This window comes from Oncorhynchus clarkii, chromosome 1 (assembly GCF_045791955.1).
Source record: "Oncorhynchus clarkii lewisi isolate Uvic-CL-2024 chromosome 1, UVic_Ocla_1.0, whole genome shotgun sequence".
NCBI lineage: Eukaryota > Metazoa > Chordata > Actinopteri > Salmoniformes > Salmonidae > Oncorhynchus > Oncorhynchus clarkii.
This window is the reverse complement of record NC_092147.1, coordinates 21,278,977-21,339,924: the sequence shown is the minus strand read 5'-3', so window position 1 is coordinate 21,339,924 and position 60,948 is coordinate 21,278,977. Positions and strand designations below refer to the sequence as shown.

Sequence of the window (60,948 nt, the reverse complement as noted above, 5' to 3'; positions counted from 1 at the left end):
TCGATGATAAATTAACAGTGTTAACTGTTAACTCCTCCCACATTGATTATTTGCAACGCAGGACAAGCTAGTAATATCATCAACCATATGTAGTTAACTAGTGATTATGTTAAGATGTATTGTTTTTTTAATACGATAAGTTTAATGCTAGCTAGCAACTTACTTTGGCTCCTTAGTGCACTCGTTTAGATGGTCAGCCTGCCACGCAGTCTCCTCGTGGAGTGCAATGTAATCGGCATCCAAAACTGCCGATTAATAGGGCGACCTCTACTCTTTACCTACGTGTACTGGCTTTGGCCCAACCCATCGGTTTCTGGACCAACCAGACCCCCTGAGTGTGTTCAGATTCAGTGACAGGTTGGGGAGTTACTCAGATCCAGACTCACTGCCAGAGAAGAAACTAGTGTCTGTGTGCATGTAGTAGCATTTGGCCGGAGCAAGGAGTCTAAGTATCCTTTATGTTGAGTAAGTCTAAGTATCCTTTAACGCTGAGTGGAAATCTTATGCTAGAGTGAATCACAGACCATAACCACAGGAGGCACTTATATGCAAGACATCCTGCAACTTAGAAAATTGTGTGTGAGTCCCACTCAAAGCAAGGCCTACTGTGTGTTCGAAGAATGTTCCAACATAAGGGCGTGCTAAACTATAGTTTAACGTTGTAGATCAGTTACCAAAACAAATCCATCTACCATCTTTACCTCTGCAAAAGTCCCGCTATTCCCTGCAGCTGCGTCCAGTTTTGGCGAGAGTGAAACCTCCTTGTTAGCTAGTTTGTTAATTAACATTTCAAACAGGTTGCCTGGGTCCAATAAGAAACTAAGGCATTATAACTTGAACTGTAAGGAGTCGTATACCAGTTAACGTTAATACTATAGCGAATTGGTTAGGTTACTAACGTTAGCTCATCTGATGTTGTGCTGTCTGACTTTATTAGCCAGCTAATTTTCACACACTCATATTTGATCAGTTAAGTTGGCTAATATTGCTCAACATTTCTCTGGCTAGCTAACGGATAATTCGATCCAGCTAGCAAGATACTTAATTAACAATGCTAACAATACTTGTTCCACCACACGTTCTCCCTCACCTAAAACTTTCTATTTGCCAGTTGTTTTTACACTTCATCACCTTCTCACCAACCTCTTCGTTATCGTTCAGGGGCCTGTAAGCTGGCAAACTAACGGCTTTCCGCTGTCTTTCCAGAGTGCACGCTGATACTGTAACTAGCAAATTGCCTGTCTCTTATCTCTTCGTGCTGCATTCTGTTTATGTGAACGATTGGCTGAGCCTTGGGAACAGCCAGTATTGCTCCAAACGCGCATCACTCGTTCGCTTACAGCCAGTAGTGATTCAAAGCCTCTTCCCCCAAAACTTTTCTCATCGGATCTACACGAATCACATAGGTCACCGAATAATTTTATTAAAAACGGCACATTTCGCCGAAAGGTGACTAGTTTGCATCCCTGCAGTCCAGCTCCAAAACGTAAGAAATCACTTTTCACTCAGTGTTAACTCCTCCCACATAATCGAATCCCTTCCTTGTTTTTTCACGCGTTCCACCCTCCTCTATCTGCGGAAAATGGGAGTTTCTCGACGCGGCAATGTTTTTTTTTTACCGCAAAGGAGTGGACAGTATGCAGTGTACAGTACCAAATCACAAGACTGAACTCGCTAGAAGTAGGTCTAATTGGCGTAATTCATAGCCAATAGAGCGCCACCAGTATGTTTGATTGACAGGTAGATACTTCAGTTGTGGTGGGGGAAGGGGTCGTTGAAGTTGATGGAACCGCCATCTTGAAAAGTGCCCTCTGATGGTCTACCTTTTCGCGCCTGTCAGAATCACTTGTAAACATTAATTTTTTTTCTTAGGATTTGAATGTTCCTCGCTTTTAACACTTTAGGCTAATGGATCAATAAGCTACATGCCGGGGACTCGCCATATACCGCTGTTTATCGGTACGTACTTGCTTGCTATTCCATGCAGTTCTGAGGAGACACGAACAGCACTGGACCAGCTAACTCGCTAACCGGAGCAACACTAACTTTAGCATTTTCTCGTTAGCTCCCAGTAACGTTGCTACACCGATGTATTTCACTTGTTGTATCTTGTAGTCAATCGTTAAGGTAAGTTATTGTTATTATGTGGGACTGAAAGTCGACTGGGGTCGATTGAAATACACAATATTGTTAGCTAACGTTAGCCGTATTTTAGTGTTCGACACCGTTTGGTTTGGCCTGTGCTCTGGTTAGGGTACTTCCGAAAATGCTAACGTTTGCTAACCAGAGTTAGCTAGCTAGTTTGCATGTTATCCAACAGTGTTTATACCTCTTTCCTCTTTACAGATGTTGGTATGTTTTAGCTAACTAAAGTAGATACCATAGTTGGAGCGTCAAGTCTTCCAAAATAACAACCTTGTTGACATCTATGTTACCTAGCTAGCTAACCAATATCCGGCTAGGTGGGTAACATTAATGTTTGTTGGCTAGTTAGCGTTTGCTTTTCGGGTAAATATGCTTTGAAGTAGTTAGCTAGGTAACTAGGTAGTAGTTTGGAGATACTGGGAAAACACTTATGTATTTTGCTAACTTGTTGTTTTGTTCTCAAAATCCAGTTAGCCAACTTGGCTAGTTAGCTATCAATTAGCGGTCTATTGATGTTTTGTATGAATTGTTTTAAGATTCTCCAAGTCACGCGAAGTATTGCATTTAGCTAGTTCAGTTTCTGATCCCAATAGTTAACGTTACATAACCAGCTAGCTAGTTCCAGCTTGATATATCTCTATATTAGTTAAGTTACCTAGCTTGATAGCAGACTCGTAAAAGTAGTGTACAGTACGAACACTGAACAGATATTAGCCCCACTTGTTAGGGAAAACAGCAATGTAACGTATATGTAGCCCTTTGCTCTGGGCAATGTATTATACTTGGCAAACAAAAGTAAGCCTATAGCAAAACACATTACCTAGGTTGGATGACACGTTCTAGTTTAGTTTACATGGAACAGTAGCTACAGGTTGTACACCTGATAATGTGTCCATCATTGGGCGTTACAGGAAAGCCCCATACAATCCGCCACCATAGATTTTTTAACTAACCTGTTCATAGCAATAGTTTATTCCTTCTAGATTCTGTGTGGGGGGGGGAGCAGGTGTTGGAACTGGTTCAGGGAACAGACCCTGGAAAAGGAAAACATATATATTCAAGGAACAGAACTGGGAACGAAAGTGACCTATATTGTTCTGGAACAGAACTGTTATTTTAAAACCATGGGAACACAAACAAATTAAACAAAATGCTTACGCAAAGCACTCCCCCCTGTCAATCATTAACTTCTTCCAGTGTCTGGCTGCCAATTGAAAGTCTTTAGCTGTGTTTGCGGCTTGTAGGCTACCTGCCACTCCCCCCGAAGGAGGGGCAGGTAGCTGATGTTATTCAGATAATGGGAAGAGGTTTTTAATTAGACAATGTAGTAACTTTTTGAATGCTAGCTAGGGATACTATATTGATCACATTTCACATTGGCCTCGTTAACCACAAAAAGGTAAGACGTGGTTTTATCTCTGGTGCCGCTCTGCACACACAAGCTTGTTAGATAGCTAGCTCTGGTACAACATTAAGACAACTGAAGTTCAAAGACATTCAAAGTTCCTCCGTAGAAGCCGCTCCTCCGTTGGTATAATTCTGTGGGCTTTATTCAGTGTGTCATCACAAGATGCCCAGTGCTTCAAGCCCAGCCTCATTCATCCTCTCACTCTCTCCCCACTTGCAAAATTTCAGTTGCATCTCGCACCCTACACTCACTTGTCTGTCCATCATCCATGTAAACAACTCACTGAGCTATAGCTTGCCTGCTCCATAGCAAGCTGCTCTATCTGCACTGCATGATTGGTGAAGTAATTTAGTTTCAATCAAATTGTATTTGCAACCTTATAGTGAAATGCTTACGTACAATCCCATAACCAACAATGCCGTTTTCAGAAAATATTTATACAATAAACTAGTGAGGAAAAAGGTTACACAATTGGGCTATATATAGGGGGTACCGAGTCTGTGTAGGGGTATAGCTAAATGTAAAAACAATATGATTTAAAAATAAATAAAACATTTAAAGAACAGAAACATATAAACCGGTACTTGTTTTTGGTTCGAACTGGTTCGGAACTTTTATTTTGCTGGTTGGAACAGTGGAACGAAGACAATTTAAAACTATTGCAAATACTTTGCCCCCCCCCCCCCCCCCCCCCCCCAGGGATAGAACAGAAATTATTGGAAAGGTCATTTTTCACATGCAATTGTAGACAGACATTTCAAAGATACTTCCTTAGTTCTCGATTCATTGGGGGGGGGGGGGGGGGGGGGAAGTATTTCCAAGGACAGGTAGTTGAAAAATCTATGATGGATGTTTGTATGGGGTATTCCTGTAACGCCCAGTAATGGACACCATCCATCTTTGTACACCAATCTGGTTTATTGGACATATTGCATGTTTTTGTTTTCACCCACTGGGGATTGGCTATCCAGTATTCTTTGAGTGTCCTGTCTTTTTCAACTGGGACTGATGGGGTTATGCCTTAAATATGCACCATGCAGAAATCGCTCTGCCATTTCCTGGTTGCTAAAATTCTAATAGTTTGCCTAGTTTAAGTTTGTAGAGAATCATTGTACCATCTAAACCCCTGTGAAATATAGTTTTCATATTCAGCTGTTTGAAGTTGGTGTACAAAACCCAAAAGTAAAAGATGCAAAAATGAGACTTGCTTTTAACGGGAATGAAAGATAAGAGGTGGTAGATCTGTTAGAACTCACATTTCTATGTGAATTTGTTGTGGTCCCCCACAAAGTTACACATTGTAGCTTTAAATTATGGAAATTAGAATTAAGTGCTCTCGTAAGCCTTCTCAGTAGCTGCTGTTTTCCAAGGAGAGCAAACACTTTTGCCATACCAGAGGGCTACTACAAAGCAGGATCAATAAGTTAGCCAGCTAACTTCTAACTTGATAAATAATCTGGTTCATCAATTATGTTACACAGGATTTTTTTTGGGGGGGGGGGGGTTGCATTGTAACAATATATCTGCCGATAATAGTAGAATTATAGTGTTTCACAGCATTACTTACCTGCCAGTGTTGTGATATTCACCTATTGATTTCTCCTGCCGGCATGGCATCTGTCAAAATACTAAAGCTGGTTTGACTAGCTGTTTTATCTAGTGGGAATCGCTGTCATTTCCTGGTTGCTAAAATTCTATGCTGTTCGCTCAATTTCAGTTTGAGAAAATAAGCACTGACTAGTGTAGGGAATCATTGTACCATCTAAATCGCTGTGAAATATATTTTAATTTACCAAAAACAGCTGGTTTTACAGCTGTTTGAAGCTGGTGGACCAAAACCGAAAGTAAAAGGCTCAAGTGTGAGTTCAGCCTTTTACTTTTGGTCTATCAACTAGATAGTACAATGAATATCACAGCCAACCACAACACTGGCAGGTAAGTAATACTGTGCAACACTATTTTTGTTCAGTATAAGTTGAACTTTAACTTGTTACGGAGGTGGTCCCTGCACAGGGACAGCTCAGCGGAAATTTCAGAGCGCCACCTATAGTACTCGAGTATAGTACTCGATAAATCTCAAACTTTCATAAAAATACACATGCAAGGTACTGAATTAAAGCTACACTCGTTGTGAATCTAGCCACCAAGTCAGATTTGTAAAATACTTTTCGGCGAAAGCATGAGAAGCTATTATCTGATAGCATGCACCCCCCCAAAATACCAGCACGACACGTAAACAACAGATTTTGCGGTAGCCGGCACTACCCAAAACGCAGAAATAAAATATAAAACATTCATTACCTTGGACGAGCTTCTTTGTTGGCACTCCTATATGTCCCATAAACATCACAATTGGGTCTTTTTCCCGATTAAATCCGTCATTGTATACCCAAAATGTCATTTGCTGAATGCCAGTCTGATGCTGCAAAAAGCCCATTTACAAGACGCAACGTCACTTTTTAAAATTACAAAAGTCGCCTATAAACTTTTACAAATCACTTCAAACGACTTTTCTAAACCAACTTTAGGTATTAATAAACGTTAATGATGTATCAAATTGATCACGGGGCGATCTGTATTCGATAGCAGCAAGTCTGGAAATCATCGTCCATTTTTTCAGTTTCACAACCTACTGTGGTGCGCCTCAAGAAAGTGGTCTATTCGTGTTGTAACCAAAGATAAATGAGTCAGAAATTGACAGCAATGGCGACATCGTGTGGAAGCTGTAGGCGTTTTACAGGGGATTCGCATATATTTTCTGTCGCCTTAAACAATACATTGCATGGCGGACAAATATTTTTTTTGTGTTTTTGGTAAACAGTTTTACCAGGGATTTTTACTCCTAAACACGTTCTGTTATAGCCACAGACCCGATTTAACCAGTTTTAGAGACTTCAGAGTGTTTTCTATACACACATACTTATCATATGCATATACTATATTCCTGGCATGAGTAGCAGGACTTTGAAATGTTGCGCAATTTTTTTTACAAAAAGCTGCGAAAATTCGCATCATCCATAACAGGTTTTAAGGTGCTAGACAGGAATTTAAAAAAGGTTTACATTGTAACTTTAGAAAATGTCCAGAATATATATCTGGCGCTAATAGTGGAAAGAAATGCAATCATTTTACAGAGTTACAGTTCATATGAGGAAATCAATCAATTTAAATAAATTCATTTGGCCCTAAACAATGGATTTCCCATGATCAGGAAAACAGATCTGCATATGTTGGTCACATACCGAACAAAAAAAAAAGAAAACATGCGCCTCAGGATGTCACTTGTCACTTTATTGTTGTGTATTGAAATTGCCATCGATAAAATGCAATTGTGTTCGTTGTCCGTAGCTTATGTTTGCCAGTATCGTAACACCACCGCCACCATGGGGCACTCCGCTCGCCCACACAACGCCATACATGGGTCTGCGGTTGGAAGGCCGGTTGGATGTATTGCCGAATTCTCCAAAATGACGTTGGAGGAGGCTTATGGTAGAGAAAGTTACATTAAGTTCTCTGGCAACAGTTCCTGCAGTCAGCGTGCCAATTCCACGCTCCCTCAAAACATGAGACATCTGTGGCATTGTGTTGTGACAAAACTGCACATTTTATTGTCCCCAGCACAATGTGCACATGCGTAATGATCATGCTGTTTAGTCAGCTTCTTGCTATGCCACACCTGTCAGGTGGATGGATTATCTTGGCAAAGTAGAAATGCTCACTAACAGGGATGTAAAATGTAAGAATTTTGTGTGTATGGAACGTTTCTGGAATCTGTTATTTCAGCTCATGGAACATGGAACCAACACTTCACATATTTTATATTTTTGTTCAATGTAGATGTCTGTTTTTGGTTGAGGCAATTGCACCATGCCTATTTTAAGTTTATTTTTCTAAAATTTAGAAAGTTATTTCAGAATATTTAGGAAACTTAGCCAGCTAACTCATTTATCCTTCTTTGTAATATACCCCTCTGGCAATGGTTAGAATTAAGGATGCACAATATATCGGTGAACTATTTTTTGGAATCGGTCGACATTAGCTAAAAATGCCAACATTGGTATTGGGCCGGTGTCTAGTTTAACACCGATGTCAAAGCTGATGTGCATACCTATAGTGGGGAGAACAAGTATTTGATACACTGCCGATTTTGCAGGTTTTACTACTTACAAAGCATGTAGAGGTCTGTAATTTTTTATCATAGGTACACTTCAACTGTGAGAGACGGAATCTAAAACAAACATCCAGAAAATCACATTGTATGATTTTTAAGTAATTAATTTGCATTTTATTGCATGACATAAGTATTTGATCACCAACCAACCAGTAAGAATTCTGGCTCTCGCAGACCTGTTAGTTTTCCTTTAAGAATCCCTCCTGTTCTCCTCATTACCTGTATTAACTGCACCTGTTTGAACTACAGGTAACGTATAAAAGACACCTGTCCACAGACTCCAACCTCTCCACAATGGCCAAGACCAGAGAGCTGTGTAAGGACATCAGGGGTAAAATTGTAGACCTGCACAAGGCTGGGATGGGCTAAAGGACAATAGGCAAGCAGCTTGGTGAGAAGGCAACAACTGTTTGTGTAATTATTAGAAAATGGAAGAAGTTCAAGATGACAGTCAATCTCTCTCGGTCTGGGGCTCCATGCAAGATCTCACCTCATGGGGCATCAATGATCACGAGGAAGGTGAGGGATCAGCCCAGAACTATACGGCAGGACCTGGTCAATGACCTGAAGAGAGCTGGGACCACAGTCTCAAAGAAAACCATTAGTAACACTATGCCGCCATGGATTAAAATCCTGCAGCGCACGCAAGGTCCCCCTGCTCAAGCCAGCGCATGTCCCGGCCCGTCTGAAGTTTGCCAATGACCATCTGGATGATCCAGAGGAGGAATGGGAGAAGGTCATGTGGTCTGATGAGACAAAAATAGAGCTTTATGGTCTAAACTCCACTCGCCGTGTTTGGAGGAAGAAGAAGGATTAGTACAACCCCAAGAACACCATCCCAACCGTGAAGCATGGAGGTGGAAACATCATTCTTTGGGGATGCTTTTCTGCAAAGGGGACAGGACGACTGCACCGTAATTGAGGGGAGGATGTATGGTGCCATGTATTGCGAGATCTTGGCCAACAACCTCCTTCCCTCAGTAAGAGCATTGAAGATGGGTCGTGGTTGGGTCTTCCAGCATGACAACGACCCGAAACGCACAACCAGGGCAACTAAGGAGTGGCTCCGTAAGAAGCATCTCAAGGTCCTGGAGTGGCCTAGCCAGTCTCCAGACCTGAACCCAATAGAAAATCTTTGGAGAGAGCTGAAAGTCCGTATTGCCCAGCGACAGCCCCGAAACCTGAAGGATCTGGAGAAGGTCTGTATGGAGGAGTGTACAGGGAATGTATGATCTCTGTAATTGCAAACAAAGGTTTCTGTACCAAATATTAAGTTCTGCTTCTCTGATGTATCAAATTCTTATGTCATGCAATAAAATGCAAATTAATTACTTAAAAATCATACGTGATTTTCTGGATTTTTGTTTTAGATTCCGTCTCTCACAGTTGAAGTGTACCTATGATTTAAAAAAATTACAGACCTTTACATGCTTTGTAAGTAGGAATACCTGCAAAATCGGCAGTTTATCAAATACTTGTTCTCCCCACTGTATATGACGTAATGACACCACGTAAAATTTTGCGCTACACGTGCAACCCAGCATTCCTAACATTGCCCACAATGTCTGCTGTGTGGTTCGAGCAGTCAACAAGTAGAGCAGTCATTTGAAAGAGTACGACATATTCAGCGAGACAACTCAAAGGCGAAATCCATCAAGAGCATGGAATTCATTGCCCTTGACGATTAACCGTTCTCTGTCGTGGGTGATGTTGGCTTTCGTGACTGGTCGAGCACCGGTACACACTACCAAGTGCTCTATTTTTCAGATATTGCCCTACCGAAATTGCACAGTAATAGCGTCACTGCTATTAGCTTCACGACATACTATGGAACGCCATTTTGGGACTTTGCGTGTCAAAAAAGATACCCGTCAAATTACACAATTTGACGGGTTAAATAAGCTTTAGCTTATTTTGAGGGCTAACGGCGTAGTCCACTATTGTGGCTAATCCTTATTGTGGCTAGCTTCACATAGATGGGTCCAACCACCATTAATCATATAAGAACTGTCTTAAAAATTATAGTTATTTTAGATGATGAAACCTATATACTGAAACAGATTGACGTTTTGCTACGGTTGAAGTCAAAGTTTACATGCACCTTATCATTTAAATACATTTTAAACTCAGTTTTCACAATTCCTGACATTTAATCCCAGTAAAAATTCCCTGTCTTAGGTCAGTTAGGATCACCACTTTATTTTAAGAATGAAATGTCAGAATAATAGTAGAGATTATTATTTCAGCTTTTATTTCTTTCATCACATTCCCAGTGGACCAGAAGTCTACATACATTCAATTAGTATTTGGTAGCGTTGCCTTTCGATTGTTTAACTTGGGTAAAATGTTTCGGGTAGCCTTCCACAAGCTTCCCACAATAAATTGGGTGAATTTTGGCCCATTACTCCTGACAGAGCTGGTGTAACGGAGTCAGGTTTGTAGGCCTCCTTGCTCTCACACGCTTTTTCAGTTCTGCCCACAAATTTTCTATGGGATTTAAGTCAGGGCTTTGTGATGGCTACTCCAATACCTTGACTTTGTTGTCCTTAAGCCATTTTGCCACAATTTTGGAAGTATGCTTGGGGTCATTGTCCATTTGGAAGACCCGTTTGCGAACAAGCTTTAACTTCTTGACTGATGTCTTGATGTTTCTTCAATATATCCACATTTTCCTACCTCATGATGCCGTCTATTTTGTGAAGTGCACCAGTCCCTCCTGCAGCAAAGAACCCCCAAAACATGATGCTGCCACCCCTGTGCTTCACGGTTGGGATGGTGTTCTTTGGCTTGCAAGCCTCACCCTTTTCCCTCCAAACATAACTATGGTCATTATGGCCAAGCAGTTCTATTTTTTTTCATCAGACCAGAGGACATTTCTCCAAAAAGTACAATCTTTGTCCCCATGTGCATTTGCAAACCGCAGTCTGTCTTTTTTATGGCGGTTTTGGAACAGTGGTTTCTTCCTTTCTGAATGGTATTTCAGGTTCTGTCGATATAGGACTCGTTTTACTGTGGAAACTTTTGTACCCGTTTCCTCCATCGTCTTCACAACATCCTTTGCTGCTGTTCTGGGATTGATTTGCACTTTTCGCACCAAAGCACGTTCATCTCTAGGAGACAGAACGTGTCTCCTTCCTGAGCAGTATGCCGGCTGCGTGGTCCCATAGTGTTTATACTTGCATATTATTGTTTGTACAGATGAACGTGGTGGTACCTTCAGGCATTTGGAAATTGCTCCCAAGGATGAACCAGCCTTGTGGAGGTCTACAATTTTCTTCTGAGGTCTTAGCTGATTTCTTTTGATTTTCCTGTGATGTCAGGAAAAGAGGCACTGAGTTTGAAGATAGGCCTTGAAATACATCCACAGGTACACCTCCAATTGACTCAAATTATGTCAATTAGCCTATCAAACTTCTAAAGCCATGACACAATTTTCTGGAATTTTCCAAGCTGTTTAAAGGCACAGTCAACTTAGTGTATATAAACTTCCACTGGAATTGTGATAGTGAAATAATCTCTCTGTAAACAATTGTTGGAAAAATGACTTGTCATGCACAAAGTAGATGTCCTACCCGACTTGCCAAAACTATAGTTTGTTAACAAGAAATTTGTGGAGTGGTTAAAAACCCAGTTTTAATGACTACAATGTAAGTGTATGTAAACTTCTGACTTCAACTGTATGTTTTGGGGGAAGAACACTGTTTGCATCCGTGAGCTAGCTAGCATTTTTTAAAGACCAGCACTGTAGGTGCGCGAGACAACTTTACCAGCATCATAGTGTACGTATCGATGACATATGAAATACGAGTGATAGTCTAATCGATGTGTAATAACTGCGTACATTTCTGAACACGTTAAATTATAATGTGCAGTCATTTTCAGGTCCTGATTGGTCAACAAGCTTATTTGACATTTCAAATAGTGTTATTTGACATATTTTTTGACATGCAAAGACTCAAACGGCATCCATTATAAATCCTGGTTCAAAATTAAACGACTGAACAATGAAACGGCACAGCAAGTAAGTGAAAGAAATCGGTTTTGATTGTTTTACTGGTTATGGGGACATATGTAAATGCCAACTTTTTGGTGTGTGTGTGTAACCTTTTATTTAACTAGGCAAGTCAGTTAAGAACAAACTCTTATTTACAATGACGGCCAAACCCGGACGACGCTGAGCCAATTGTGCGTCACCCTATGGAACTCCCAATCCCGGTCGGATGTGATATAGCCTGGATTCGAACCAGGGACTGTAGTGACGCCTCTTGCACTAAGATGCAGAGCCTTAGACTGCTGTGTCCGTGTGTGTTCATTATGTAACTCATGCTTAAAAGACTGCAAAAATTTTAAATATCGGTATCAGGGTTTTTTTTGCATGGAAAATATTGGATATTGGTATCGGCCAAAAATGTCATCGTTGCATCACTATTTAGAATAGATGGAAACTAATGGCTGACAGTGCCTATTGCTGTTTGTGGCACGGGACTTTGTTCAGTCTTCGGTTGTGTTCCTGGTTGATCATAAAATCATTGTTTTACACTCATTATTTGGCTGGCTATGGTAGACAGAATTAATGCCAGACAACCAATGTTATCCATGTCATTCATTTTGACCTCTGTGTACTGGTGTTTTGAAAATCACATTGTTTTGTATTTCATAGAGCAATGATTTGAGTTGCACACTTTCATCAAAGCATGCATGTGCCTGGACAGGGGCCAATGTCAATTCTCCCCCAGCCCCCGCTTAGTCTATGAATAAACTTTTTCCTCTCAGCCATTGATGAATCTGAGGTGCTGGTTTAGCATAAGCCAAGATAGCTGCTATGTAACCTTTAACCCTATTTCTCACAGGCTTCCCCACAAGAAAATACTTCGGTTTTTTTTGTACTGAGGGCCAGGTGTACACAGCGGAAAATCTGTTTATTTTGAGTCATATGCCTATTGTGTGCATTGAACATATTTCACTGCATGGTTCCTACAGCGAGTTCTTGACACAGTGTTATGTTGCCTCTTAAAGGGGAAATAAGCAGTTGCTATATCAGTTTTTTACTTCTAAATTTGTTTTTTGTACCCATTTATTCTTGAAGAATGTAACTTAAATGCTTCATGGGATTAATTCAACTGTTGTACCCCATCAGAACCCAACATATATAAGCTTTTTTTAACTCCCATGTTTGTAATCAAAGTAAACAAACACTATATAGCCTCAACATGGTTAAAACTATGATTTTGGTATCATAATGGTCAGTCCATACATCCAAAGCTCTCTGAATTTGACTGTTACATTTTTCATGCCCCATCCCTCTGTCCTTTACCGAAACAGTGGAGGAGAGTTTGCTTTGTTTCCGCTCAAACTACCGTTTGGTGTAGTATTCAGTAGTCCGCTGTTAACAGTCAAAGGTTTTTGCATGTCAAGATAAGATATTGGACTGATGATACAAAATGCATCATGATGATGATGTGACACTTTGCTTCTTAAAAATCCTATAATTTGACTGTTGATAATCGCATGCAAAACATTTTTGAACTATCAACTAATTGGGGGGTGGGGGTACCAATGGGTGTTTTTGAGTGTTATTTTCCTTTAAAATGTGACAGTGATTTGACCAAGTTCTGTGCAAGCAATGACGTTGCCAGTATGTTTGCATGAGGAGAGATTTGCTGAGTAGAGCTTCTCTTAATGCTTTTAAGTTTAAACAAAAAGTGCATACACCTTCTGTTTTGGGCAAAGTTGTTGGGATGATGACAAGGAAGTGCAGTCTTTTCCTACGATGATGGAAAAAACATGGTTTACCGGCCCAAATACTTTCCTAGGGCTTTGTTTGTCTTATGACCTAGGCTAAATATTTGTTTTCAGCAGTTTATCATATTACTTATTTTAGAAATGAATGTTAATTCAGTTAATTACATATCTTAAATTGCTACTTGTTTCAGTAGCACTTAATATTTAACATAATAAATCTCACATAGTAAATACCAAAAGTTGTTTCCAGTGCAGGGAGTAATATGCTCTGATGGCTAAATTCAGTTCTTTCTTTCAGGTGTGCGTTGATCTGTTGAGGCCGAGGTGGTCGTTCTGCTGCATGTGTCCTGTGTCCAAAGGTCTCTCGTCACTGCTGTCTGTGAAGCCTGTAATGGGCCAGAACTCCCAAAGGGCACAAGCATTATTTTATTTTTAACCTCTGGACGGACTCTACCCCAGTCAGGTACGTTTGTGAAGCTATCAGTTTGACCACCTACTTTCCATTTGACTACCTCCTCTCAACCTGCGCCGTGTACTTTTAGTCACTGAGTGTTTTCCCATTTGCCTTATGACCATTTTACTTCCTTGCAGAAGCATCATGTTTTGGAAGTTTGATCTACACACAACGTCTCACATTGACACCCTCCTGGAGAAGGAGGATGTGACTCTGACTGAGGTGATGGACGAGGAGGATGTTCTGCAGGAGTGCAAGGCCCAGAACCACAAGCTGGTGGACTTCCTGGTGCGGCCTCAGTGCATGGTGGACCTGGTCACCTACATCACACAGGAGCCAAGTGATGATGTAGAGGAGAAGATCAAGTACAAGTGAGTGAGATTCACACACACGGTTTTGAGAATGATTCTGAATTTCTTTCAGCTTCCCTTGCGTTCATGTGTTTACGTCATAAGGGAATACCCTTACAACCCCAAGGGGGCAAGCATGACTTGCTACTTTGTGTTTTGTGTGGTTGGCCAGCTGTATTCGGTAAATCACCAAATGATGTATTTGCGCTATTTGCAGGTACCCCAACATATCGTGTGAACTCCTTACCTCGGACGTTGGACAGATCAATGACAGACTGGGAGAAGATGAAAGTTTGCTGATGAAACTTTATGGATTTTTGCAAAGGGACTCTCCACTCAACCCTTTACTGGCCAGCTTCTTCAGCAAGGTCCTTAGCATCCTCATCGGCAGGAAACCAGAACAGGTGAGATCAGTACAGACCGCTAGTCATAATCAGTGTGATTTTGAAGAGTTTGACATGCTGCAGTGTCTTGTTAAAGCTTGAGAAGAAGAGTGTCTTCTAAACAAACTATCTCTTGTAGATTGTGGAGTTTCTGCGGAAGAGGGAAGACTTTGTGGACTTAATGATTAAACACATAGGGACCTCCGCCATCATGGACTTGCTGCTCAGAATGCTGACCTGCATTGAACCACAGCAGCTCAGACAAGATGTCTTAAATGTGAGTGTTGGAGTTTTCTTAGTTTTGAAGTTTCTGTCCATTTTCTTAATGATTAATCATCATCAACCTGTAACTTATTCATCCACAGTGGCTGAATGAGGAGAAGGTGATCCAGAGGCTTGTTGATATGGTCCAACCTTCTCAGGATGAGGATGTAAGTTGCATTTCATTAACCATTTGTGTGGAGTACTGTTTCTTCAGACAGTGTTTTTACAAGTCTCTCTCTCTCCTCACGCAGAGGCACTCCAACGCATCCCAGTCTCTGTGTGAAATAATCCGCCTCAGCAGAGATCAGATGTTCCAAGTGCAGGGCTGCTCTGAGCCTGATCCCTTACTGGCCACACTTGAAAAGTAAATCAACAACCTCTGCTTGATTCTTTCAGCGAAGAAAACTTGTTGCTATCATGATATTCAAAGTATGACTTTATTGTCCTGGCAAAAGCATGATATTTTATCCCCCTCCCATTTCTCAGACAAGAGACTGTGGAGCAGTTGCTATCCAACATCTTTGACAAAGAGAAAAATGACTCTGCCATAGTCAGTGTAATTCAGATTCTCCTGACACTCTTTGAGACACGAAGACCAGCGTAAGTTCACAATGTCCTGTTTTGGGTTTGATGTTGGTTTGGTTGTGTGGTATAGTGTTTTAAGATACTATTAGTGATGAGTTGTTAGACTTGTCTGATATGCTGCTCTTTTGTTCAAGTCCTGGTTATTTCTGCATGTTAATGAATGTTGCATTTTACCTAATGATACCCATAGCGGGTGGTAACTGTAACAAAAGGCTTGCAAGTTTAAGAGATTACATGTTACCTCAAACACATTGCGGGTGATAACTGTAAAGTCTATAATACCCCTGGAGACCCAGTTACTATAGAAACAAGGTGGCTTTATTCATGTCGGGAATCTAACGAGAAGTGTCTGCCGGTTTGACAACGCACCTCCTTATTGCATTTCCGTTTTTGTGTGTTACACTTGCATTCAGTAGTGTCTATGAATCCCATTATTATTATTATTATTATTATTATTATTATTATTATGATGGAATAAATGTATGAAATTGTATTTTTTAAATGCACATAGTTCTGACCTTGTGATGCACTTGTCTATTAATGTGTTTTATGTGGACCCCAGGAAGAGTAGCTGTGGCTTTGGGGATCCTAATAAAATACTAAATACTTTTTGTCATGTACAGGTTCGAAGGCCATTTGGAGATCTGTCCCCCTGGTATGAGCCACCCATCCTTCTCAGTCAATCAGAGCATTCTGGAGGCTGTCAGGCCCAGGCTCAAAGACTTCCATCAACTGCTGCTGGAACCCCCAAAGGTAATACTTTACATACCTATAGTGTTACACACACACACACAGTAAAAAGTGCACACATTTCTTAGATTAGTAAGCTCATTAGAGTAGGTTGTCCTCCTTGCTATCCACTTGAGTGAAATATAACTACCACAATATTTTCAATAAACTTTTGTTTTTTGTGATCCTGCTATCTCAAACTTTTTAACTTTTAGTCATTTATCTTCAGTGGGTGGTCCTTCTTCTAATTTACTCTACATGTGCACTCCAATGGTGGTTTTATTTGCATTACCAAGTTAAATGAATATAGACTGAACAAGACCCTGATTGTTCCTTTCATCCCCACATTTGCAGAAGAATATCATGAAAACCACATGGGGCATGCTGGACCCCCCAGTGGGCAACACCCGGTTGAGTGTGGTCCGTCTTGTGGCCAGCCTCCTGCAGACCAACACTCATATTATCAACATGGAGCTGATCAACCTCAACACTCTTGGAGTCATACTTGTCAGTTGCCTGTCTTTTTGTGTTTTTTACTTGTTTTGGCGTACTAGTTTTTCCTACCAAAACCAGCACCATGATCTAGACTTAATGCTGTGCACAGGATTTTCACTTTCTTTTGACACTGGTTCCCTTACTACCCCATCTCATAACCAAGGTCAACAGGAATGATGAGCATTTTAACAACTTGTGTTGGGATGTGTAATTAATGGCTGTCTTTCTCTCTCCATTTATTCTCAGGACATGTACTTCAACTATATATGGAATAACTTCCTACATATACAAGTTGAAATCTGCACTGCGATGATCCTAGCAATGCCCCCAGCCCAAAGTGAAAACCCCGAAATCAACAGAGATCAGGACCAAGAGCCTGTCAGAGAAAGCCACCTCATCAAACACGTGAGGCTTTATCACCCTTTATATCGATGGCATTCATGTCAGACAAGTCAATTAACTGCTTTTTGCTCTGTGTTTTAGCTGTTTCAGAAGTGCCAGTTTATCCAGAGAATTCTTGATGCATGGAGCTCCAATGAGAAGGAGCAGTAAGTACTGTTGTCTTTTTTCTCATTCCACTATGAATTTAGACCATAATGCTATTGTTACTAGACCACTGGACTTTGTATATTTTTCTAACTCTCTTATGAGCTGTTTGGTTTTTACCCTTAACAAGGCTCAATGTAGTGTAAGAAATGTCACCATAATGTTCATATAGGCTTCAATACGCGTGTTTTTCCTGTTTCAGGGGTGAGGGTGGACGTAGACGGGGCTACATGGGGCACTTGACCAGAATAGCCAACTCAATAGTGCACAACAGCGACAAGGGCCCCAATGGTGCGAAGATACAGCAGCTCATCTCAGGTGAGTGTGCTTTGAGGTGTCATGTCCCATCAGAAATTAAGTTGGAGCTCCTAAAATGAATTACTGTATTGAGGTGGAATAGACTAATCTTGTGTTATTTATATGTGTGACTCATATAATGGCGCTGGAGAAGGTTGACGTTTTTACGTGCCCCCAATCGATTGTTTTTTGTTCGTTTATTTGCAACTTATTTTTTCACGGATTTTGCACATAATGTTTCCGCTACCGTCTCTTATGACCGAAAATAACTTCTGGACATCAGGACTGCGATTACTCACCACGGACTGACAGAATCCTTTTTTTCCTTTAACGAGTCTGACAAGCCCGAGGCGAACAATATACCGCTTTCTCGGAAGCAGGCCCAGATCCCTGTGATTTACGTGAAGAGGAGGCGGAGGAAAAGTGGCCGGAGTACGGGCTGCCTTCTGAGAATTTGTAGGCGATCAAATAAACCCCACTGCCTTCGGTTATGCTAGCAAATGTGCAATCTTTGGACAATAAAATAAATTACCTACGCGAAAGATTAATCTACCAACCGGACATTCAAAACTGTAATATATTATGCTTCACGGAGACGTGGCTGAAAGACGACACTATCAACATACAGCTGGCTGGTTATACGCTGCACTGGCAGGATAGAACCATGGTGTCTGGTAAGACAAGGAGTGGCAGCTATGTATTTTTGTAAATAACAGCTGGTGCACGATATCTGAGGAAGTCTCGAGCTATTGCATGCCTGAGGTAGAGTATGTCATGATGAGCTTTAGACCAAACTATCTACCTAGAGTTTTCATCTGTATTTTTAGTAGCTGTTTACATACTGCCACAGTCAGAGACTGGCACTAAGACAGCATTGAATGAGCTGTATTCCACCATTAGCAAACAAGAAAACGCTCACCCAGAGGCGGCGCTCCTAGAAGCCGGGGACTTTAATGCAGGGAAACTTAAATCAGTTTTACCAAATTTCTATCAGCATGTTAAATGTGCAAACAGAGGAAAAACAAACTCTGGACCACCTTTACTCTACACACAGAGACGCATACAAAGCTCTCCCTCCATTTGGCAAATCTGACCATAATTCTATCCTCCTGATTCCTGCTTACAGGGTAGCCTAGTGGTTAGAGTGTTGGACTAGTAACCGGAAGGTTGCAAGTTCGAATCCCCGAGCTGACAAGGTACAAATCTGTCGTTCTGCCCCTGAACAGTGCACTGTTCCTAGGCCGTCATTGAAAATAAGAATTTGTTCTTAACTGACTTGCCTAGTAAAATAAAGGTACAATTGAAATAAATAAAAAAGCAGGAAGTACCAGTGACTAGATCAATAAAAAAGTGGTCAGATGAAGCGGATGCTAAGCTACAGGACTGTTTTGCTAGCACAGACTGGAATATGTTCCGGGATTCCCCTGTTGGCATTAAGGCGTACACCATCAGTCACTTGCTTCATCAATAAGTGCATCGATGACGCTGTCCCCACATTGACCGTACGTACATACCCAACCAGAAGCCATGGATTACAGGCAACGTCCGCACTGAGCTAAAGGCTAGAGCTGCTGCTTTCAAGGAGTGGGACTCTAACCCACAAGCTTCTAAGAAATCCTGCTATGCCCTCCGATGAACCATCAAACAGGCAACGCGTCAATACAGGACAAAGATCGAGTTGTACTACACCGGCTCTCACGCTCATCAGATGTGGCAGGTATTGCAAACCAATACAGACTACAAAGGAAAGCACAGCTGAGAGCTGCCCAGTGACACAAGCCTTCCAGACGTGCTAAACTACTTCTATGCTCGCTTCGAGGCAAGTAACACTAAAACATGCATGAGAGCATCAGCTGTTCCGGGAGACTGTGATCACGCTCTCCGCAGCCGATGTGATGACCTTTAAACAGGTCAACAGGGCCAGCAGGGCCAGACGGATTACCAGGACGTGTTCTGCGAGCATGCGCTGACCAACTGGCAAGTGTCTTTAATGACATTTTCAACCTCTCCCTCTCCGAGTCTGTAATACCAACATGTTTTAAGCAGACCACCATAGTGCCTGTGCCAAGAACACTTAAGTAACCTGCCTAAATGACTACCCACCCGTAGCACTCACGTCTAGCCATGAAGTGCTTTGAAAGGCTGGTCATGGCTCCCGTCAACACCATTATCCCAGAAACCCTAGACCCACTCCAATTTGCATATCACCCCAACAGATCCACAGATGATGCTGTCGCTATTGCACTCCACACTGCACTTTCACACCTGGACAAAAGGAACACTTATGTGAGAATGCTATTCATTGACTACAGATCAGTGTTCAACACCACAGTGCCCTCAAAGCTCATCAATAAGCTAAGGACCCTGGGACTAAACACCTCCCTCTACAACTAGGTCCTGGTCTTCCTGACGGGCCACCCCCAGGTGGTAAGGGTAGGTAACAACACATCCTCAACACGGGCCTCTTGGGTGCGTGCTCAGTTCCCTCCTGTACTTCCCGTTCACTCATGACTGCACAACTCCAACACCATCATTAAGTATGCAGATGACACAACAGTGGTAGGCCTGAAAAATGTCAAGACTGCCTATAGGGAGGAGGTCCTAACCTGGCTGTGTGGTGCCAGGACAACAACCTCTCCCTCAACGTGATTAAGATAAAGGAGATTATTGTGGACTACAGGAAAAAGAGGACCGAGCACGCCCCCATTCTCATCGACTCTGCTGCAGTGGAAGCAGGTTGAGAGCTTCCAAGTTCCTTGGTGTCCACTTCACCAACAAACTAACATTGTCCAAGCACACCAAGACAGCCGTGAAGACGGCATGACAAAACGTTTTCCCCCTCAGGAGACTGAAAAGATTTGTCATGGGTCCTCAGATCCTCAAAAGGTTCCACAGCTGCGCCATCGAGAGCACCCCCTCTCCCCCTCTTACACGGCTGCTACTCTGTTATCATCTATGCATAGTCACTTTAATAACTCTACCTACGTGTACATATTACCTTAACTAACCGGTGCCCCCACACATTGACTCTCTACCGGTACCCCCCTTGTGTGTTGTCTTGCTATTGTTGTTTTACTGCTGCTCTTTAATTACATGTTACTTTTATTTCTTATGTTGTTTTTTAGCTGCATTGTTAGTTAGGGGCTCGTAAGCATTTCACTCTAAGGTCTACTGTTGTATTCGGTGCCTGTGACTAATAACATTCGTTTTGCTTTGTGTTTCAGAGCTCACAGAGGATGACAAAGAGAGATGGGAGGCCTTCACTTCTGGTCAGCTAGCTGACACAAACAAGAGAAACACTGTAGACCTAGTAAGTCTGATCCAGACACCTGTTACACGATGCCAAAATGTTTGCAAAGTATTTACACTGGAAGTTGAGGTGCCAGTAGTGCCAAAGCTGTTTGAAGTAGGTCTAATGGTTGTCCTCTTAGTAATAAGGTTGTTTGCATTGTGCCCTAGGTGAACACACACCATATTCACTCATCCAGTGATGATGAGGTAGACTTCAAGGACAGCGGATTCCACCAGGATTCCTCTCTACAACAGGTAAGTCTGTAACTGGATAAGACTGTAGACGCACTGCAAAATCTGCATATTTATAGTGTTTGTAATTGTTGATAACATTATTATACTGGACTTGTCTCGTAGTAGTACTGATATATGATTTAAAAACTAACATTAAACATGTAAGTATGCATGTGCTCTTAATCTTAACTATTAACCAATAGCTACAGTACTAGCCAATTGTTTTGAATTGTAGAACTTGAAGACTTTTGTAAGTGCCAAGACTATATCATTATCGTTGGTCCTGGGTTTGCCAGGCCTTTTCTGATTATCAGATGCAACAAATGACGTCCAATTTTATTGAGCAGTTTGGCTTCAATGATGAAGAGTTTGCCGATCAGGATGATGTCGTGGAGTGAGTACTGATCCTGCATGATGTTTTGTTCATAACCTACTATTACATTGGTTGTGGTTTTTTAATGAGGGTTTGGGGAGACTAGAACTCTAATATATTATCTGTTTAACGTAGCAAAGGACTGCAAACCAGTTTCTTTCTCTGCACAAGGTTTAGGTCACATGTTTGTAATTTAACATCTACATATGAAAATAATATGCCACTGTTTGGATAGTGATATCTCTAGTGTGGCGAAATAAAGCTGTATCTAAATTGGATGCCAGTTTGAATTCGGCAACACACGAGTCAAATTTCTTTATGATTCCATATAACTAGCTGTTATTATACAGGCCTACCATTAAATTGGATACATGACTGTAAAGTTCAAAATACTTGTCACTGTCAATAGACTGGTGGTTTGCTTGGACCAGAGTCTAGACAGTAACTTTGTAATTGGAAAATTCAGTTTAGTTTGGAGTAAGTAGCACACTTCTGCCCTCCTCTATGCCACTTCTGTCTGGATCTGGTTGTTATGTGGGGAATCTGCTAGTGTTTGGGTTCCTGTGGAGAATGGCTGATGGGGTTTCTGCAAAAGCTGTTTTTAATGTGAGTTAGTGTGCCATCATTGTCTGTTACTGGGCCTCTGTCGGGAGGAGTCCTGAAGCCATTTTGTGAAGTCATTGTCTCACTAATATAACTAAACTAAACTCTTTTCTTTAACATTTCAGTATTCCCTTTGATAGAATATCAGACATCAATTTTTCCTTGAATACAAATGAAAGTGTAAGTATTTTAATGTAACGTATTATACAATTATATAGAAATGGTTGTCCTTTCCAACTGTGCTCTAGGCAAGATGTAGTAAAAATAAAACTGCTACACTAACTCCCAAAACATTGAAGTTCACCATTTTTATAATGCTGTACATAGTATTAGCCAATGCTGATGTTTGAAATTCCATTACGTATGAATATGAAAAAGGTGCACATACTTATTTTCTTTGTTTTTTCTCCATGTACAGTAAATGAAGTGGAAGCAACAGAGCATGTCTTTTTGTGCATCTTGTGCTTTACCCTGGTGTTGTCTTCCAGGCAAATATTGCTCTGTTTGAGGCCTGCTGTAAGGAGAAGATCCAGCAGTTTGAAGATGCAGGCTCTGATGAGGAGGACATCTGGGATGAGAAAGATATCACTTTCGCACCTGAAGCTCAGAGATGTCCTCGGTACGGCAGCGCCTTTTGGCTATAAGTAAATTAAATATCTGAATTGACTAATGGCTTACCTTCTGAGGCCTATTCAAGGCACCTGCTGATTATTTTAAAGACTTCTGTCCATTTTGTGACTTGAACCATTAGGAGCTCTGGCAGTACAGATAGTGAGGAGAGCACAGACTCTGAGGAGGAGGATGTGAAACGTGATCCCTTTGAGCCTAACAACGCCAGCTCTGATGACAGAATGGAGGTGGACACGGGTGAGGGTGAGTGATTGTCCCGGACTGACACGGTTGGGTTGGTGGTTAGGTAGGTCTGTCTGGTGTGATCTCCTCAAGAAAATGCTGCATGATTTGTCTTGGCTGGCTTTTTTGTGACGGTTGCCCTGTCGTTTCAGGGCCTGTGTGGACAGCTAACTTTGACGACATACCCATGGACACTGGGAGTTCTACGTCGATCAGAGCACCTGGCCCAGCCACCACTACTGCCACAGCATCCCCTTCCTCCCCTGCAGTCCTACCAGAATCTGCTGGCTGGAGCTCCCCCAATGCTTCCCCTGACACAGCCACGGGCTGGGCAGACTTCTCTAGCAACTTCTCACCAGTCAAGTAAGGGTTCATTCCACCAGCCTCGGTCCCAAGACTTTATGTGGCACGATTGCCACACACATTTCCATATTGTTATCCTCCCATGTACATGCTATATATAAATATGTGGACACCCCTTCAAATTAGTGGATTTGGCTATTTCAGCCACACCCGTTGCTGACAGGTGTAAAAAACCAAGCACACAGTCATGCAATCTCCATATACAAACATTGGCAGTAGAATGGCCTTACTGAAGAGCTCAGTGACTTTCAACATGACACTGTCATAGGATGCCACCTTTTCAATGAGTCAGTTTATCAAATGTCTGCCTTGCTTGAGCTACCCCGGTCCACTGTAAGTGCTGTTATTGTGAAGTGGAAACGTCTAGGAGCAACAAAGGCTCAGCTGCAAAGTGTTAGGCCACACAAGCTCACAGAATGAGACCACTGAGTGCTGAAGCTCTTAAAAATAGTCCGTCCCCGGTTGCAACACTCACTAACGCTACAGCATACAATGACATTCTAGACGATTCTGTGCTTCCAACTTTGTGGCAATAGTTTAGGGAAGGCCTTTTCCTGCTTCAGCATGATAATGCCCCACTGCACAAAGCGAGGTCCATACAGAAATGGTTTGTCGTGATCGGTGTGGAAGAATTTGACTGGCCTGCACAGAGCCCTGAATTCAACCCCATCAAACACCTTTGGGATGAATTGGAAAGCCAACTGCGAGCCAGGCCTAATAGCATGAAATCAGTGCCTGGCCTTGCTAATGCTCTTGTGGCTGAATGGAAGCAAGTCCCTGCAACAATGTTCCAACATCTAGTGGAAAGCCTTCCAGAAGAGTGGAGTCTGTTATAGCAGCAAAGGGGGGACCAACTCCATATTAATGAGCATAATTTTTGGAAAGAGATGTTCGACAAGCAGGTGTCCACATACTTTTGGATGGTGGTGACTGGTGTTCAGTTTATTCCCTTGCCTTTCCATGCATTTTTGAAATTGGCTATTTTAGGAGGACAAATTAAAGACCTTTTTTACTTTTGATCTTCCAGCCCCAAAGATCCTTTGAGGAACAATTCCCCAGTAGCGATGGAGACCTGCATAGGGACAGGAGACCCCTTGGGTGTCAACGCACCACTGCAGCCTGAAGGTGAGCTTTGCCACAGTGCCATACAGGAATAAGCATTTTACTTCTTACTCATTGATCACTGTAATGATGCTATCCCTGTGTGATGTCCCAGTTTCTGACCAGTGGCCAGGGGACGAGGCAGCCCAGCCAGCCAGCTCCCCTGGAAGGAAAGCCGGAGGCTCGGACGCGGAGGAGACTATCACCACTGAGACGGTCACCAATGGATCCATGAAGGAGACAGTTAGCCTTACTGTAGATGCCAAAACTGAAACGGCTGTTTTCAAGAGGTACGGCTTCTGATAACACACCATACCCCTTTCCCCCTGTCACCAATCTTTCCCTTACAACACAGCCATTCACCTCACAGTGCATGTGGAATTGATCTCTGTGCCTTGCCAAGTTTTCTCCCTACACTGGGTGATTTCCAGCCAGGCAATTCAGGGACACTCCAGTTGACTTGTATAAATATCTATGTACCATTTACGTATCACCAAATCTTCCCAACCTACATTGCTGTCCTTTTGTTATTTGAGAAACTGTCCTTCACTTTAACTGCAACACTTACAACATGAGCTTCCTCTTTCTCTCTGGTGTGCGTGTGGCTTCAGAGTGTTGAAATCTTATCGGTATGTACAGCCAATCGGGGGGGAAAAGTCTGCTGTGTCTTGTTTTCATGTCAGCCACTGAGTTTTAGTTTTATTTATTTTTAAATTATTAATTATTTTACCATCTCCATATGCATGTCTATCTCCGATGTAATGATTTGGTCGTTGCTCGTCCTCAATGATGTCATGAAATGGCCATCGGCACTCAGGATTAGCCATTCCCAGGCTTTCTGAATTGGCCATTTTCTCTTTGTGGTGTGGATTGGCGAAAGCGGTCTTCATTATGGATCCACCCCTCCCTGTGCTGGTATCTCATTGGCTTCAGTTCGTAGCACATGGCATTGAGGTGGCTGGAATAAACTGGAGAGATGAGTCTTAGACTAGCAGTAGAGTAGGCCTGTTATCATGCAAAACTCGGCTCTACTTGAAATTAGCTTCATTTTTTAAATTGCATGTAAAAATCAAAGACCTTCAAAATGCTATCTAGGTAGTTGTTTTTAGTGAATACACTTAACTTTGCCAGGTTATTATGAATTGGTTCTAAATTGACTTGCCTGGTTAAATTAAATAGCTTACCTTACAACTTCCTCTTCAATGATTATGTAACATTGGCTGTAGAACCCAAATACAATGTCCTGGTGCGTATTAGTTTTGCATAGTAATCGCGGTGGTTTAATGACAAAAAGCAAGACTGATGGCTGACATGAGTTTGATCCATTCAGTGAGTTTCTAAAATGGTCATAATCACCCCATGCTCTGCTCCTCAAAGCAAGCTCACCCTTAAAGAGGTAAACTCCTGTAAGTGGATGGTCAGAGAATTTGCTGCTGCTTTCCATTTAGTGTACATTATGATCCTTGCATCCATTTTTAACCGCCAACCACATTTCAACACTTTTTTTCTTTACCCCATCGCTTTGTGGTCTTTCTGTCCCATTCTGCATGCGTCCGTCTTTTCTGGCCATTGTCTTAACGGGGGGGGTCTGTATATTTAGAAATGGCAAGAGCTCTGTAAATGTGTTCCTTTCCTCTGCAGTGAGGATGAGAAGTCTACCTCAGAGGACACATCTGCGAAGTACACTGTGGGGGAGAGTAGAACACCAGAGAAGGGTGTGTCTGCATCAGTCCAGCCTGCCAGCAACTGTTTGAAACCAAGGTCTGGCTCCATGACCATACAGTGAACTCATACCTTCACTGGAACGGTCTAGCACTAGTGAGCTGTTTTCAGACATGCTGTTGTACCTGTTCTAATTGTCCACCAGCAGCTCATGAGCTCCTCTAATTTCCTCCCTTTCAGCAGTGCAAAACATTCAGATACAGAAAAATCTAAAGTCTCCAGTGATGCTGTTAATGGTCCTCTAGAAGAAGGAACAGCAATGGACAAAGCCAAGTAAGTGGCAGCTAGAATCAAAGGTTGTGCTGCGGATTTCCACAGTCTGGCATGTCTTATAACTAGTGTAGTCATCCAGAATGTTACATTGTAGCCTCTCTTTCTGCACCCCTACAGAACACAGCAGAGTGTGACCTCACCAGAGGCAGCTGTGAACGGCCCGGTGTGATATGTGGTTCCTGCCAGCCTGTTCCTGCAACTCACAGCTCTCTGCCTGGATCACCAGTAGAGGGCAATGCAAGCCCAGTCAGAGCTGCTGCTGCACTAACTTCAACAGATCAGGACCAGCAATATTCATAATAGGCTATTACAGACAGTTGTACAGAAAGTTGGAACTGAATGAAGAGCGAAATGTAAAGGATACAGATTTTTTTTTTTTTGCATTCGTTTATATACTATTGTTCTTATGAGGTTCTGTCCATCTTGCCACTCAGTTAAATAGTAATGTTGATATAGTTAAAATGATTGTATGAATAAAATATTTTATAAAAAAAATGTATACAGTAACAGAAGATTAATAACTGAAATATACCAATTGGAACACTTAGTGTGACCAAAAGCTGTTTTTGATAGGGTTTCCTCCTGCACAAAATCAAAAAATTAAATTTCCTACTAAATACAATAGCTGCCATGAAATGTTAATTGGAAACCAATGTTGGTCTATTTGTCAGTACGCTTGTTAGTAGGGATTCAGAATGATTTTTAAATATTCAAAGTTTATTTTGCCACAGGTATTATTTTGTAAATGTTTCTTGTATCCTTTCAACATGAGCAAGATTTGAAAACCTTTGGTATAGTTTTTAACTTAATTTATTATTAAGGTAGATGATACTAAGAGCCATACACATGGGGTGTATGCATTCTGCAGATTCTGTTGCAAAACATTTTTTTTTTAATTAAGCATTTCTTAACGGAACGGGGAGGGACCTACCTGAATTTGTCCAATAGAAACTCATTTTAATCTGTTTTGGTTCTTAACTAAACAGATTGCGTAATGAATACACCCATGTTCTCTCCCCCTTGACAACATTAAACTGTACAAACCCCAAGATGAATAACTGTAGAAGATGGTTTCCAGTTGCATGTAGCTAGTGAGTGTTAACACTGTCTGAAGGCTCGTGGTAAATGGGTCCCATTTTAAAACTTTTCCCGTATCACTCAAGTCAACCTTTCTACCTGCAAAATGATGGGGATGTAATGCATATTCTTGGTATTGCTTCAATCATGCATCAACCATTGATTCTTTTTTTTAATAAAAAGGTATCTGTGCCAGCAATGGGAAAGGGGTAAACTATTTATATAAGCACTTTTCTACCCTATTTTCCCAGATATTACATTTCACCTTGTATTGTGTTAATCTCAAGATAATTACTCCTAACATGACATTGACTCAGGGCACTGTTTGATTATTCTCCTGTCAGGAGACTCCTGATGTCTTACTGTAATTACTAATTGTGACTTGTCTCAACTTGCTTTCAAGGTTATTCAATGGTAAATTCTCCAGGAGTATTGCTGAACTTCTACATCCTCTCACGCCTCCTTGTGAAATAGGTCAGAGTTGAATATGAATGTTAATATAAGATTTAGTTCATTACATTCACATTCACTGTTCTCAGCAGCCCTGATCTATCACGCAGCAGGTAGCCTAGTGGTTCAAGCATTGGGCCAGTTACCAAAAAGTCGCTGGTTCAAATACCCGAGCAGACAAGGTGGGAAAATGTCTGCACTTAACCCCAATTCGCTTCAGGGGCTATGGCTGACCGTGTAAAACACATTTCACTACATTTATCAGCTGTATGTGACAAAACAAACATGTCTAAATGCTGCAGGGAGAGGGGAGGAGAGTCTGTCAGTTAACTTATATGTGTAAAGCTAGTTGTTAGTCTGTACTTAAAACATATGAATTATATAAAGCCCACATGAAACACTAGTCATGGGCTAGGTAAGAATGTGTGAAATTCTAGGTTCAGAAGAAAAACACCCACCACTCCTCTGAGCTGCACGTCTCAGATTGGGAGCACTGTCCAATCCCAGAAATTCTGAGACGATAACTTCACTTTAAAGGCACAATTAAGGGTGGTTGTTTGCTGTACCCTGTACCTATACCAAATTGAGTAAAAAATAAAATGTTAACACTTAATCTAACTAAATGAAGAGGTCAAAACAATAGAAAGACCTATACATAACAATTATCAATTGAGTTATATTGCAACTTTTCTGAGGATGTTGACCATTAGGTTGTCATGCGATTATGTTGTACTGACAAAGTTTTCAGCAGGTGGCACTATTTCCCAGTGACGGCCTGGTTTTCCAAAAGCATTTTAAGGTTAAATTCATCGTTAACAATTTGGTAGGAGCATCATTAAAAGCCATCGCTACTAAAGTTGCACTTGAAAACGGACGTTATTTACCTACTGCCTCAGACCACTCACAGAACAGTGAAATGCGTTGTTAGATGCGTTTTTTCCCTACCGAATCACTTAATACACTGAAGATCTCCGCTAAACTGCCGATATAGACCGCTGTTAACTTCACAACAAAGTTGACTACGAATACAAAGTTGCCAGTGTCTGAAATTGTTATAAACGTGAAGGATAAAAAATCATCTTAAAATGAAAACCAAGATGACTACCAGGGGTTTATGCATCAGATTGAGCAACAACAAAAAGTATACATTACTATAAAAAAAAAGACTGAGCCCCACCCCCCACACTCGCTACATACAGGTATGCAAACTAGTCACCTTTCGGCGAAATTCATGTCATGGCTTTAGAAGCTTCTGATAGTCTAATTGACATCATTTGAGTCAATTGGAGGTGTACCTGTGAATGTATCTCAAGGCCTACCTTCACTCAGTGCCTCTTTGCTTGACATTATGGGGAAATCAAAAGAAATTAGCCAAGACCTCAGAAAAATAATTGTTGACCTCCACAAGTCTGGTTCATCCATGGGAGTGCCTGAAGGTACCATGTTCATCTGTACATACAATAGTACGCAAGTATAAACACCATGGGACCACGCAGCTGTCATACCGCTCAGGAAGGAGACTCATTCTGTCTCCTAGAGATGAATGTACTTTGGTGCGAAAAGTGCAAATCAATCCCAGAACAACAGCAAAGGACCTTGTGAAGATGCTGGAGGAAACGGGTACAAAAGTATCTATATCCACAGTAAAACGAGTCCTATATCGACATAACCTGAAAGGCCGCTCAGCAAGGAAAAGGCCACTGCTCCAAAACCGCCATAAAAAAAGCCAGACTACAGTTTGCAACTGCACATGGAGACAAAGATCATACTTTTTGGAGAAATGTCCTCTGGTCTGATGAAACACAAATAGAACTGTTAGGCCATAATGACCATCGTTATGTTTGGGGGGAAAAAGGGGGAGGCTTGCAAGCAAAAAAACACCATCCCAACCGTGAAGCACGGGGTGGCAGCATCATGTTGTGGGGGTGCTTTGCTGCAGGAGGGGCTGGTGCACTTCACAAAATAGATGGCATCATGAGGGAGGGAAATGATGTGGATATAATGAAGCAACATCTCAAGACATCAGTCAGGAAGTTAAAGCTTGGTCGCAAATGGGTCTTCCAAATGGACAATGACCCCAAGCATACTTCCAAAGTTGTGGCAAAATGGCTTAAGGACAACAAGTCAAGGTATTGGAGTGGCCATCACAAAGCTCTGACCCCCCTCCCATAGAAAAATTGTGGGCAGAACTGAAAAAGCAAGGAGGCCTACAAACCTGACAAAGTTACACCAGCTCTGTCTGGAGGAATGGGCCAAAATTCATCCAACTTATTGTGTGAAGCTTGTGGAAGGCTACCCAAAACCTTTGACCCAAGTTAAACAATTTAAAGGCAATGCTACCAAATACTAATTGAGTGTATGTAAACTTCTGACCCATTGGGAATGTGATGAAAGAAATAAAATCTAAAATAAATCATTCTCTCTACTATTATTCTGACATTTCTCGTTCTTAAAATAAAGTGGTGCTCCTAACTGACCTAAAACAGGGAATTTTTACTCTGATTAAATGTCAGGAATCGTGAAAAACTGAGTTTAAATGTATTTGGCTAAGGTGTATGTAAACTTCCGACTTCAACTGTATGTGATTCGTGTAGATCCAATGAGAAAAGTTTGGGGCTTTGGATCACTGGCTGTAAGCGAACGAGTGATGCGCGTTTGGAGCCAATCATTCACATAACAGAATGCAGCATGTTACTGAAGAGATATGAGACAGCCAATGTGCTAGTTACAGTATCAGCGTGCGCTCTGGAAAGACAGAGGAGAGTGGAAAGCCATCAGTTTGCCAGTTAAAGTCCCCTGAATGATATCGAAGAGGTTGGTGAGAAACCTGACCACAGAGACAGGGGTGAGAAGGTGATGATCAAATATTTGAGTTTATTGTGTGAAAATTAGCTGGCTAATAAAGTCAGACAGCACAACATCAGATGAGCTAACGTTAGTAACCTAACCAATTCGCTATAATATTAACGTTAACTGGTATACGACTCCTTGCCGTTCCTCAAGGTATAATGGGTTCGATGCTTACTGGATCCTGGCAATCTGTGTGAAATGTTAACTAGTTAACTAACAAACTAGTTAACTAGCTAATAAACTAACTACTCTCTGTGCACTAATGTTTTCCCTCTACAGTATGTGGTTAATTCCGAATGAGAGAATTAGGTGAAAATTAGGCGTTGCTTGTTAAACACGTGGATTCAGGGATCAAGTGGAGCTGGAGCTGGCCCTGGCTTAAGCTGGATGCCACTATGGTGAAAAGAACACCACACACTATCCCTCTTTCTGACTTTTTCAATACAATGAAAGAGATCAATTATGCCAACAAAAGGTATCATTCTCTGCTGGCACATTGTAGAACAGATGACCACAGGCAGAAAGTGTCAAATGTAATAATGTGCAGTGTAGCCCAAAAATATTGCTTTTGTCGTGTTACTTGACAGTAACATTTGTGTGTGAGTGAGGGGGGATTATTACATTTTGTACTCAGTGAATGTTATTTTTGCACACATGTAGCCTTGTACACTTGATCAATATCTACTATAGTGACTACTATAATAGAGCAAAAATAGAATGTTTGTTTAATTCTATTTCTACTTTAATATGTTTTTTTCCCCAAGTGCAATATTTAGATGTGTGTGGTCACAAGCGTTCTGTTATAAAGGCTGTCATGGCTAACTGCAATATTAGTGTATTGTTTTTTCTCAAGACTTGAGTGTCATTTGCAGTAAAGTCTAGGCAACACATAACATTGGATTGCTTTCCTTACATTTTCTAGCTGTGAGTTAGGTTCACATTAACCACTTTTTATTTTACACACAGGCTGATCATGTAGGTCATAGTATTTGTTGTATAATTAAAACCTCCCCCTAGCAGGGACTTGTTGCATGTTTCAGTGCAAAAAAAAGTGTCACCTTTATGGGCCCTCGCCAGTTTGCATCCCTGTATACAACGTAACATTTTTTGGCGAAAAACCATCAGTAGAGTGGGAAAAAAAACATTTCACTTGTTTCGGCACATGCAAATTTAAACGTAAAAGGTATTTTATGTGCACTACATCATCACCAACAGCCTTTTATCCGCAACAAGTAAATTTGATGGAAGAAACATCTCTGTAGGGAAATGAGCGTATGCAGATTTTAGAATATTCGCATGAAAATCTGTCGTCAATTGGATGGAAACCTAGCTATAGGCCTATATATTTCAATTATATTATATAAATATTTTCACATAAAAGTGTTTCCACCAACATTTCTCGCATAATTCATTTTACTGAAACAAAACAATCCCACCATCTAGTGTATTTTCTTTTGTCAACATTTGGAAAGTTTACTGAAAATGTTTCTGTTTCCATTAGGCCTGTCATTACATTTTTTATTCGTCATGTACTTTACTTGCTTAAAAAGGTTGGATGGAAACCTGGTTAAATTTCATGTTTATTCAATTGCATTTTATTTTGGCTACTGCCTTAATGGCCATGTACTCTTTTAATCTATTTCAATCTCCACCCGGCACAGCCAGAAGAGGACTGGCCACCCCTCAGAGCCTGGTTCCTCTCTCTAAGTTCCTGCCATTCTAGGGATTTCTTTTGCTTGCTCTGTGGGGTTTTAGGCTTGGTTTCTGTATAAGCTCTCTGCGACAGCTGCTGTTGTAAAAAAGGGCTCTATAAATACATTGTATTGATTGATTGATGATTACGTGGCGCAGTTGGAGAAGAGTCCCTATGGCTGGTTTATCAACCGCACGGTTACATCTTTGCACTCTACATACAGTGCATTCGGAAAGTATTCAGACCCCTTGACTTTTCCACATTTTGTTACGTTACAGCCTTATCAATCTACACACAATACCCCTAAATGACAAAGCAAAAACAGGTTTTTATAATTTTTTTCACATTTATAAAAACTTCAAAACTGAAATATCACGTTTACATAAGTATTCAGCCCCTTTATTCAGAACTTTGTTGAAGCACATTTGGCAGCGATTACAGACTCAAGTCTTCTTGGGTATGACGCTACAAGCTTGGCACACCTTTATTTGTGGAGTTCCTCCCATTCTTCTCTGCAGATCCTCTCAAGCTCTTTCAGGTTGGATGGGGAGTGTCACTGCACAGCTATTTTCAGGTCTCTCCAAATATGTTAGATCGGGTTCAAGTCCGGGCTCTGGCTGGGCCACTCAAGGACATTCAGAGACCTGTCCCGAAGCCACTCATGCGTTGTCTTGGCTGTGTGCTTAGGGTCATTGACCTGTTGGAAGGTGAACCTTTGCCCCAGTCTGAGGTTCGGAGCATTCTGGATCAGGTTTTCATCATTTCGCGCACGTGACAAATAAACTTTGATTTGATCAAGGATCTCTCTTTACTTTGCTCCATTCATCTTTCCCTTGATCCTGACTAGTCTCCCAGTCCCTGCCGCTGAAAAACATCCACACAGCATGGTGCTGCCACCCTCATGCTTCACCGTAGGCATGATGTCAGGTTTCCTTCAGACGTGACGCTTGGCATTCAGGCCAAAGAGTTCAATCTTAGTTTCATTAGACTAGAGAATCTTGTTTCTCGTGGTCTGAGAGTCTTTAGGTGCCTTTTGGCAAACTCCAAGCGGGCTGTTGTGCCTTTTACTGAAGAGTGGCTTCTGTCTGGCCACTCTTACATAAAGGCCTGATTGGCGGAGTGCTGCAGAGATGGTTGTCCTTCTTGAAAGTTATCTGGAGCTCTGTCAGAGTGACCATTGGGTTCTTGGTCACCTCCCTGACCAAGGCCCTTCTCCCCCAATTGCGATTGCTCAGTTTGGAAGGGGCGGCCAGCTCTAGGAAGAGTCTTGATGGTTCAAAACTTCTTCCATTTAAGAATGATGGAGGCCACTGTGTTCTTGGAGACCTTCAATGCTGCAGAACTTTTTTGGTACCCTTCCCCAGGTCTGTACCTCGACTCAATCCTGTTTATTATGGAGCTCTACAGACAATTCCTTCGACCTCATGGCTTGGTTTATGCTCTGACATGTACTGTCAACTGTAGAACCTTATATAGACCGGTTTGTGCCTTTCCAAATCATGTCCAATCAATTAAATTTACCACAGATGGACTCCAATCAAGTTGTAGAAACATCTCAAGGATGATCCATTTTGAGTCTCATAGCAAAGGGTCTGAATACTTTTATTTTTAATACATTTGCAACATTTTCTAAACTTTTTCTCAGTATGGGGTATTGTGTGTAGGTTAATGAGGGAACGTAACAAAATGTGGAAAAAGTCAAGGGGTCTGAAAACTTTCCAAATGCACTGTATCTAAGAAGATAAAACCCGGTAGCTACTATCTGACAATGGATATCAAGTTACTTGGTCATTCTGTGAAAACTGCATCAGACACAGGTCTGTTCTAGGAGCAAGATCCTTTATAGGATTGACCACTTTGTCCATACTACTCTCATTACAGTTGTTCAAATCTGAGTTTTGAGATTAAAATGGAATATGTTCATCCAACACTTGCATTCAGATTTTCAGCACATTTCATATGAACAAAGTTTAATACATGAACAGTAGTGAGACCTGAGTGACTGTCTTGCAGGTGACTGTCATCTCCATAGGCTGCTGATTCAGACAATAAAGTTATCCCAGGATGGCCCCATAGCTCCTGTAGTCTGTCACTAGTGTCAATATTATCTTCTCCCTGGGCCTCTTGCCTCCAATGTTTGGGCTTCCTCCAGTCATTTGGAATACAGTATAGTATGGGAATTCACATTCATACACAGAGTAATGACCACAGAGCGTCAATCAAGCGACGTTGGGCTTGTTTGATGATTCGGGTAGCTGACAATTCGAGACAACCAGCATGTGGTATTAAATTGGCTCATAAATAATACAAATAACATAGTTGGAAATAGAGACACTTCAAGGTGCAGTTTCCATTTGAATAAACGGAAACCCTTCCATGTAAACTACAATGTAGAAATGTAAGCAGGTGATGTGTACATGTTATTACACCTCTTGAAGAGTAAGTATCAACCATCGTCATCAATGTGACCCAGGGAATAAGGATGGGAGCTCTGAGAGGATACTGCTGTCTGTAAGTGTGACAGCTGGCCTACATCATATGCTTTTATGCCCATTGTGCTGCTCCATGACTCACCAAGAGTCATAGTGCTCATTACACACTCTGTCTTCATACAATGTGAAAATGACCTGTCTTGGCACTGTCAATCATTCCAGGATAAGGAGATAAAACCATGGCAAAAGACAACTTGGTAATACAGTAACAAATGGTTGTTTGTGAAGGTTGTTTGTGCTTAAAAAATGTGACAACCTTTCTGTTTCAAAAAATAATGTCTAACTTGCTAATGCAGTACTACAATACAGACTGCCCCTTCTTTTACGACATAGACATTGTTGTTGCATTCAACATTTCTATTTCAGATTTATTTGTGTGGTTTTTTTTCTACTATCCTTGATAAAGCTTCAACACCAAATTGTCCCCAAGGGTTCTTCAGCTTGCTGTATCAGCCGAATGAGAAATTCAATATAAAGAACATTTAGGAAACATGTTCATTAATGTTTCTGACATTGCATAATAATCCTGTTCTGAAACGAATGCCTTATACTGCCTTAAAAACATGTGACAATTGTACTTTATAATGTCATTTTCTGATTACAACATGTAAGTCCAGTTTTGTATTCAGAGGTAAAGAAACACAATTTGGTATAGAAAATGGACATACAAAGCTGATATTGAAGTGTACGATCACAAGGCAAGTAAAGGTGTCTCTACAAAGAGGGCTATTATGCCCGCCTTTCTAAATTACCCATAATTGCAGTGTCACACTGTAATGTGTTGAAATAGCTTACATTGTGTTACTTTTTAGGGTGACCAAAATGACAAGTGATTAACTGTAATTTACACATATTAACGGCATTGACTGTATACTTGATATTGTGTTCTACAGAGTTATAATGTGACGGAGATGGGTAATTAGTTCACAGAGTATATTGGGAAACTACTGGTGAGTAGTAGTCAACTTGTCAGTCATTATTTAGTTGCAATGAAAATAATGAAGTGTCATGCCACTGACATTCATTCCCAACTATCACGTTCAGCAGTGATGATTCAAGTTTTTTGTGTTTTATCATATACCAAACCAGCTTGATACAAAAATGGGCATGTATGTTCAGAACATTAACCAATTATTACCACAACATAAACTCAGTAAGATGTTATTCATTTTACACCTTACCTTTTGTAGTACACATTAGTACATACCTTACATACTGCCTGCCCTGTAGCCTAGTGGTTAGAGTGTCGGGACAGTAACCAAGAGGTTGCTAGATCAAATCATCTGAGCTGACAAGGTAAAAATCTGTCATTCTGTCCCTGAACAAGGCAGTTAACCCACTGTCCCTAGGCCGTCATTGTAAATAAGAATTTGTTCTTAACTGACTTTCCTAGTTAAATAAATAAAAAAAATAACCATGCCAGAGACAATCAAGTTGTATTCCTTGAAGGGCTTCATTTTCTTGTGTGATTGTGTCTCCAAAGTCAAAGAAAATAAGCATGGCCACTCAGAAATAACACACATTTTTTGTTGTCGCAAACATGAAAGTAACATGTTCATAATATAATACAGAAAATAAAACGCTTGTCAATCTAAGGCAAGGGTCTAGGAGATGTGTGCTCTACCTTGATGAACTCAATCTGGGTGCTATCTTTGTTCAATCAATGCAAACTCTGCAGAAGTTTCGCTGCTCTTGGTGCTGGGATTATTGGTGGAAACTTGGTCATTTACAGTGCCTGCAAAAAGTATTCATACCCCTTGACTTATTCCACATTTTATTGTGTTACAGCCTGAATTCAAAATGGATTCAATATATTTTTTCTCACCCATATAATACCCCATAATGACAAAGTGAAACATTTTTTGCACATTTATTGAAAATGAAATACAGAAATATCTAATTTACATACAGTGGGGCAAAAAAGTATTTAGTCAGCCAGCAATTGTGCAAGTTCTCCCACTTAAAAAGATGAGAGAGGCCTGTAATTTTCATCATAGGTACACTTCAACTATGACAGACAAAATGAGGAAAAAAATCCGAAAATCACATTGTAGGATTTTTAATGAATTTATTTGCAAATTATGGTGGCAAATAAGTATTTGGTCAATAACAAAAGTTTATCTCAATACTTTGTTATATACCCTTTGTTGGCAATGACAGAGGTCAAACGTTTTCTGTAAGTCTTCACAAGGTTTTCACACACTGTTGCTGGTATTTGGCCCATTCCTCCATGCAGATCTCCTCTAGTGCAGTGATGTTTTGGGGCTGTTGCTGGGCAACACAGACTTTCAACTCCCTCCAAAGATTTTCTACGGGGTTGAGATCTGGAGACTGGCTAGGCCACTCCAGGACCTTGAAATGCTTCTTACGAAGCCACTCCTTCGTTGCCCGGGCGGTGTGTTTGGGATCATTGTCATGCTGAAAGACCCAGCCACGTTTCATCTTCAATGCCCTTGCTGATGGAAGGAGGTTTTCACTCAAAATCTCACGATACATGGCCCCATTCATTCTTTCCTTTACACGGATCAGTCGTCCTGGTCCCTTTGCAGAAAAACAGCCCCAAAGCATGATGTTTCCACCCCCATGCTTCACAGTAGGTATGGTGTCCTTTGGATGCAACTCAGCATTCTTTGTCCTCCAAACACGACGAGTTGAGTTTTTACCAAAAAGTTATATTTTGGTTTCATCTGACCGTATGACATTCTCCCAATCTTCTTCTGGATCATCCAAATGCTCTCTAGCAAACTTCAGATGGGCCTGGACATGTACTGGCTTAAGCAGGGGGACACGTCTGGCACTGCAGGATTTGAGTCCCTGGCGGCGTAGTGTGTTACTGATGGTAGGCTTTGTTACTTTGGTCCCAGCTCTCTGCAGGTCATTCACTAGGTCCCCCCGTGTGGTTCTGGGATTTTTGCTCACCGTTCTTGTGATCATTTTGACCCCACGGGGTGAGACCTTGCATGGAGCCCCAGATCGAGGGAGATTATCAGTGGTCTTGTATGTCTTCCAACTCCTAATAATTGCTCCCACAGTTGATTTCTTCAAACCAAGCTGCTTACCTATTGCAGATTCAGTCTTCCCAGCCTGGTGCAGGTCTACAATTTTGTTTCTGGTGTCCTTTGACAGCTCTTTTGTCTTGGCCATAGTGGAGTTTGGAGTGTGACTGTTTGAGGTTGTGGACAGGTGTCTTTTATATTGATTACAAGTTCAAACAGGTGCCATTAATACAGGTAACGAGTGGAGGACAGAGGAGCCTCTTAAATAAGGTCTGTGAGAGCCAGAAATCTTGCTTGTTTGTAGGTGACCAAATACTTATTTTCCACCATAATTTGCAAATAAATTCATAAAAAATCCTACAATGTGATTTTCTGTATTTTTTTTCTCATTTTGTCTGTCATAGTTGAAGTGTACCTATGATGAAAACTTGCACAATTGGTGGCTGACTAAATACTTTTTTGCCCCACTGTAGGTATTCACACCCCTGAGTCAAAACTTTGCAGAAGCACCTTTTGCAACTGTAGTAACTTGACAAGGAATGCCCGCACATAATTCAATATTACTTCCCTTTACTTTCAACCTAATAATTAAAAGGTGTACAGCCATGTAGAAACGGTACAAACACAGCAAAGTGATACAGCCCACTCAACCTGTGGTTGAACTGCATTGAACAGGTACAACTCTGGGTGATGATATCATCAAAGGGGAAAAGGTCAAGGCCAATAATAACCACAAACACATGAATAGTAATCATACTATACTGCAGGTAAGTACAATAACATATTCAATGTAATTATTTATATAGTGTCCACACTATAACAGCAATGATTACAGCTTTGAGTATTTCTGGGTAAGTCTCGAAGAGCTTCCACACCTGGACTATGCAACATTTACACATTATTATTTTCAAACATTTTTAAACTGTCAAATTGGTTGTTGATCATTGCTAGACAACCATTTTCAGGTATTGCCATAGATTTTCAAGTAGATTAAAGTCAACACTGTAACTTGGCCACTCAGAAACATTCACTGGTTTCTTGGTAAGCAACTCCAGCGTAGGTTTGGCCTTTAGGTTATGTAGGTTTAGGTTTGGTGTTTTAGGTTATTGTCCTGCTGAAAGGTGAATTCATCTCCCAGTGTCTAGTGGAAAGCATACTGAAACGGGTTAACCTTTAGGATTTTGCCTGTGCTTAGCTCCATTCCGTTTCTTTTTTTAATCCTGAAGCACTTTCTCCAGTATTGATGCCTCTAAGTTGTCTAAGAGCCCCCCGGAGATGAGTGTATGGATGACGTCTCTCTCGTCTCTCTCGCATGGCTCGTATGGCTTGTCTGGTATTCACTGAGATGGCAATCTTCGAATTGGTCTCTGCAGCTAGCCTGAGAAGGGATACCACAGAGTCGTGATCTTACTCACTTTCCTGGCAGTGGTAAACTTTGCACAGTTGTGGGTAAGCTTCCCCTCACATAACAACAAGAACTTTCCACTGGGTACAGACGTCAGTCTATTTTTGATTAACGTTTGGTTGAGGTGACAACTAATGTGAATTCAATGTGAAATCAACAGAATGTCACCACGACATTGGATTTATGTTAAAAGTTGGGAGAAAAGAAATACAAAATTCCCTTATGTTGATATTCCCATGTTGATTTAGCATCATCACATAAACATTTTTGTTGTTGAAATGATGTGGAAACAATGTTGATTCAACCACTTTTTCCCCAGTGGGTTGTGATGCACTAAGGGCTACATATTTCTATTTCACAAATATAAAATCAAGCTGTTTTACATACACTTGTAGTGTGTAATCCTGCTTTGTGTCTGTGATGACTCCCTAAGGTCACCACAGATCTGCTTTTATCTAATTGCTAATGAGATGTGTTATATAGTTTCCAGAAAGACTCATCAATTTCCTCCGGCAGGAGAGCATGCAGGGAATCTGAGAAAATGGCTCCTTAAGGCATTATTACCACACAGTATCCTACTGAGCCCCTGTACTCTCCCAGAACACATTTAGGTCCCCTACTTTGAGGAGTCACTTATATCCCTTCTCTGGCTTTTATGGGGTACAATGGAATGGTAGTTACATCCCATTCCTTTTTTTCCCCCAATCATTAGTATTTGCTGATGTGTCCCGTTTCCTTTGATGGTTCTATCTAAGAAGATAGTTGCTCTAAAGGTACACAGCCTTGATCTCCCAGACTGCTCCCTCTTTCTCCCTCTCAATTAAGCCTGGTCAGGACTTGAAATAGTGAGGTGTGTAGAACCACTACATGCATAAGTTAAAACGACGGTACATCTTTAAAACATGATTGGCTAGTAGTGCATTTTCATCAATTGACCCAGGTACACAATTAGAATATCACACATTACACCTTCCACTCCAGAGCATCGACATCAGTCCATTGAAGGTTTCTGTCAATGTTTCATTGAATTATTTTTTCATCTATATCCATTTAGGGGAGATTCAATGTAGGATACTTGACATGTAAATAGGACTGAAGGATTGTTGCTGTCAAAACAGGCACAGTAAACTTATCACATTATGGTGAGTTAAAGCCAACTATACTGGCGACCCCACAGTGACCCTAGTTAAAGTGATTGCCTTGATTTAAAGTGATTGGTATTTATCAGTCATGCTAAATCAAGGCAATCTCCCAGACAACCTGCTTGCGGTTTCTCTCCAGAATACTTCTCAATTCAGGCGGTGGCAGGTAGACTAGTGGTTAGAACATTGGGCCGGTAACCAAAATATTGCAAGATCAAATCCCTGAGCTGACCAGGTAAAAATCTGTTGTTCTGCCCTTGAACAAGACAGTTAACCCGCTCTTCCTAGACCTTCATTGTAAATAAGATTTTTTTCTTAACTGACTTGCCTAGTTAAATAAAACATTTCTGCAACACAATATAGGGTTATAGAGTAGTTATTATTTGCCTAGACACATCTCTGTGTTGCAGAAACAGCAAGAAAATATTATATTAGGGTTGTACCTGAGACTTATTCAATCAAATGTATTTATAAAGCCCTTCTTACATCAGCTGTACAGAAACCCAGCCTAAATCACCAAACAGCAAGCAATGCAGGTGTCGAAGCACGGTGGCTAGGAAAAACTCCCGAGAAAGGCCAGAAGCTAGGAAGAAACCTAGAGAGGAACCAGGCTATGAGGGGTGGCCAGTCCTCTTCTGGCTGAGCTTCTTATGGATCTGACGGTTTATGATTTCTATGAGCCTGGGAATGATGATCTGAAAGACATACTGTATATTCAACAATTATTATGATTCATAACATTGATAAAAGGTAACCCTAGAAAACGTTACTGTAAAGCTATTTCAAATCTGTATAAAATATGTCCCATCAAACCATAACATACCACACAAAGAGGCCCGGTATCATGTAAATATTGACAATATATTCTGTGATTCTAAACATTTCCAACCGCTGTGTCATTGTGAGACACAGAGTGGGTGAAGGGATGATCTCCGCATGTGTGGTTCCCACCATGAAGCATGGAGGAGGAGGTGTGATGGTGTGGGGGTGCTTTGCTGGTGATACTGTCAGTTATGTATTTAGAATTCAAGGCACACTTAACCAGCATGGCTACCACAGCATTCTGCTGCCATACGCCATCCCATCTGGTTTGCGTTTAGTGGGACTATCGTTTGTTTTTCAACAGGACAATGACCCAAAACAAACCTCCAGGCTGTGTAAGGGCTATTTGGCGGGTAAGAATGTCGAATTCCCCTGCCATATTTGCGGGTGGTAACACTCAGGGCTCTACACAGTGCAAGCATTTCATAAAAATAGTCAAAAGTCAAGTATGTGCGAGTTGTGATTTATAGCTAAATAAATTCTGCAGTAGCTGTTTTCAAAGTATTTCTACCATTTTGTTTCATAATTGGTAATGCAACAAGAATACGAATCCTAACGTTACAGCAGCCTTTTCAGGACAGCTATGTCCAAACAATAAAAATAATAATCAGTTTGCTTTCAGTGTACACTTAAAAATGTTTTCAGTGTAAACTTAAACGACTAAAACCAGATAGAAAGTATATAGAAAAGATAATGGACCCATATATTTTATAATAAGATAATCTTTGAGATCTAACAATGACTAACAATGACCAAATTATGCATTCAGGAGTTTTTTGTTATGAAATTGTTTTGATTTTGTTATAATCTTTGAATCACTTAGATAGCATTATAACCAATGGCAAAATGTGTAGAATTACAGTCAATTAGCTTTAAAACGGCACTTTCAGCTCCCAGTATTTCATGATATCCTGAACACTCATGAACATAGATAAAGGCAGAAACATATGCATATACACTATATACAGTTCCTTCGAGAAGTATTCAGACCCTGTGACTTTTTAAACATTGTTATGTTACAGCCTTATTCTAAAATGACTTAAATAAATACAAATCGTCAGCAATCTACACGCAATACCTCATAATGACAAAGCGAAACCAGGTTTTTGGAAAATAAATTCAAATCGATAAAAAAAACCTGAAATACCTTATCTACATAAGTAATCAGACCCTTTGCTATGAGACTTTAAATTTAGGTCAGGAGCATCCTGTTTCCATTGATTATCTTTGAGATGTTTCTACAACATTATTGGAGTCCACCTGTGGTAAATTCAATTGTTGGACATGATTTGGAAGGCACACACCTGTCTATATAAGGTCCTACAGTTGACAGTGCATGGTCAAAGCAAAAACCAAGCCATGAGGTCGAAGGAAATTGGTCCTAGGGCTGGGTGATATGGCAAAAAATAATATGTTATTTAGGGTGGCAGCACATGAATTCTAAGTGATTTCAAAGGGTCTTTCTCCGTTCTGTTTGTTTCATTTGACATTTCCACACTGCCACGTAGTGCTGCACGATATGGGCAAAATAATTGAGGCCTTATTTTTAACCAAATATTACAATTGTGATTTGACTTGTGATCTTGGAAATAGAATGTTTATCCTAATTATGTAGTTAGAATGTAATAGTAGGCACTTCGAATACAGTGTTGTTCCTATATCTTTGAGTGAGTGCAGCGAGAGCAACAACATTTCCTTGTGGTTTGTCATGTTCTCAGCTGTATTAATCAGGGTCCTGGCTGCCTCTCTGTTCAGAAATCCAGCACTGTGCGGCTTCCAGTAGCTTGTCTGGTAGAAAACCAACACCAGTTCCCAGTTTAAATACCATTTATACTGGACTCTTAATGGTTCATCTGTCAACTTCATGCTAAACCTATTACATTCACCAAAGTCAATAGTTCCTTCCCTGTGGGCTAAAAGTTCATCATAATCTAATGCGTCATCCTAAACCCTAACCACATTGTAGGAGTGTATCGACAAGGATACAACTAAGTGAAGGAAAACAGAGGTACAGCCTGTGATTAAAGAAACAAAAACAACTTCTAACATAATATCCTATCGAACACAATGATTTCACATATTTGAAAAAAAATGAAAACGTTCATCCTGATAGTCTTTTCAAGTGAGGAATGCTTTCCTTCCACATGTTCTACATTGAACGGGCTGAACGAGAAATCAGGCTCACCACTTTACGTGAGGTCAGGGTGAATATGATGGCATCATGAATATAGTTTTGAGTATGATCCAGTGAAGTGACCCAGACCTCTGCCTTCAGGATGCGCATGCGAGCCTCCTCCATCAGGTCCTCCTGCTCCTGTGTTGATGGTGGACACAGAATGTTCCTGTCAAAGTGTGGGAACTTGGTCATCCTAGCTGTGGGGGAAAACTCTTCAATGCTAACCTGGAAGGAAGAGCACGGGGGAAGATATATGTTTTATACAGTTGGGCCGGCACGTCACATAGGTCTGGGAACACAGGACACAATGTGAGAGAGACACAACCCCTTTCAGTGCTACTAAGTGCAGTTTAGTTGGCTTTGCATACATTCTGAACAACCTGTGCAATAAGACAACTATCTCAACACAGTACTCCTTACCTAGAAGTCTAAGCAACAAGGGAATTGATGTTGCATTAATAAGACGTGTTAGGACCGCCATTCCAGAAGACGGGACCAAAATCTGTAACAGAGATGATAACTTCAACTGTCAAGATTATGATTATATTAACAGAGGTCATAACATAAGGACACTGCTGTCATCATGGTACCCTGCTAAAGGGGTAGGAAAGTAAAAATAGAAAGTAGTAAATACACAAAAAAAATCCCTACATTCTCTCTCACTTGCACTTCATCCAAATCATCTGATTGAAAATCTATGAGCTTAAGAAGTAGAAGCTCTATTCAATCTGTATCGCGGAAGTTCGGCGTTACAACATGACTGACATTTAAAGGAAATGTTCATGCGTTAGTGGAGACTGCATTCACGGTAAACGCTGCATATGTCGGCTCAATCTGGAATTACTTTTACATTTCTAGCACATAATCTGTAATACTTCAGCGATAGCTATTGATTAGAGCCCATACACAAAAGGCCCATTTGGTCCCTCCCTAGACACACACTGCTGCCCACCTCCAGCTGAAGCCACAGCCAGTGCGTACCAATAAGGGTGACAGTGCAACTACAGTCACATGTCTGTAATAGAGAAAGAAGAGTCTCAAATAGATACCTCCTCTGGTTCCTTGCCAATGATCACAAGAACAAACTGATACATAACATAATTATGCGGTAGAAAAACTGGTTAAATGCCTCAATAAAATGCCTCAATAAAAAAGTGCTGTGATGTACATAGCAAAGTAGAGCACTATAATGTTGAAGAAATCATTGAGGCCCAAATGTTACCAAATAATACCAATGATGGAGACAATTAAGGTGTTGGCCAAATAGGTCAGCATTTCCCAGGACCTATGGAAAGCTGGGCCATGACTAGCCATTCAGCTAAATGACATGAAATCTGTACTTAAAGTGTGATGCATTTAGCCTCTTGGACCTAGACTTGGCGCTCCAGTACCGCTTACCGTGCACAGTCTATGACTAGGGTGGCTAGACAATTTCTAGGGCCTTCCCCTGACACCGCCTGGTATAGAGGTCCTGGATGGAAGGAAGCTTGGCCCCGGTGATGTACTGGAACGAGCGCACTACCCTCTGTTGTGCCTTGCGGTCGGAGACCGAGCAGTTGCCATACCAGGCAGTGATGCAACCCGTCAGGATGCTCTCGATGGTGCAGTTGTAAAACCTTTTGAGGATCTGAGGATCCATGCCAAATCTTTTCAGTCTCCTGAGGGGGAATAGGTTTTGTCGTGCCCTCTTTACGACTGTCTTGGTGTGCTTGGACTAGAGGTCGACCGATTATGATTTTTCAACACCGATACCGATTATTGGAGGACCAAAAAAAAGCTGATACTAATTAATCGGACGATTTTTATATATATATTTGTACAATAATACTGAATTAACACTTTTTTAAAACGTAATATAATACATAAATAACCATCTATAGTCTCAAATTAATAATGAAACATTTTCAGATTTGGTTTAAATAATGCAAAAACACAGTGTTGGAGAAGAAAGTAAAAGTGCAATATGTGCCATGTAAAAAAGCTAACGTTTAAGTTCCTTGCTCAGAACATGAGAACATATGAAAGCTGGTGGTTCCTTTTTGACATGAGTCTTCAATATTCCCAGTTAAGAAGTTGGAGGTTGTAGTTATTATAGGAATTATAGGACTATTTCTCTCTATACCATTGTATTTCACATACCTTTGACTATTGGATGCTCTTATAGGCACTATAGTATTGCCAGCCTAATCTCGGGAGTTGATAGGCTTGGAGTCATAAACAGCACTGTGCTTCAAGCATTGCGAAGAGCTGCTGGCAAACGCAGGAAAGTGCAATGTATGAATGCTAATGAGCCTGCTGCTGCCTACCACCGCTCAGTCAGACTGCTCTATCAAATATCAAATCAGACTTAATTATAATATACACACAGAAATAGGTCATTAATATGGTCAAATCCGGACCATCCGGAAACTCATTTAGAAAACAAAAAGTTTATTCTTTCAGTAAAATACAGAACCATTCTGTATTTTATCTATCGGGCGGCATCCATTAGTCTAAATATTGCTGTTACGTTGCACAACCTTCAATGTTATGTCATAGTTATGTAAAATTCTGTCAAATGAATTACGGTCTTCGTTAGGAAGAAATGGTCTTCACACAGTTCGCAATGAGTCAGACGGCCCAAACTGCTGCATATACCCTGACTCTGCTTGCACAGAACGCAAGAGAAGTGACACAATTTCCCTAGATATTAGTGCCTGCTAACATTAATTTATTTTAACTAAATATGCAGGTTTAAAAATATATACTTGTGTATTGATTTTAAGAAGGCATTGATGTTTATGGTTAGGTACATTGGTGCAACGACAGTGCTTTTTTGCGAATGCGCTTGTTATATCATCACCAGTTTGCCGAAGTAGGCTGTGATTCGATGATAAACTAACAGGCACCGCATTGATTATTTGCAACGCAGGACAAGCTAGTTAAACTAGTAATATCATCAACCATGTGTAGTTAACTAGTGATTATATTAAAGATTGATTGTTTTTTATAAGTGTTCAGTAATTTTGTAATCAATGTTCATAAATTCCAATTATCTTTATCTGTCTGAAACCCAGAGGTTGTAAAGTTCTGGTCTCAAATAAAACAGACAGAATTCCCAGCTCACAATTGATCAGATCCAGGTTTATTTGCGTATGCTCTCTCGTGCATACACAAATCCTTTTATACCATTCTAACCTACGCACATACATACACACGAACATAGGCATTTTCTCATGAGTCTCACCACAGTTTATAACCACTCGGCTGACAGTTCCAGTCTCCCCCAGATACTAGAGCTCTGGAGGGGCTCTCCCTGTCCTATCTTATCTCCCCAGATTTACAGCCAGGTAGGCTGTTTCATCGTTGTCGGTGATCAGGCCTACCACTGTTGTGTCATCAGCAAACTTAATGATGGTGTTGGAGTCGTGCCTGGCCGTTCAGTCATGAGTGAACAGGGAGTACAGGAAGGGACTGAGCACACACCCCTGAGGGGCCCCCGTGTTGAGGATCAGTGTGGCAGATGTGTTGTTACCTACCCTTACCACCTGGGGCGGCCCGTCAGGAAGTCCCGGATCCAGTTGCAGAAAGAGGTGTTTAGTCCCAGGGTCCTTAGCTTTGAGGGCACTATGGTGTTGAACGATGAGCTGTAGTCAATTAATAGCATTCTCACATAGGTGTTCCTTTTGTGAAAGGTGTGAAAGGGAAGTGTGGAGTGCAAGAGAGATTGCATCATCTGTGGATCTGTTGGTGTGGTATGCAAATTGGAGTGGGTCTAGGGGTTTTGGGATTATGGTGATGTGAGCCATGACCAGCCTTTCAAAGCATTTCATGGCTACAGAGGTGAGTGGTACGGGTCGGTAGTAATTTAGGCAGGTTACCTTAATGTTCTTGGGCACAGAGACTATGGTGGTCTGCTTGAAACATGTTGGTATTACAGACTCAGACAGGGAGAGGTTGAAAATGTCAGTGAAGACACTTGCCAGTTGGTCAGCGCAGTCCTGGTAATCCGTCTGACCCTGCGGCCTTGTGAATGTTGACCTGTTTAAAGGTCTTACTCACATCGGCTGCGGAGAGCGTGATCACACAGTCGTTCGGAGCAGCTGATGCTCTCATGTATGCTTCACTGTTACTTGCCTCGAAGCGAGCATAGAAGTTATTTAGCTCGTCTGGTAGACTCGTGTCACTGGGCAGCTCTCGGCTGTGCTTCCCATTGTAGTCTGTAATAGTTTGCAAGCCCTGGTACATCCGACGAGTGTCGAAGTCGGTGTAGTGGGATTCGATATTAGTACTGTATTGACGCTTTGCCTGTTTGATGGTTCGTCGGAGGGCATAGTGGGATTTCTTATAAGCTTCCGGGTTAGAGTCCAGCTCTTTGAAAGCAGCAGCTCTACCCTTTAGCTGAGTGTGAATGTAGCCTGTAATCCATGGCTTCTGGTTGGGGTATGTACAGTCACTGTAGGGACAACGTCTTCTATGCCCTTATTGATAAAGCCAGTGACTGATGTGGTGTACTCCTCAACGCCATCGGAAGAATCCCAGAACATATTCCAGTCTGTGCTAGCAAAACAGTCCTGCAGTTTAGCATCTGCTTCCTCTGACCAGTTTTTTTATAGACCCAGTCACGGGTGCTCCTGCTCTAATTTTTGCTTGTAAGCAGGAATCAGGAGGATAGAATTATGGTCATATTTGCTAAATGGGGGGCATGGGAAAGCTTTGTATGCATCTCTGTGTGTGGAGTATAGGTGGTCTAATATTGTTTCCCCTCTGGTTGCACATTTAACATGCTGATAGAAATTTGGTAAAACTGATTTAAGTTTCCCTGCATTAAAGTCCCCGGCCACTAGGAGCGCCACTGGATGAGTGTTTTCCTGTTTGCTTATGGCGGTATATAGCTCATTGAGTGCGGTTTTAGTGCCAGCATCGGTCTGTGGTGGTATGTAGACAGCTACGAAAAATACAGATGAAAACACTCTAGGTAGATAGTGTGGTCTACAGCTTATCATGAGATACTCTACCTCAGGCGGGCAAAACTCGTTGACTGATTGGGGAGTGATGATTTTCACCTGTGAGGGGAGAAGGAGAGAAAAGAACACAGGATACACACACACACAGACACAGGATACCTGTATCCGTAACAAAAACCTTGAGACTTCCTTAGATATCGTCATTACCAGGTTGATGGTTATTTCGATCAGTCCATCGTTGAAGATGTATGACAGCCAAAACATTATGATTTTAGACATGATGAACCCTAAAAGAGGACTACCGAAGATTTTCAATATCAGCTTGATGGTGAAAATTGTTGATGTGGGACAAAAACATTCACATATGATTACAGAATTTGCCTCCTTTGTACCCAAACATGGATACAAATGTAATTTGACAGATACTGTTCTATATAGAATATAAAAACAATCAAGTTCAGCGGCAAGGTCTTTGAAAGTATCAAATGTAATGGAGGTGCCATCACTGAACAATGACTCTCCCTCTAGAAGAGTGCTTTGGCGGTTCCTTAAGGAAACAAAGGGGGATGGAGCATTGCAAATTAAGACCATGTTTAGCCATTGTTCTCTCTCTTATGTCTGGTCTTCACAAGAGAATATCACAGTTGCTTATATGGGTATCTTTCATTTATTTGGCGTGGGCTGCGGCCAAACAGTAGCCTGTGTGGAGTTTAATTATTATTTTTTTAATTTTATTTTACCCCTTTTTCTCCCCAATTTCGTGGTATCCAATTGTTTTAGTAGCTACTATCTTGTCTCATCACTACAACTCCCGTATGGGCTCGGGAGAGACAAAGGTTGAAAGTCATGCGTCCTCCAATACACAACCCAACCAAGCCGCAATGCTTCTTAACACAGCGTGCATCCAACCCGGAAGCCAGCCGCACCAATGTGTCAGAGGAAACACTGTGCACCTGGCAACCTTGGTTAGTGTGCACTGTGCCAGGCCCACCACAGGAGCCGCTGGTGCGCGATGAGACAAGGACATCCCCACCGGCCAAGCCCTCCCTAACCCGGACAACGCTAGGCCAATTGTGCGTCGCCCCACGGACCTCCCGGTCACGGCCGGTTACAACAGAGCCTGGGTGCAAACACAGGGTCTCTGGTGGCACAGCTGGCCCTGTTGCGCCCTTAACCACTGCGCCATCCGGGGGCCCGCCTGTCTGGAGTTTGAGGTTACGAATTCATGGTTTATTAACCCATCAATTGTCTGGACAATTGTTCCTTTACGATCAGGCCAGGTCATTACAATTTTAAAAAAGAGCTAACGTTAGAAAGCTAGCTCTTCACCTCCAAAGAGACATACTCCAAACACAGTGAGTATGATCCCTGGTTGATTCTGTTGACTGAAAAGGTCCCAGTGCATGTGGATGTTGTCACTGTCTCAGCCATATTTCTGATTCCTGAATGGGATTCGTTGTGTAGATAGGCTGGTAGGGAGAGATAGGGAAAGGGTTATTGACAATGGCCGGGCATTTTCAACCTGGCAAACTTAAATCTAAAGAAATTAGGCTTCCTATGGATATCTGGTGGTTAGACCGCAACTAACCACCGCAGCTAACAGCAGACTAGCAGTTACCTAGGAAAATATTTTTGCCAAAAATGTTATTATAACTACAAGCTATCTTTCTGTGTTTTTAGATAGCTACAACTCCTAACCTTAACCTACTTATCCTAACCTGCTACGAAAAAGTAACTTCCGGTCGTAGCTGTATCAAAGTGGCATGATTTTAGGGAATCTCGCGCTCAATCAACTTTTGTGGGCAAGCTAAGCTAGCTAACGTTAGCTAGTTAGCTAAAAACACTACTCAATTAAATTTACCTCATGAAATTATTGTTGGCAATTCAGACACATTTTTCTCAAGTTTATCCACATTCTGAGAGAAGAGTACAAACGTTTCCATTAATGTTGCTCAAAGCTAGTTGTTGATAGCTAGGCCAAATATTTTTTCATTGTTCTATATGAGTTACAGGCTGGCCCCACGCGAGCGTTGCAAAATACATTTAAAAATCTACGTTATTCAATTATTGCACGGGCTAAAATAGATCGGCTGCAAGTCCTGCATCTTCCATCTCCTCATTGGTTTATTGAAGCAGGTACCCACGTGCCATCTCCTCATTAGTTATACCCACGTGGGTGACTGAAAGACGAAGGTCAGTGGCGGTAATGCACCTAATTTATGAAAGTTGCCAATTGCAATATAAAGTCAAGAGAAGAAAAGGCCTGGAAGAAAGAGAGATGACTAGAAACGTTTCGGTTAACCGTTTTATGTGTGGATTAATTGACTGAGTAGAGGACCTTGTGCATTTCAGGTAAAATAACAACTCAATTTTTATATCCCAGGACAAATTAGCTAGCAACAGCAAGCTAGCTAAATGGGACAAATTAGCTAGCAAGTGCAAGCCAACTAGCTAAATTGCCATAAATGCTTTTCAACCTGTCCCCAAATGAATATAATTGTTTCAGAGTTTGTTTTGATATTTTAACCTGCTTGTTGTGATCACGTTTGGTGTGGGGGGACAAAATAAATGTATGCACGATGGCGCACGCGCGCAGCCGGTTTGGGTTCCATGATAGACAGCAAAAGAACAAGAACGACGTTTGATCGTCACGCTCACGTGACGTCATCAGATAATGATTGACAACCCTTGCACATTGGATGAACAGCTAGTGCGCTGTGCGACTCTTCAAACAGCCTCTGTCTCCGAGAAGCGAGACAAGCGCGCTGTCTGTCTACATCGGAAAACATCATTTTAGTCACTGCTATAATCTATAATAAGCAGTCTTTCACGTTCAGAATTTGTTTAATTAATTCAGCGCTTGCCAACATTGGAAAAATGTCTGATCATTGCAGACGCAGAGGACTTGGGGTCTCAAAAAAAAAAATAAGGGTTTGTGTAAATATCTGCAGATAATGTGTTTTCGGCCTACTTGACTTTATAAATCAATTACTTTTCTTAACTTCATCTATGATATTTAATCTTGCAGGAGGTGAGGAGAAAACTGTCAGGCTTCGATTGTCAACTTGCATTGGTTGAAACAATGTTGCCAACGAGATTGTTTGCCAAAAGAATGCATTGTGAACGACGAAGAAAGGCCTCTTCTGAGCAACAGAGCCCATTACCTGCATCGGAAGTTGCACCTTTCGCTGTAGCACAGCCATGCAGAGTCCAGCTAAACAGTGACGGCAGATGTGGATGTGTTGCTATTACGAAGGATGGAATTATAGCCCTGTTCCTTCCAGACAAGAGCCCCACCTGTGCAAGAGCCCTACCTGGCATCCAAGAGCTAAGCCGACCATGTTGTGATAGGCCTATACAATTAAATACAAGACAAGGACAAGAAATAGAATGCAGGTAGGACTTAACTGGAATAGTTAGTGGTTGTAATGCATCTACTCTTTATTCACAATCAAGGTGTCCAAATAGAGCTGTCCTGTATGGTTGGTATACGATGCTTGTAGACTGTATAAAGGTGTTGAGTCAGGAGTGTTCATAAAAAAAAATATTATCTCTTCAGCAACCTCTCCCTGAAGAAAACTTCAACAAATGGATTGTGTGGTGGTGTGATCAACATTCATGTCATCAATATGAAAGAAGGCAGCCATATATCTTCAGGATTGTGTTCTTCGGATGGAGTTCCTTTCCCATGTCATAATGGATCAGAACATTGCTCAATGTGTGAAGTATGTTACAATGGAGGATTTTCCACACAGACCAATGACAAATGGACACAAGAACTTTTAGATCCGCCAGTAGCCCTTGCTGGATCAGACCAGACAGCTGAAGAAGGACAAACCATTTTACAAAGAGCCCAAAGGTTCCTGCCTTTGTTACACACTGTTGGAATCCCATTTTGCTCTCTCTTGGTTGCTGCTGACCTGTACTTTCATTGGAATGGAAGTTCATGGTGCCCTGGGAGTGGCTTTTCTAGTGTACTCTTTGGTCCAGCCTGTAACTACCATCCTCCTCCAGTATGAATGGAAACTGTCAATGATAGGATCACATTTTCATATAATTCAGGCTCTTGTTATATCTGATCTGTTAATTCAATAAAGAACTTCATTTAAAGCTCTGAGTGAGTTGTTTTTCTCCTTTTTGTAACCTATCGCCATATCTAAAAACACATTTTTTTTATCTCCTTTTAGTCGCATTTTAAGGTAACTGTTTCTTGATAAAGGCTACAGAAAAGTTCCAATGCATTGTTACGAAATAGATATCACCCTTCCATTATGGAATTCCTTATTTTCTGACTATTAAAATGGACCTGTCCACAAACCCATGGAAATGTATCCACTTGTCTTCCTAATTTGTCTTTTATCTCTAGGCTATGTTTGTATGTAATGGTTTTGTCTTTTATCTCTAGGCTATGTTTGTATGTAATGGTTTTGTCTTTTATCTCTAGGCTATGTTTGTATGTAATGGTTTTGTCTTTTATCTCTAGGCTATGTTTGTATGTAATGGTTTTGTCTTTTATCTCTAGGCTATGTTTGTATGTAATGGTTTTGTCTTTTTACATTTGAACCATTTTACCAGACATAGAAGCTCTAAAATAAATATTTTAGATTTACTGATCTTATAGCAGTGTTCGTTTTGACATGCATAATAAAATGTTTTCTACAAATGACATCACGTGATATTCTATTAGTGATAAAATGTATCTGACTTTAAGAACTATTGTCCAACTCAATGTCTCATAAGGTTGCAAAAAGAACATGATGATGTTATTGTAATTTCATCGTGACATGACCACTAGAGGAGGGGGAAGGTAGTTGTGACGTCTGAATTTCAGGAACAGGATTTTTTTTTAGTGGGGGGGTGTATTATAAAAGGCCATCAAAATCATTCTCTTCTAAACCAGAAGCACGACAGGGACATTGAAGATCTCTTTGCTGTAATATTGCATTGTATTTTTGCTTATTCTATAAGCATACCTATTTTGAAGAAAGCCTTAAACTTTTAAATTATCTTTTATCTCTTGTACTGTTGAACAAAACTTTAAAGGTAAGCCGCTTTAAGACTTCTTTGGAAATGTTTGTTTTGCGACTTTTAACTTCTAAAATTGAGAGTTTTTCTACAACTAACACCTTTTTAATATCTTGATTTAGATGAAGAAGTCTTTTGGAGTAGTGTGCATATCACTCATTTTATTTGCAGCTCTGTCAGAAACAATTGGATTAGTGATTGCGGTAGGTCAACATTTTATTGTATTTGGCAAAATGTTGTTTTAAATGCTCTTATTTTCTCATTGTTTTAACTACAAGTAGGCTATTGCAAGCAACATTACAATTATATGAACGTTGTTGCCTATTATCTAGACATAACACCATAATTGAGTTCTTGCACTATAGTCAGGTCAAGCAATTCGCATTCAGAAAATAAGATAAATTGTTGAGAAAACTGATGATTGTACAGTGTGTATAATGAATCTGATTTGAGTGTGTGTGTGTGTGTGTGTGTGTGTGTGTCTCATAACAGGGTAAAGAGAAGCGAGGGTGGACACTAAACAGTGCTGGCTACCTTTTGGGTCCCCGTAAGTGACTGTTATGTATTAAATACATGTACTCTTTCACACAACTGTCAAAATGCCACTATCAAGTACTTTTAACTAAACTATAATTTACACACCTGCCCTGTCTCCATTATCATGCTCTTCTCATATTTGTTTATACTTTTATTATACTTTTTCACATTTCACCTGGCTGTGTAATGTGGCATGATGTATTCCAACAAACTTGTTCTGTGTCGTTATTGGACGACACAGAACATTTTAATTTGTTATATCCTTTTAAATGACTATATTTTGAAAAGCCTATTTGCACAGGAACACATTTATTCCCAAGGTTCATGGATTACTGTCAACACAGAATGAGGATGTATCCCATAACACAGGTCCTTGTTGTAAATTTAGGTAAAATGCCATCATCCCTGTGTTTCAGGTCGTATTGATCACCTAATACAGATAAAGGATAATCCCAGCATAAGGGGGAGAGAAGAACTGCTAAGTCAATGTAAGATAGCTCCTGCAGGACATTGAAGTCAGCAGAGGAATTGCTCTGTGACGCCTTGCTCCTCTGTTTATTATTTGCAGACTTAACTCTTAATGCAACAACCAAGTGTTTATCACAGCCATGGCCACTTTATGTTTATTGGTTTGTTTTCCCACTTGTTTATGAATTATTAAACCATGATACAGGATCTTTTAATCTAAGAGGCACTGTCAGAACAAAGTTGATCATTTCATTTTTGCATGTAATTATACTTGATCCGTGATGACTGTGGGAAACGCATCAAGGGCTAAGGGTTAACGTCAAAATTCAAGGATTACACTTCAGATAATTAGTGCTCTTACATGATTATTCAGTGCACTATTACTAGCCCTGTTGACTCAAACCTTTATTAAAGTTGTTGATGGGGTGAGGTATATTGTAATTTCAACCATTGTCTTTCCTGCTCCTTGCCCCTCTCATTATATGTATATATATATATATATTATATATGCAAAGAAGAAGGGTAAAATAGTAATTTCAGATGGATATCGAATGAAATTACTATTTTACCCTTCTTCTTTGCATGTGGAGGGATCCTTCCTTAATATATATATATATAAAATGTTTAAAAACATGTCAGGTTCTGTTTCCGTCAATTATTATGTGCCTTTCTTTCACGCATTTCATTGGTGAATATATGTATTCCAGCCTTTCAATGACTCAAGCCCTGCAGGTTGCTTTTCAGACTCTTGACAGATAAAAGGAAAAACACACCATCATAAAGGATGCTTTATACCGTCATGTGAGCTTTAGGCAGGGTTGCGGTGTTTGTGTGTAGTGTGAAATGAAGGGGATTCCATCTAGGGAATGGGTCAAAATCAGCTGCGCAAACTATGTTTTTGTTTTGTTGTTCAGACGGCATTGACGGTCACCGCACTCTCAGTGACAAGCATGGCCTTGCTGGAAAGAGAGGCATGCCCCTGGACGATGACTTCAAAACAGGTGAGAAGCTAAAGCCTTGTCAAATCTTATAGCCTACATTTCATTGGCCTATGAAAGGGTAAATCAAATATATTTAGAGTAGATGATGTACTGTACAGTAAGTCTGCTTTACTCAGTGTCGTCTACACCTCACGATGGTCTCTTATTTTGCAGGTGCCTTGAGAATAGCAGATGAGGATGTAATACACACTGTCATTGACTTCTTATCATACCTGAAACTTAAAGGTAAGTTCATGGTGTCTTGTTATTAATGTTTAATTACAACAATTAATTACAGCAAAAACACTGACAGCATTCTCTTGATTGTTATTTTTTTAATGAATAAAAATCAGGCGTTTTGACATGTTCCAAAAATAGTAAAATAATAATGTTTTTCATATGGTCTAGTTATATTTGTATTTCAAATTTATTTACAGATTACATTTCTAGTCAAGATTCCTGGCTATATGTTGCTACAACATTTGGAACAGAACAAATACTAGCATAGTCCTAATCAGTTATAACCATCTAACTGTGCTCACTCAAATGTTTTGTCATCTACCTTACAGAAATCGGAGCTCTGGATACCATGCCTTCCTCTCTCACATCAGAAGAGATGGATCAGCCCTAGTTCAACTGATCTCTTCTCTATGCCTCACCTGCCTACAAACAACAGTATTTGTACATTTCCCATTATACTGGTGTCATCATAACAACAATATACTATTCAGATTAATCACGTTCTTATTATAATTTGAAAGAAATGGATTGAATAAAACTTTTGAATGGCAAAACATTGTTATTCCTATATATGTATTATACAGTATATAGTTTGTATTCAAACAGTGAGATTACCTTTAGAAAGTGTAACAACAACCCAAACCACTCAGATGAAACAAAGTCTCCAATTTAAAATGTCAAATCTCCAAGTTCTCCCTCACACCAACTAGATACAAAGGAATCAGAGATTGCTGAGCAACATAATAGCATGATGTTGCAGTTGTTTGTTCTATTCTGTGATCTCTGCTGTGTTTTGTCCCAGTGAACTGTTGGCAGCACCAGCAGAAAAACTGCACATAACCCATTCCACAAGTTACTGTTTCCAAGTTGAGCTTCACCATTGTAGCTTGTTTCCAGAGTAGTCCAAGAATCCCCCATGATTATTTTCTGTCAGATCAGTGATAACAGACAGCAAAGATGATATGCTCTCCTCCGCACTCAAATCCGCCTGATCCATAAGAGACAGGAAATGCACCATATCAACTGTCAACTCATTGAAATACACAGCCATGTATTTTTATGTATTCTAAAGGACCCAACCATAAAATGCCTCAACCAAGATTATGGGACACTCACATGTGGGCCACCCATGTCAGTGCGCACCCAGCCAGGGTGAAGAGCCATGCACAGAATCCCTTCAGATTCCAGGTCAGTGGCCAGACACCTTGTCGTCATGTTCAAGGCAGCCTGCATATATATAAACAAAATGAGATGGACAGGACATGTAATGAATATGTACACATAAGAACAGTCAGATTAATTATCGCCACACCCAAACATTCTATGCTTAATATTGCAACCAGAGATGGTCTGTAATGTTTATATGGGCTTTGTCAAACCGGCTCATTATGGTTGCTGTTCACCTTTGAGGTTCTGTAGGCATAGCTTTTGAAGGCTGCTCCGGCTCCCCAGTTGTCCTTAATGGAGCCGAGTATGGAAGAGATGTTAATCACAGCTGCTCTATGGATCCCCATTCCAGTGCCCCGTGCAGCAGCTGCCTGTAGCAATGGCAGAAATGCCTACAAGAAACAATATTATGTGATCTAGAGATAGTTGCGAGAATACAGGTTTCTTATGAAGTAGGACACTTTTCATAAATGTGTGTGATTTGGGCATGAATAAAAATATCCTCTGTGCTACAAGAAAATTAAGATATTTCTCATACATGCTCTTCTAGAGGTGCAACACATTGATTTACCTTGGTGACAAAAAGAGGGGCAACAGTATTACTCTCGAAAGTCTTCATCATGGCGTCAGGTGTCACTGTCTTCAGATCAGTGGATAGATTGATGGCTGCGTTGTTTATGAGGCAATTCAGCCCATCACTTCCAAGTATAGATGACACCGCTTGCAATGCTGAGTCTATACTTGACGGGCTGACAACATCTGATACAAAAGAGATCATAGACTCATTACCATTCAAAAAGGAACTTCACGGGAAACAAACAGAATTTAGTTTTAGTTTTTCTCCTTTTTTTTTACAGTATTGGTTTAATTTACTTTTACATGATTGATTTACTTCAGTTTGGGATTTCATCATGTTCTGTTGAGTCCTACAAACATATAATTGAGCGTGTAATATACGTTTTAGTTACTCCAATGAGTTTGAAGGGAGAAAATCCCTGAGAGGAACACAGGCGGAACTACCAATACAGTGTTTCTTGTGCATTCTGCTTGTATAACAAGTAAGGCATATGGCATGTGTCCAAACTATGCATGGCACATGATGCACATGGGATCATATACCGATTACCCAACAAAATGTGTCAAATCAGCATCACACTGCACCCTAGCTCCTGTGTCCAAGTTTTACAAATGATGTAGGCTATGCAACTCACCAAGCTGTACAATATAAACACCTTTGCAGGACTTGGCAATATTTTGAAGATCCTGAAATGAAGATCAACTTTTATTATGTATCCCTAAGTTTACAGCAAAGGCGAATCCTCAAACGTGTATTTCCATTACGTGGAAATTCACCAAACAAGTTGAACATGATGTTCTCCTACCTGTGCTGCGGCTGGATTGCGAACAGTCGCTATTATTGTTTTGGGTCTCTCGGTGCTTCTTGCCAGGTCTTTCACCATTTGTAGACCGAGGCCTCTGCTCGTTCCAGTGATTAGTACAGATTGACATTTTGTGAATTTTAGAGTCATAGTTAGTAGATGTCTGTTAACTTTGTTTAATGAAGAAGTATGATCGGTCTCAGTGTCCAGACATAATTTTTGTAGCGATACAATCTGAAGGCGTGGTTTAAATTTCATAGCAACTCGAATGGACCAATGAGGGTAGGTACGCTTGATTTCGTGTCTGAACTGTTTCCGCTTCATTCTCCTTATTTACTACTAGTCCAAAGTGCAACCCCAAAACACCACTCGGCGCATTTGGCGACCCAAATCAAACGTATACATTTTAAAAGAATCCCCCCTTCGGCGCACTCCGGTGCCGCCCCCTCCATGTCGCCGGTACCTAAATCCGCTACTGATTTTATTTTTGTCTATAAATAAATTCGTCATCTCTCCCATGTCTTATTTGACTAGTATTTTTTAGTGTAAGGATAATAATTCAGCCATATTCAGCCATAGTTATTCCCTCTATGTTTAATATAACGCACATACATTAATTATTAATTTCGGTTGCCTATGAAGTTTGTGAAGTTTGTTCAATAGAAAGTATTTGACTCTGATTTGTGTCACAGAAAATATTTCACTCTAGCCACAAAATTAAGGAAATTAGAAGGGAGGGGGGAGGGATTCTGGCAGGGGGCGATTTTCGGAACAACACCGGCAAAATAAAGTGGGGATAGGGGTACACCGTACATGTAAGACATGAGCCTATCACATTAATCAAACTAAATGTCAAGAAAACTGTAGGCTATTACACCACTTTTTTTATTATTTTTTATTTTTTTTATCATTACAGCATGTCAGAGGTATGAAAATGAGCGAATGGACTCGAAAGTAGGTGGTAGTATACGCCCCAAAATAAAATGTGGTTCGACAAAAACACGGTAATGTTGCCATGGGAAGTCAACATTGATTCAGGAGATCACACAGACAGTGTGCCAGGAGTGATTCCCCATGGTTCAGTTGGAATGGTCAGGGTACAGCAGAGCAGCTGCATCCAGCAGGATGGACCATCACTGTAACAACTACAGATTCTACCCTCCACCACATGATGCTGAGCCCTCACTCCCTCCATGCCCACATCCAGTTTAGCAAATAACAGCCATCTCAGTTCAATTGGTGGCCAGAGGTCATCCGAGGGTCCAGTCTACTGCAATATGATGTCAGTAAGTGCTAATTGAAACCAACAAGAAGCTTTAAAAATATTTTACCTAATTTCCGTTACAATCCTCAATATATGGGCCAGTTCGTTTTTTCAATGGCTGGCGCTCTGAGTGGGTAGAGATGTAATACAATGGTCTAGAAGGTGTAAACCCCGTCCACGGCACATAGCGATGCAAAATGAACTTGCCCAACACACTCCAACACACTCCAGTTGTTTTCTGATACTTTACTGGATATCACTTCCAATTATTTTAGTGGTACAGTGTATTGCTCTAATTAAAGTTGCTGTTAAGTTACGTATACATATTATTTTGTTTTATCCAGGGTGAATTCTATGATGCTGTAGCGAGTATTTGCCTGGACAGCATGGATGACCATGAACCAGAGACTACGGCATAGCTAATGCCTCAGAATCAACAGAGCATCAGACTGTCTGTAAGAGCATTTCAAAATTACTGTTGGATGTTTACATAACTTAGCAGACACACAACTTACAGGAGCAATAAGTGCCTTGCTCCAGGGTACATCAACATATTTTTCACCAAGTCAGCTCCGGGACTCGAACCAGCGATAGTCCAGTTATAGTCCCAATGCTCTTAACCACTAGGCTACCTAGCAGTGTACATGTAGTCTACATACTGTACATGTTTGCAATAACACAGATAAATGCTTGTATAATACTGTTTAATGCAGGACCCTATACAACCTCTATCAGAGAACATACGTTTGGATTCACATGATCAATGACAACGTTTCAACAGTGGGAAAAACAAAAATGTCTTTCATGACAATTCAAATATGCAGTCTTACATAAGAAGGGGAATAATATGATCTTCTCTGGCCTTGGACATCTGATTTAGTGGTTATGATTAAGTAGGGCTCTCTGAGTCTAAAGATGGCACTGGAGCAGTATTCTAAACATGTGTTCAATGACCTTACAAGAGTCAAATGGTATATAAGTTTGTGATAATAAGTAGTTCCTTTCACAACAACCATGACTCAAGACCATGACTGTGGACTCTCAGTGATATGCATCTTTAGCTGTTAATGTACATTCATGACTCAAAGAAAAATTACAAGCTTGTGATTCTTATCATTAGTCGAATATGTGTTGTGTAGTATTGCCAGTAATCTCAATTCTTCATGTACCACAGCCTCTCAGTCCTACCTGCCCTCTAAGAGCCTGCCGCCCAACCACAACCTCCTTTCCCCCAACCAGCTGGTCTCCCCTGGTCCCCCTGGCTCTGGATACAGCTACAACCACATGGCTGGATCCTACTCCTCACAGATCAGCAGCATGTCAGTCTCAGCCTCAAGTCTCATGACCTGTATAAGATCAACTGGGGCTCTAACATTCTAGAAAATGTAGTCCAGTATGTTTTCTATAACTGCTGATAAATAACACCAATCAACCATCAAACTTGAAAAGCTTCATAAC

The 60,948-nt window shown here is 40.9% G+C and overlaps 3 protein-coding genes across 16 annotated transcripts; 2 read left to right on the top strand and 1 right to left on the bottom strand.

Moving 5' to 3' along the window:
* The first annotated feature begins 1,755 nt into the window (after positions 1-1,755).
* LOC139384169 (serine/threonine-protein phosphatase 6 regulatory subunit 3-like) lies at positions 1,756-27,720 on the top strand. Of its 12 annotated transcripts, none has more exons than XM_071129093.1 (25): positions 1,756-1,959; positions 13,765-13,929; positions 14,058-14,291; positions 14,488-14,674; positions 14,793-14,930; positions 15,019-15,084; positions 15,169-15,281; positions 15,404-15,517; positions 16,126-16,255; positions 16,586-16,738; positions 16,973-17,131; positions 17,210-17,274; positions 17,475-17,590; positions 20,794-20,879; positions 21,029-21,115; positions 21,391-21,488; positions 22,196-22,250; positions 22,559-22,689; positions 22,822-22,943; positions 23,090-23,285; positions 24,313-24,410; positions 24,502-24,676; positions 26,028-26,147; positions 26,289-26,381; positions 26,499-27,720. In XM_071129093.1, the coding sequence occupies exons 3-25, from the start codon at positions 14,065-14,067 to the stop codon at positions 26,548-26,550; spliced, it is 2,781 nt and encodes a 926-aa protein (XP_070985194.1). In that variant the 5' UTR covers positions 1,756-1,959; positions 13,765-13,929; positions 14,058-14,064; the 3' UTR covers positions 26,551-27,720. The 12 variants fall into 12 exon arrangements, with proteins under 12 accessions (XP_070985194.1, XP_070985011.1, XP_070985434.1 ...); XM_071128910.1 differs by having other exon boundaries at positions 1,758-1,959; positions 23,075-23,285; XM_071129333.1 differs by having other exon boundaries at positions 1,762-1,959; positions 21,442-21,488; positions 23,075-23,285.
* Positions 27,721-53,336: 25,616 nt separating this feature from the next.
* LOC139415682 (galanin peptides-like) lies at positions 53,337-56,147 on the top strand. Of its 2 annotated transcripts, XM_071163804.1 has the most exons (7): positions 53,337-53,473; positions 53,578-53,658; positions 53,948-54,002; positions 54,409-54,480; positions 55,375-55,461; positions 55,615-55,686; positions 56,010-56,147. In XM_071163804.1, the coding sequence occupies exons 2-7, from the start codon at positions 53,578-53,580 to the stop codon at positions 56,069-56,071; spliced, it is 429 nt and encodes a 142-aa protein (XP_071019905.1). In that variant the 5' UTR covers positions 53,337-53,473; the 3' UTR covers positions 56,072-56,147. The 2 variants fall into 2 exon arrangements, with proteins under 2 accessions (XP_071019905.1, XP_071019912.1); XM_071163811.1 differs by lacking the exon at positions 54,409-54,480.
* A 391-nt stretch (positions 56,148-56,538) lies between these two features.
* On the bottom strand, positions 56,539-58,379 carry LOC139415666 (C-signal). 2 transcript variants are annotated; one of them, XM_071163788.1, is made up of 6 exons: positions 58,230-58,379; positions 58,059-58,110; positions 57,419-57,606; positions 57,084-57,239; positions 56,797-56,907; positions 56,539-56,668 (listed from the first exon to the last, which is right to left on the bottom strand). In XM_071163788.1, exons 1-6 carry the CDS (start codon positions 58,374-58,376, stop codon positions 56,555-56,557), a joined length of 768 nt encoding a protein of 255 aa, XP_071019889.1. In that variant the 5' UTR covers positions 58,377-58,379; the 3' UTR covers positions 56,539-56,554. The 2 variants fall into 2 exon arrangements, with proteins under 2 accessions (XP_071019889.1, XP_071019896.1); XM_071163795.1 differs by having other exon boundaries at positions 57,084-57,137.
* Between the last annotated feature and the right edge of the window lie 2,569 nt (positions 58,380-60,948).

What these genes read in the sequence shown, in the direction of transcription:
- LOC139384169 (XM_071128910.1), top strand. Translation starts at nt 14,065, where the DNA reads ATGTTTTGGAAGTTTGATCTACACACAACGTCTCACATTGACACCCTC. An exon ending in TTACTGGCCACACTTGAAAA is followed by an intron (nt 15,282 to 15,403) that starts GTAAATCAACAA and finishes CCCATTTCTCAG; the next exon opens with ACAAGAGACTGTGGAGCAGT. An exon ending in TGCTGCTGGAACCCCCAAAG is followed by an intron (nt 16,256 to 16,585) that starts GTAATACTTTAC and finishes CCACATTTGCAG; the next exon opens with AAGAATATCATGAAAACCAC.
- LOC139415666 (XM_071163788.1), bottom strand. Translation starts at nt 58,376, where the DNA reads ATGACTCTAAAATTCACAAAATGTCAATCTGTACTAATCACTGGAACG. An exon ending in GCAATCCAGCCGCAGCACAG is followed by an intron (nt 58,111 to 58,229) that starts GTAGGAGAACAT and finishes TCTTCATTTCAG; the next exon opens with GATCTTCAAAATATTGCCAA. An exon ending in TGTTTATATTGTACAGCTTG is followed by an intron (nt 57,607 to 58,058) that starts GTGAGTTGCATA and finishes CTTTTGTATCAG; the next exon opens with ATGTTGTCAGCCCGTCAAGT.
- LOC139415682 (XM_071163804.1), top strand. Translation starts at nt 53,578, where the DNA reads ATGAAGAAGTCTTTTGGAGTAGTGTGCATATCACTCATTTTATTTGCA. An exon ending in CAATTGGATTAGTGATTGCG is followed by an intron (nt 53,659 to 53,947) that starts GTAGGTCAACAT and finishes GTCTCATAACAG; the next exon opens with GGTAAAGAGAAGCGAGGGTG. An exon ending in AGAAGAACTGCTAAGTCAAT is followed by an intron (nt 54,481 to 55,374) that starts GTAAGATAGCTC and finishes TTTGTTGTTCAG; the next exon opens with ACGGCATTGACGGTCACCGC.